Source organism: Zeus faber (assembly GCF_960531495.2).
Source record: "Zeus faber genome assembly, chromosome: 14".
Classification (NCBI taxonomy): Eukaryota; Metazoa; Chordata; class Actinopteri; order Zeiformes; family Zeidae; genus Zeus; species Zeus faber.
This window is the reverse complement of record NC_137200.1, coordinates 17,199,744-17,271,832: the sequence shown is the minus strand read 5'-3', so window position 1 is coordinate 17,271,832 and position 72,089 is coordinate 17,199,744. Positions and strand designations below refer to the sequence as shown.

Sequence of the window (72,089 nt, the reverse complement as noted above, 5' to 3'; positions counted from 1 at the left end):
TCACGCTCCACCTCATCCTGGATCAGGCCAGTCCTTCCAGGAGACATTGTGCCCACCAGCAAGTTGTGCCTAAGTTGCGACTTAGTGACTTCCATGGCCTCTGTTGCCCTCCGCTTCCATCCTGTCCTGACCTCCATACCAGCCTGAAAGACTTTTGTGTCGCAGGACTCTTAGTATGAAATAAATCTTGATAAGTATTACTACAAATATTAATATTATTAACACATTCATTTTGGGTCATTAATTCAGACTTTGAAGGATCACAATCATTCAACAGTATTCCAAGTATTTCTCTTGGATTTCTGTTCTTGAATTCACTTAATTCTCCAAATATCATTTCTCTCACAATTGATGAATTCCTAACAAACAATACAGGGAGAAAACAACAAAACGATCTATCGATCAACACCGCCATACAATAGCGCTTTAAGCCTGCACTCGTTGGAAAATGAACATCGAACATTCGTATCCAAAGAAAAAGTAAAAAATGGTTTGATTCCAACTACAATTCAAACAATGAAGGATGTTATTCTCTCAAATACTATATTCAACTTCAAGATTCAAGATTTTTATTTGTCACATACATATACATACTTCCATACATATATGCAGTGAAATGTAATAAATTGTATAAACTTGTATCAATATAAGAGCTGTAGGCTGAGACTAGTTGTCTATTTATTACACTTCCACTTCATGTACCTAAAGCTGAACAGTGACAATTGATGTTTACATTTAGAACTGTGTGTCATTTCACTAAATTCATTATAATTATATGAGATTAATCTTATATATTGTTTTGGTACAAATATAGCCCTGGCCTGACTCACTTTGTCTAAGATCAGATAAGATCATATAAAACTTTATTATTTTTTTAATAGTCTCTCACACTGTACAACATATACCATTCCAGAAGGAGTGCATTAAAATGGAAGTTTTTCTACCGAAATAAAAGCTTCTTCAATGGCTGTTCTCTTGTGTTTTTGTTTTTTCTGTTATCATTTTTTGTTTTTGTATTCCACAAAACAATATCGGACATTAAAATTGTGCAATCCTCTTGTTATGCAAAAAGCAGATTGAAGGTAAAACCCACAGAGCAACCAGAACAAAAGCAGTGAGGTGACAAATCCGCAAAAGCCTTGCCCAACCCTAAAACCAGGAGATAAAGTATCGTCTTCTATACTTCTCATCAGGGCACGGTGAGGGTGGATCCGGAGGCAAGTCGCACCCCGTTCCTACGAGGCCGGAAGGAGCAGGGAACGACGTTAAGGAGGCGAAACAGCGTGGATGTTGGAAACCCCGGAGACTATGACACCAACACCAAGTGAGACAACAAGTGACATTACAGAGGCATAAGCGTGTCACAGCTCCCTGACCCACAGTGATTCTGGTCCACAAGTTAAAGTTAGTTCACTGGCAGAAATAAACTGTAGACCTCAGAGGATAGTTAAACCACCTGAAAGACTAGAAACTAGTCGCATAGAAACACATTTCCTTTTAAAGGCGGGGAAGGTGTGTTGTTATGTTGAGTAAAGACTCCAGTTCCTATGATTCATAGCTGCATAAGCTACGGCCGAGCATGAAGGTAAGGGAGTTGCAGATAGACAGCGTGATGACTAGAGAAGGGGTGGGTGGTGGTGGTGGGGGCCACAAAATGTAAGAATTGCCTATCCGGGGGTCAACCCATTTCGGCAGCTATTAATCATAATGTTAAATTATAAAATACCACCAGTTATACATTGCCATTGTGGGGACATTCTAATAATCTCACAATAAAAATTGTTTCCAAAAAAATAGCCAGTTGAACACTAAATTGCGAACAGTATTTCAACTACAACAGCTAAACAAGTTAACAGTGTGGTTATTGCAAAGCTTCCAAAACCACGTACTGAGATTTCTGTCTCAATGAGACATTTGGGGCCTGTCCTGCTCATGCACAATCGACGGGATGTCGACGTCAACGTGTGTGCATCCGAATTTGCACGAGACGGAACAGCCGGTGTCATCTTTTGGTCTGGCTCTCTTTTGACTCGAGGTGTTCCTTCGTAGAGAAGTTGCTCTCGCATCTGTATGTGCTCCCGAACATGCTGGCCATGTTGGGAAGCAAAATCCCTTCACAGTGGGAACCGAGTCTCGGTTGCACGCCTTCTCTCCCAACATCAAGCCCCGCCATCTCTTTAGCGGGCGGGAAGAATCAATTCTTACTGATTGTCTGTGGTTTACCAGCCCTGACTATGCGTTGGGAGACCCAATAAGATGCTTCCACACCGCCTTTGCTTTCTCACTGCCCATACATGATGATTGGATTGACTTCTTCTGACTGATATTCCCTAATAATTAAACAAATTTCCTAATTTCAACAGTTCCTCATCCACATCGAATGAGCTATCGACGGTTTGATAGGTGAATAATGTTTTTTGCTTGTGTATTTTGGCCTTTAAATCCATGATGATGGCGGTTCGACTGCTGCCAGTGAACGTACACCGATTTTCTTTATGTTTGGTGGTATAGTGGAGGCTCAGATTTAAGTCCTGCATCACAGATAATGTCTGAAAACATGCTAAACATTGTAGTTCACCCTTAAACTTGGTAAATGGAAAATATTTCTCCCCCTTCACTTGGAAAATGACGTTTTCCTGCAAAAATTGTCTTTGGTGCTCATCTTGTTGGGGAAGAACACACAGGAACAGGAACAGGAAGAGGTTTTTTTTTCTTATTTATTTAGTAATAAATTGAGATGTTTTTGTTTGGTCATTTTGGGTTTGTCTGTGTTTAACTCAAGTTTTTTGTACAATACAGTCCCACACTTTATAGATGCAGTTCCAACAAACCAACCAACCAGATGTCTGAATACAAAACAGGTGGCTGTGATCGCTAATCGCAGGCATCATTAAAAAAAAAGGCCAAGTGCTCATTGCACACATTGCCCATGATAATGATATGTTGAACATGATAATGTTTCTAACTGCAATCAGAGAATGCTGCACCTGACCTGCTGCACCACACCTTTTTGGTTAAATATAGTACAAGCCATTGCGCACTCTAGTGGCCAAAGTACATATTACAACCTCAAAATAATGTTGCTGAAAGTCACAGATTTTTTATCTAAAAAATAAGTGTATCTTGGGGTTGCCTGTTGTCCATCAGTGGTCTAGAGAGTTAGTTGCTTGGCTCACAATAAAGTTCATGGAAGAACCCAAGTTTGACTTTGCACCAGAAAGCAGGTCAATGGCACAGTTGTAGGAGGGGAGCGTGGAAGGGAGCGTGGCCCTCTTCTTGCTGAAGACCTGTTAAAGAACTGAATACTCAGGAGGGACCTGGGATAGCTCAAAAGGTATTGGAAGTTCAGGAGAAGGACAAGAGGGCTTAGAGAAAAGACATGTGGTCTGACGGGTAGGACCCCATGCAATAACCTTGTACATGGACCAATCATTGTGTGGGTTACGCTTTACTACTCAGGGAAAACCAAGACACCTGCTGAGCTCACTTGACTTTATCAGGTGCAGTTTCACAGATTCATGATGCTGGTCATCAATGACTAGATGCAGCGGGGCAGTGAGCTGGGTGACATTGCCTTGACCCAGTGGTTTTCCATCTAAGGGGGTAACAGGCACTGCGGGCTCAAGATTAGAAACTGGGATGCTGAGTCAGTTAGTCAAGGATATGTAAATAAAATTACCTGTGGCCCCGGAGTCGGCTAAAATACTGAGGGCAGTTGGTTCTCCCAGGAAATTATGCTGGCCAGAAGGACAATGGGACCAGGAGGCTTGGAAGAGAAAGTGGACCCTGTCATAGTCCTCCCACTCTTCAACACGGAGTAGGCTTTTCCAGCCAGCTCTGGACCGGACAATCTGTAATGACCAGTTTTCCCCTCAACAAAGGCAGCACCTCTCTCCCGTTCTGCAGTCCCCTTCTGTGTGAGAGAGTCCTGCGTCTCCCAACTGCATGGACTCGTGAGAACCTTAAGAAAAAACTGGAACGGTTCTGAAGCTCTTTAGTGAAGGTAAAGGTGGCAGCTCTGGGGGCAGCAATGGGGTTGACAGTGGTGCGGCGATCCCTCTGTCTCTCATGCAGCTGGTTGTCTACTCTGATAAGAGCCTCAATATTGCTCAGGAATACAGCTCATCTTCCAAGGCATTTGAGAGGCCATGGTGGAGTGTGGAAATAAGTGCCTCAGAATTCCATTCACTCTCTGTTGCAAGTGTCTGGAATGTCGTGCCAGAGACACATAATTTACCTTGATGAAGCTGGAGGAGTTGGTTAGCCGCTTAACAGATGTTAACTGGATTGTGGGGTATGGGAATTTTCTCAATAGCAAACAGAGAACACTTCCGTCATCCAGGCCCTTAAGGAGTTGTACTCTCTTGTGCTCTAGAGCTTTAGGCCTGTCTGCAAACTACAGTCCCTGGAAGAGCGACACCTCTTCTACCCCCCCATACCGCAACAGTGTTCGGTCAGCATGGATGCCTTGTTTAAAACAATTGAGCACAGGACGGCAAAGGCTGTGGTCAACTGGTTTTGCTAGGCAGATGATAATCGATCATAGTGTCTCTGTCATAAACCTTTTGTACACGCGGGGAAGAAATGAGTGCAGTGGCACAGATACACCAACAGGGGGAGGTACAGGACTGCTCATGAACTCACCTCTTCACATCTTTTCTTTTATCAGTCTCTATCGCTAGGTCTTGCTGTCTTGTCCTTCCATGTTCAGCCCCCCTTTATTTCTGTCCATTATTGTCTTTTAGGGTCATGTTCACCCCGCTGTTTTGCACCGTGCATGTGTTCTTAATATTATTATTATTATTATTAATTGGGACAAGTCCTGTGCATTCACCGGTCGACACATCACATAATCAAATCACATCACAAACACTCAACAACACCTGGTTGTGCTTGGCCTATCTCTTCCAGTGCTAGAACTCATACTCAGTACATACACGACACAATAGGACTACGGCTTGCGGGACGGGTGGGGTGCGAGCTATGTGGGTTGGGATGTGGCGGGCGCTGGCGATCTTGCCTCTCACGCTCCTGCCTTTGCGTGCTTCACGACTGTCCTGCAATTTTAACCACTCATATTAGCTTATAACACATCCACACCCACACAAATCTCACTCCAAACGACACTCCCAGACCAGGGTCTGTGGGGCAGGAGGGGTGCGAGTGACTCAGGTTCGACGTGCTTGGGTGGCTCACAACTCCCATACCCCACAATTTTAACTGCATACACAAACAGCACACATAGAGCACTGGGTTTTCCTGGGTGGCGGGGGACTGGTGGGTTAGTGTGGGGGTGTGGGTGGCCAGGGGGTAACTGGGTGGACCCGGCAGCGACTGGCTGCCGGCTGGGTTCAGGTCCTGGCAGCTTGCACCTGGTGGTTTCCGGCCTGCTGTAACCCGGCGGGGCTGCCTAGGGCGCTGCCAGGTGCTTTCCAGGGCCCCTTGGTGGTTGCTCACATAGTGGGTGTTGGTTGCAGTGCAGGAGGTGGTGGTCGGCCTTACTCCCACTGCGCGGCTTCATTGTGGATGGTGCCCTTGCTATCAGTGGTCATGGAGGGGCCACATATCTGGCTGTCTGAGGGCGATGGCAGGGCTCTCGGCTTCTCTGTGGGATGGGGTGGGTCTTCTATGGCTGGGGTGCACTGCGCTCAGAGATTTTTAGAGGCCGTGAGGTGTCTTTGCAGCTGAAGGACTCGTGGTTGACTGCGAGGCCTTTCCGCTGCTTGGAGGAGCTAAGATATAGTTCTGACCCCATACACCAGAACTAATTGGGACAAGTCCCGTTCACTCACCGTTGGACGGTCTTATATCACAAAAAAAGCTTGTCTTCTCACAGGTCGTCCACAGTTGAGCATGGTAGTTAAAAATGTGAATTATTTACCATATCAAATAAAAGTCAGATTTATCTCCTCAAGTCTGAGAAAAATCCCACAAAAATGTTTGTAGCCATAATTATTTGAAGCACATTGCTATGCATTTTATTTTTCAATAACAACGCACTGTCCAACAGCTACATACGTGATATAATACACGTTGACCATCAACTTCTGCTGCTGTGAACACCTGGGATTTTCTCTGCAGGGATTAATCAAGTGTCATCTTATTTTATCTCAATGAACTCTAACCCTAACTCAATTGGATGTACTATGTTGTGACCAGCTTTGGAGTGTGACTCAGCTTTGCAAACAAGGAATACCCCAAAACGCTTTGAGAGACATATCATCTTCTTATTCAATTCAACATGTTCATTCTTTAATTTAAAGCAGACTTAACTGCAGCTGCTCGTAAGTAAAATAAAACAAAAAAAAACAACGAATCTTGATAATCTTTAAAACAACTTCATGATTTTAAAGGTTGGTTTGACTTTTCAACGTCATTGCAACAAGCTGCCATGAAGCTCCATGAGCCTGTTTGTTACTTTCTTGAAGTCTCAGTGGGCTAATGTGCCCCCGGGCGGCTCCTGTTTCATCAGTTGTTGCTGGAACAACACGTTGTCTTCAGGTAACCCAAGGACCAGTAATGAGCGCTTATGCAAAAGCTCTGGCAAGCGTCTGGGGAAACAGACGTGCTCATTAATGAGGTCCGTTGCTAGCGCCGTTAAACAAAATAGTTACTAACTGCCTGTGACGGTAATTAACCCCTTGGGAACGGCCAGGTAATTAATGTTCATGAGTTAAATGATAACTCAAACTAGATGAAAACAATATGAAAGCTCCTGGGATATCGAGACAGCACGTTTGTTTCAGCATCACAATGTCTCTATGTAGATAAACAAATCATTAATTTTATATTTAGAAAAAATAACAACAACTAAGAAAGTTGATACTGAATGCTATTTTCATGCAGAATGTATAATTTGAGTATATATAATTTCGCATTGTCAAGTGATTCAGGTTCTTTCTTGAGGGAACATCATCAGCAACACTTTGATGAGGAGGATGATGGTGATGATGATGATGATGAGGTTGAGGATGGTGATGATGATGATGATGATGATGATGATGATGATGACGACTATGATTTGCATGGATTTCTTATGACCTGTTGTTGCCTGTCAGGCTAAGCCCAAGCCAACCCTTGGCTACAACAATCTCTTGCATCTCTCTCTCTTGCAAAGGATATGTACACACACACACACACACACACACACACACACACACACACACACACACACACACACACACACACACACACACACACACACACACACACACACACACACACACACACACCTGATTACATCCTTCTCTGCCTCCCTTACTGCCATCTGTCCTCCAAGTGTTTATGTGAAGTTGAATTCTTACGGAGTTGAAGCCCGGGTTCTGTTTCCAAAACCCCTGATCAAAATGTCTCTAAAAGGTCACACACACCTAAGACAAGACTTCTGAAGTCCAAATCAGTTATTCGGGCCCAGTGAGAGGAGACGGGGCCAACAGGGGTTTTGGGATTTGGGAGGGATGGAGGAAAGGAAAGAGGTTGTCCCTCCTCAGAGACCATGCAGCTAATTCTATTAGCTGTTGGTCACTGGGAGGGACAGAAAATAGCCAAGTACACGTACACTTTTTTCTTGTAATTAAGTACATTTTTCAAGTTACTGTAGCACCTACTTCAAATTTGTCTCCACTACTTTATTAAATAAAAATACATTTATCAAAAGCAAGCCAAGCAAAAGAACAAATCAGGCACTGGATAAACATAAGAGCAAGTACTTATATACTTTTCTCGTCAGGGTATATTATGTCTAAAAGGAGTACCTCATTCACCACTTGTCAGTGGAAGGCCATTTGGATCAATGCAACACGATGACACACCGTGGAGGACATACTGTTTTGCACAGAAGCATGCGCGCACACACACACACACACACACACACACACACACACACACACACACACACACACACACACACACACACACACACACACATAAATATAACTATAAAATAGAGCACAGCTCAAATGTTGAACCTTATCTTTAACCTTAACATCGAAGAACAAAAACTTAAAGATAGCTCATGAAAACCCCCCAGAAAAAAACAGTAAAAACACAGTAAAAATCAAAAGTAAAAAACAGATTCTGCAGCCAACAGCAAACACAAAAATGCCCGAGAAGAAGAAGACTGACTTGACCTCACCTGACCACAGCCATTTTGTGCAGTGATGTGGTTTATTCATATTCACTCCAAATTAGCTTTTGTTTTTTGTGATGGCTAGACGACTGGGTCAGAGCATCTCCAAAACGACAGGTCTTGTGGGGTGTTCCCGGTATGCAGTGGTTAGTACCTACCAAAAGTGGTCCAAGGAAGGACAACCTGTCAACCTGCGACAGGGTCATGGACGCCCAAGGCTCATTGATGCCCATGGGGAGTGAAGTCTAGCCCGTCTGGTCCGATCCCACAGAAGAGTTACTGTAGCACAAATTGGTGAAAAAGTTAATGCTACTATGATAGAAAGGTGTCAGAACACACAGTGCATCACAGCTTGCTATGGGGCTCCATAGCCGTAGACCGGTCAGAGTGCCCACGCTAACCCCTGTCCACCGCCGGAAGAGCCTACAATGGGCACATGAACGTTTTCTTCTACATCATATGGATGGCCGGGGTCAGGGTCTCACATCACATGGCAGCAACTCATTGCATTTGGGCATGTAGACATGATGAGGATGACTTGCTGAAGTTCAAACCGAGCACCAGAATGGGGAAGAAAGGGGATTTAAGTGACTTTGAACGTGGCATGGTTGTTGGTGCCAGACGGGCTGGTCTGAGTATTTCATAAACTGCTGACCTTCTGGGATTCGCACGCACAACCATCTCTAGGGTTTACAGAGAATGGTTCAAAAAAGAGAAAATATCCAGTGAGCGGCAGTTGTGTGGACGAAAATGCTTTGTTGATGTCAGAGGTCAGAGGAGAATGTGCAGACTGGTTCGAGACAATAGAAAGGCAACAGTAACTCGAATAACCACTCGTTACAACCAAGGTTTGCAGAATACCATCTCTGACCGCACAACACGTGGAACCTTGAGGCAGATGGGCTACAGCAGCAGAAGACCACACCGGGTGCCACTCCTGTCAGCTAAGAACAGGAAACTGAGGCTACAGTTGGCACAGGCTCACCAAAAATGGACAATAGAAGATTGGAAAAACGTTGCCCGGTCTGATGAGTCTCGATTTCAGCTGCGACATTCAGGTGGTAGGGTCAGAATTTGGCGTAAACAACATGAAAGCATGGATCCATCCTACCAACCTGAAATGCATTAATTGTCAATTTCAAAACAGTTGCGATGAAATACAAAATATTATATTTCATGCTTGTGTTTCAATGGATCAGTTTAGTGATTCAGGTAAAAATACGAAAATGGACGTGTGTGTGTGTGTGTGTGTGAGCTTCGAGGCTGTTCACTCACTAATTATTAACTTCAAACAAACTGTCATCATATTTCCACAAAGTGTAGTGTAGTAGAAGTATTTACAAAAAACTAACATAAAAATAAAAAATATATATTTCTTTTAAATATTTACAATGTGTGCAATGGGCAAGGAGCATATGCAATGTGATAGAATTTGCAAAGGTAGTGGTAGATAAATATACAGTATATTCAACTATTGAATATATGTCTGGTATTGAGTTGGTGTGGTTTGAGCAGCCACACCTGACCTGGATCTAGGTGATCAGAGTGTCAGGGTCAGAGTGGCTGCATACCTGTTGCTCGTTGGTTGGCGTAACAGAGGTGCAGAAGGTAAAAAAAAACCATCCCCACACACACTCAGGATAGGAGCCCTGTCATGACACCTCTATCTGCTCCTGGGTTAATTCCCACTGGCCAACTTCTCTACAATAAACTGGTGTTTACAAGACCCCGTCTTCTGTGTCTCTGTGCCGGAGGTTCTTGAACATGACACCTGGGTTGCGGGTGGTAGGAGAAACTGCCACAATATGCATCGGTTGCGTGAATGAATGTGCTGGTTGCTCTGAAGCGCATGCTGTAGGGAAGCCTGCGGCAGACACTTAAACCATTCTCTGTTTGTTTCTCAGTTCGGGGGTTGGGAGATTGTGGTTCCTAGGAATTTGAAGGTCTTCACAGCCATCACAGAGTTGTCCAGTATGGTTGGGGAGAGGGGCTCCGGAGTCTCTTCCTGTTCCATCTTGACTGTGTCCTCTGCCGATCTGCTCGGTAAGCGAACTGCCAGGAGGTTCATCAATGGGTCTGTGCTGTCTTTCAGGTGGGCCAGCACTAGTCTTTCAAGGGAGGTCAGGGCAACAGGCCTGTAGTCATTTGGTCCCGAGATGTGGGGCTTTTTGAGGACGGGTATGAAGGTAGAGCTCTTTAAGCAGGAGGGGACTTCACAGAGCTCTATTGACCTGTTGGATATGTGAGTGAAGACAGGAGTCAGTCGTTGGGCACAGGCCTTCAGACAGGAGGGTAACACCAGTCAATGTACACAACAATCGGAAATTCAACACCTTTGTTTGTCCCCTGTACGAAAGTTACATGCTTTGGGAGCAAACTTCAGCAAACTTTAAACAGTAGAGCTGATATAGAAGTATCTCAAGACAAGAGTGCTCCCCAAAGAGCAAGCAGTATGCAGTAATGAGACGGAACAATTAAAAAAAACATTAAAATAACAAAAAAAATCTATGGATGAATAGTTTTATGATAGTAATAGTATTTTAATTTATTTTATTATTATTAAATAACTAGTGTAGTATTAAAATTAGTCGTAAAGTATTAACGTTGTTTTTTATTGTCATTTTTTTAATGAACTTATTATTTATTATTTAACTAATTAACATATTATACAATCAAATGACTCATATAAAGGAAAGCCTTGGTAATATTTGGTGTCAGTCATTAATATCTTATTTGAATTCACATGACACTTTTCAGCACTTAGATCTGTAAAAAAACAATATTTGTTCACAATCATGCTGACGGAGTTTTTTCCCGCAAGCCAATAGAACTGTCAACGCTGACCTCACCAGGGGTCCTCACTGAGCCACACACATAGGCTCCACTACCTTACTGTACTATATGTAGCATACTGTACCACATACTGTGTCACTGTTCAGGGTACTGTTGTATACTGTGCTGTATTATACCAAACACTACTTTACTTTATTCACATGCCACTTTAATTCACATGCCACTTTAATGCACATATCTGTATATACATGATTGCCCATTCCATATACATAAGCATATTCCCTCTATATCTATTCCATTTTATTTCATTTTATTTTATTCTATATATATTTATTTTTACTCTATAAGTATTCGACTTACTGTATTACGTTTTAGGAGTCAGTTAGTTGGTCTATTAGAAAGACATTTTTCCTCGGACATATTGTGTGTTATCATGTATGTTATTATGTATGAAAGTATGTATATGTATGTGACGAATAAACCTCTTGAAATCTTGGTGACATACCTACTTCTATTTATACAAAAGTCTGATTTGAATAGAGGTGTGGAAGGAGTGGGTGGGCACAAGGCTTATAAAATCGCCGATCAGTCGCCATTGAGGGAGGACGTTCACAGCTCTGCAGGTAACCAGCACACACCTGATAACCCCATTACTCAGTATGTATACTATTCCTATATTGCAACAATGAATAGATAACAATTAATGCTTCTGGGTTTGTCTGTGGTTAAAGAACAAACAAAGAATTTGATATTACTGTTAATGGAATACATTTTGAGAATCATTGTTATTGAACTAACAGCTAGGATATGACGGCAAGTATCTAACAGACATTTCCGTCCATACTGTGAGTTTTACAAGGTACAGGATCTGGATGGACAACGTCACCATGTTAACTCCTCTGAAGCAACCGATAGTGTTTGAGCTGGAGGGCTTCCACGTGCAACCAGGCCAGGGCTCTCTGCTGTTCTTCTTGGCTCTGCTGAACTTCATGATGGTGCTGTTGGGCAATGGCTTGGTGGTGAGCGTCATCGTAGCCAACAAGACCCTGCACAGACCCATGTTTGTGATGATTTGCAACCTAGCCGCATGCGACCTGCTGGGAGGTACGGCCGTGCTGGTGCGTCTCATGGTCCAGTTCTCCACGGGGCAGAAGAAGATCCCGTACATCGCAGCCATAGCCCAGGCCTTCTCTGTGCACACTTACGGGGCTGCAGCACAGACAATTCTTTCTGCAATGGCCTATGACAGGTGTGAAATAGAATGGGTTTCTGTTGCGAACACAATTGTAGGTCTTGTGTTAACAATGTAATAGCTATTTTACATGCATGTTATATATTAAAAGTATATAATATATATATATATATATATATATATATATATATATATATATATATATTCATGAATATAATATAATATGATATAATATAATATAATATTATATTATATTATATTATATTATATTATATTATATTATATTATATATATATATATATATATATTTTTTTTATTAATATAAATTTAATAATATTTGATAACACTACAGTATATGCGTTCGCATGTGTTATGCTTGGATATTACGGCACAAATATATTGCTTTTCCTACCATAAAAGCCACATGCACTTTTTAATGATTCCAGGGATCTAGTCTATTGAAATAAGACTTATATAACTGGTAAACTGGTATATTAAATGTTACCACCACTCCTCCTCACTCTTTTTCTTTGCAGGTATCTCGCTGTGTGTGAACCACTGAGGTATCATGCCATTATGACTCCATCTAGGCTGCTATTCTCCTGTGCCCTGACCTGGTTGGTTGCTCTGCTCTGTATTGGTGTTCTCTTTGCTCTCAACGTGGGAACGCCACTGTGTGGCAACACCATCAAACACGTCTACTGCAGCAACCGCTCCATCATGCACCTGGCGTGTGGTCCCACTCCGATGAATAACATCTACGGTCAGTTCCTAGGGTGATTTGATGAAATGATGAGAATAGGCAGATGTAGAGAGAAGGCCTGTTTTTATGTCACTATCACTGGGGATGTTCAGAACATTGCACAAATCACATGAATTATAAGAATTATATTTAATTCTATTAAAACATATATTTAATATGTCTAATATTTTGTCTGTTTTTGAGTTTTGGAAAATTCAAACTAAATGGTGGAGAAAATAAATGATGGTAACATATTTTTGAAAACGTTTTTATTTTGCCATATTTTGTATTGGTTTAAACATGTTATACCCCTTTCCCACTCCACCAAAAACCCGGTAACACCCACTAACGTCCGGAATTTGTCATCAGTGGGAAAGGAAAAACCGGAGACCCGGGTCGACCCGCTAATCGTGGCCCCTTTACATGCGCGATGCGACGCGCGATGAAATTCAGAATATTGGAGCGTAAATAGACAGGAGTATCTGTGTATCATTCCATCATGTCATGTCCCATTTAGAATCCCAAATCAGAAGTTATTGACTATTTTCCACGTGGGGGACCGTGAAATGTTCTGATTGTGGGGATCGCGCCGTGGGAACCACAGCGGAAAACCCCCACGCCCCCCACTGAGCTCCGCTCCCCGCCAGCCGTGCTCGGGTGCTCCATGCTGCTTCTACTGTAGTGTTGGGTCGTTCATGAACGATCCGATTCTTTTGAACAGCTCAAAATACTTTTTTTTTCCAAGTTTCACAGTTTTATGTTGTTGCTTGTTTCAGTTGCTGTCTCCTCGACTGTATTGTGCCCAATCACACTGGAACCATGATGCGCCCCTTTTCCGGCGTGTTTGTGATGTCGAACGTGAGGCATCAGAAAAAAAATGCATTTCTCCTGCCAATTGGAAAGGTGTCACCTATTATCGCCTATTTTTAGCGGGTTGACCGTTCAACTCGCTAATTTTTGTCTGAAACTGGTATTAGAAAAGAGTTAGGGGGCTTAAATGATGGCTGAGCCAGTACTGTGCATTACTTTTGCACGGGCTAATTCTTTGTAAATGACTTTCTTTTTAGGTTTGTGCATGACCTGGTCCTTGAGTACAGCCACCTTCCTGGTCATTGCCTTCTCCTACATCAAAATCCTGCATGCCTGCATTAAAAATGGCGGGAGGGACAGAGGCGTGTCTGGCAAAGCCTTTCAGACCTGCGCAACACATCTTGTTGTTTATGTTCTCTTTGAAATTGCTACTGCAATCATAATTGTGAGCCAGAGGTTCCCCTCAACGTCTCAGAATGTCAAGAGGTTATTCAGCATGCTGTTTATAATTGTTCCACCAGTCATGAACCCTATAATCTATGGTCTGATCACTAAAGATATACGCAGTAGTGTAATAAATCTAATCAAAACAAGGGTGACACCCAAAGATTCACTGGGGATCAATGCAACTCGGCAAATAAATTGATAATATTCATAGTCTTAAGCTCATTCTATTAGTCACGAGTACTGTCAGTGTAAGAGTAAATCATGCTTTTGTGAAAGTGGCAAATTGGCATTCTTTGTACTAGCCTTCAACTTCACGGCCCAGGTTCATTAGTAATGTAGCCTGGGTAATATTGTATGAAAAATATTTATGTCCACTCTGTTATCTCTTTCCAATGAATTCATTAAACTTTTAAAGATGAACCAACTACTGTCTTCCTGTGTGCCTGCAATCCTCCACAACAACGTAAGGAAATAAGGGCTTTCAAATGTCAAATTGCATATTGGAATGTAGTCAAAGATAAACTTCAATATTTTTTAACCTAAACAACAGGCATCAGAATCTATTAAACAAAATAAAAAAATAAAAAAAATAACTCAAATTGCAAGATCACATTTCAGAGCCATACATGGTTACTATAAATGGATGAGCGGCCCTGTCTCAAAGCTCTATTGACCTGTTGGAGATCTGAGTGAAGACAGGAGTCAGTCGTTGGGCACAGGCTTTCAGACAGGAGGGTAACACCAGTCAATGTACACAAAAATCGGAAATTCAACACCTTTGTTTGGCCCCTGTACGAAAGATACACGCTTTGGGAGCGAACTTCAACAAACTCTAAACAGAAGACCTGATATAGAAGTATCTCAAGACAAGAGTGCTCCCCAAAGAGCAAGCAGTATGCAGTAATAAGATGGAACAATTAAAAAAAAACATTAAAATAACAGAAAAAATATATATGGATGAATCGTTTTATGATAGTAATAGTATTTTTATTTATTTTATTATTATTAAATAACTAGTGTAGTATTAAAATTTGTCATAAAGTATTAACGTTGTTTTTTATTGTCATTTTTTTAATGAACTTATTATTTATTATTTAACTAATTAACATATTATACAATCAAATGACTCATATAAAGGTAAGACTTGGTCATATTTGGTGTCAGTCATTAATATCTTATTTGAATTCACACTTTTCAGCACTTAGATCTGTAAAAAAACAATATTTGTTCACAATCATGGTGACGGAGTTTTTTCCCGCAAGCCAATAGAACTGTCAACGCTGACCTCACCAGGGGTCCTCGCTGAGCCACACACATAGGCTCCACTACCTTACTGTACTATATGTAGCATACTGTACCGCATACTGTGTCACTGTTCAGGGTACTGTTGTATACTGTGCTGTATTTTTACTTATTTTATTATTATTAAATAACTAGTGTAGTATTAGAATTAGTAGTAAAGTATGTTTTATGTATGACACGTTGTTTTTTTATTGTCGTTTTTTTTATGAACTTATTATTTATTATTGAACTAATTAACATATTATACAACCCAATGACTCATATAATGGTAAGCCTTGGTAACATTGGGTGTCAGTCATTAATATCTTATTTGAATTAACGTCACACTTTTCAGTGCTTAGATCTGAAAAAAAAAACAATATTTGTTCACAATCATGGTGAAATACCTACTTTTGTTTATACAAAAGTCTGATTTGAATAGAGGTGTGGAAGGAGTGGGTGGGCACAACACTTATAAAATCGCCGATCAGTTGCCACTGAGGGAGGACATTCACAGCTCTGCAGGTAACCAGCACACACCTGATAACCCCATTACTCAGTATATATATTCCTATATTGTAACAATGAATAGATACAATTAATGCTTCTGGTTGTGTCTGTGGTTACAGAACAAACAAAGAATTTGATATTACTGTTAGTGGAATACATTTTGAGAATCATTGTTATTGAACTAACAGCTAAGGAAATGGAAAAGAGGCAACAGCAAGTATCTAACGGACATCTCCGTCCACACTGTGAGTTTTACAAGGTACAGGATCTGGATGGACAACGTCACCATGTTAACTCCTCTGAAGCAACCGATAGTGTTTGAGCTGGAGGGCTTCCACGTGCAACCAGGCCAGGGCTCTCTGCTGTTCTTCTTGGCTCTGCTGAACTTCATGATGGTGCTGTTGGGCAATGGCTTGGTGGTGAGCGTCATCGTAGCCAACAGGACCCTGCACAGACCCATGTTTGTGATGATTTGCAACTTAGCCGCATGCGACCTGCTGGGAGGTACGGCCGTGCTGGTGCGTCTCATGGTCCAGTTCTCCACGGGGCAGAAGAAGATCCCGTACATCGCAGCCATGGCCCAGGCCTTCTCTGTGCACACTTACGGGGCTGCAGCACAGACAATTCTTTCTGCAATGGCCTATGACAGGTGTGAAATAGAATGGGTTTCTGTTGCGAACACAATTGTAGGTCTTGTGTTAGCAATATTATAGCTATCTTACATACATGTAGTATATTAAAGTATATATAATATATACAATATAATATAATATAATATAATATAATATAATATAATATAATATAATATAATATAATATAATATAATATAATAAAATATATTATAATATAATATAATATAATATAATATAATATAATATATGTATATATATATATATATATATTCAAATATAAATGTAATAATATTCAATAACACTACAGTATTTGCGTTCGCATGTGTTATGCTTGGATATTATGGCACAAATATATTGCTTTTCTTACCATGAAAGCCACATGCACTTTTTAATGATTCCAGGGATCTAGTCTATTGAAATAAGACTTATATAACTGGTAAACTGGTATATTAAATGTTACCACCACTCCTCCTCACTCTTTTTATTTGCAGGTATCTCGCTGTGTGTGAACCACTGAGGTATCATGCCATTATGACTCCATCTAGGCTCCTATTCTCCTGTGCCCTGACCTGGTTGGTTGCTCTGCTCTGTATTGGTGTTCTCTTTGCTCTCAACGTGGGAACGCCACTGTGTGGCAACACCATCAAACACGTCTACTGCAGCAACCGCTCCATCATGCACCTGGCGTGTGGTCCCACTCCGATGAATAACATCTACGGTCAGTTCCTAGAGTGATTTGATGAAATGATGAGAATAGGCAGATGTAGAGAGAAATACTGTTTTCATGTGAATTTCACTGGGGATGTTCAGATATCACTGGGGATGTTCAGAACTTTGCACAAACCACATGAATTATAAGAATTATAATTAATTATATAAAAAACAAAATTATGTTTAATATTTTGTCTATTTTAGGGTTTTGAGAAATTCTAACTAAATGGTGGAGAAAATAAATAATTGTAACATACATTTGTCAAAACGTTTTAATTTTGCCATTTTTGTATTGGTTAAAACATGTTATACCCATTTCCCACTCCACCAAAAACCTGGTTACACCCGCTAACATCTGGCATTTGTCATCAATGGGAAAGAAAAAACGCAGGTCTCAGTCTCGGGTCAAATGACCTTGCAATAGACCCATGATTTAATCGGCTCCACCTCCGATCGGCACTGATGTGAACAGGACCTGCTAATTTTGGCCCCTTTACCTGCGTGATGTGACGCGCGATGAAATTCAGAATATTGGAGTTTAAATAGACAGGAATATCTGTGTATCATTCCATCATTTCATGTCCCATTTAGAATCCAAAATCAGAAGTTATTGACTTTTTTCCATGTGGGGGACCGTGAAATGTTATGATTGTGGGGATCGCACCGTGGGAACCACAGTGGAAAACCCCACGCTCCCCACTGAGCTCCGCTCCCCGCCGCCGAAGGACCAGTGTGTGCACCAGCAGCATTGAGTATCCATGCTCGGGTGCTCCATGCTGCTTCTACTGTAGTGTTGGGTCGTTCATGAACGATCCCATTCTTTTGAACAGCTCAAAATACTTTTTTTCAAGTTTTACAGATTTATGTAGTTGCTTGTTTAAGTTGCTGTCTCCTCGACTGTATTGTGCCCAATCACACTGGAACCATGATGCGCCCCTTTTCCGGCGTGTTTGTGATGTCGAACGTGAGGCATCAGAAAAATAATGCATTTCTCCTGCCAATTGGAAAGGTGTCACGTATTATTGCTTATTTTTAGCGGGTTACCCGGGTCAACCAGGGTTTAAAAAACCGAGGTCAACTCGCTAATTTTTGTCTAAAAATGGTATAAGATAAGAGTTAGGGGGCTTAAATGATGGTTGTGCCAGTACTGTGCATTACTTTTGGACCGGCTGATCCTCTGTAAATGACTTTCTTTTTAGGTTTGTGCATGAGCTGGACTTTGAGTACAGCCACCTTCCTGGTCATTGCCTTCTCCTACATCAAAATCCTGCATGCCTGCATAAAAAATGGCGGGAGGGACAGCGGCATGTCTGGCAAAGCCTTTCAGACCTGCGCAACACATCTTGTTGTTTATGTTCTCTTTGAAATTGCTACTGCAATCATAATTGTGAGCCACAGGTTCCCCTCAACGTCTCAGAATGTCAAGAGATTATTCAGCATCCTGTTTATTATTGTTCCACCAGTCATCAACCCTATAATCTATGGTCTGATCACTAAAGATATACGCAGTAGTGTAATAAATCTAATCAAATCAAGGGTGACACCCAAAGTCTAACTGGGGATCAATGCATCTCGGCAAATAAATTGATAATATTCATAGTCTTAAGCTCATTCTATTAGTCACGAGTACTGTAAGTGTAAGAGTAAACCATGCTTTCGTGAAAGTGGCAAAATGGCTTTTATTTTACTTGCCTTCAGCTTCAGGGCCCAGGTTCATTTGTTATATAGCCCGAGTAATATTGTATGAAAAATATTTATGTCGATTTATCCCTTTCCAATGAAATTATGAATCTTTTAAATACTAAGCCAACTACTGTCTTGCTGTGTGCCTGGAATCCTCTACAACAATGTAAGGAAATAAGGGCTTTCAAATGTCAAATTGCATTTTGGAATGCAGTCAAAGGAAAACTCCAGTATTTTTTAACCTAAACTTATTAAACAAAAAAAAGTAACTCAAATTGCAGGATCACATTTCAGAGCCATAAATGGTTACAACAGTGAAAAGATGAATAGCTCGTCTCAAAAATCCAACATCCCGGTGTTCCATCTCCAAGTGCACATACTGTAAGTACGGCCCAAAATGCCCTTTGGTTTTGGTACAAAAGCCCACCACAGCCCACTGCTCCCAGATACATCAGATACTAGGATGGTTAAATGCAGTAAACCAATTTCCCAATAAGATTAATAAAGTATCCTGTGGTGTGACGCTGACAACCTGACGCTGGGGGGGCTCCCATGCAAAGGCGAGGCCCACCATATCGCAACCGCCAAGATGGCCCACCCAGCCACATGCGGCCAGCATGTACCCATACAACAGAATACACTCAGCACAGGGCACCACAACAACAACCTCCCGGGGTGGACAGAGCCCCGCCAACGTCCAAAAACCACGCAGTGGGAGTGACGCTAACACCAAGGACATGGTTGTTTGTGGTATGATTTATATGGGTGTATAAGTGTACTCAGCTTGTGTGAGTGGCATTGAAATTGCAGGACAATCTGAGGCACTGTCACAACCAGGGCTAGGAGAGACCCAAACGCACGACACGGGGAGACCGGAGGCATGTTTATTAGCCCACACAGTGGAGCTGGCCAGGGGGACCCGGTCAGGTCGGGATGGAGCAGGGCTGGGCAGGGATGATGATGACCGGGAGGAGGGGTCCAGGATCCGTGTGGAGAGACGGGGAACCGGGCTGGATGGAGAAGGATGGACAGCCTTGGTCGACGAGCGGAGACAAGCAGGTAAACTGGGCTGGCTGGAGATGGACGGACAGACTGAGTCGACGAGAGGAGACAAGCAGGTAAGGGGAAGACGAAACAAAGAAACATAGACTAGAGACTCGAAACAAGCACTAGGAGCTAGGAACTAGGAACTTGGAATGGAGCCAGTAGCTGTTCAACTCGGGTCAGCTAGTTGACGGTCTGGCAAAGAATGACTGGGAAGCTGGAGACTAAATACTGTGTGGAGTGATGCAGGTAATTGATCCCAGGTCTGTGCAATTGGCTCAAGGGGGGAGCTGCAGATGAGGCAAGAGCGGCCTCTAGTGGTGCTGGGAGGCCGTGGGCCTAACAGGCACAAACACACCAAGGCAGGAACGTCATTGGCCAGATCATAGCCGCCTGCCACACATCTACCCAAGTAGCTGGCAACCCAACTATCCTGAAAACCCAAAGCCTATTTTATGTTGTGTGTGCTGAGTTTGTGTTTCACCACTGGGAGGGACAGACGAGGCTCAACCTGACCAATGTGTGAGTGCCGCAGGCTAACAGACACCTGACCAGGCCCCTACTGCCTGACATGGAGAACACGGACGACAGCAAATGGCCCCTCACCCGTTACGTGGCCACCAGTGACAAGTGCCGCATGCAGACTTATAAATATTTCATACACTGGAATGAACAAATGTCTCATGTGCTGTCGTTAACTTCTGCACTAACTTAATTTTGACTCAAAACGAATGAACGATCGAATGATCCATCCTTTGAATTGTTTCTGTATCTATGTTTTATGCAGGTGCTATACCGATAGACAGATAATGCTTTACTTACCATCTGGAAATGTAACAAAAAATAACAGTTTTTGCAGCGCTGTACATTCTTTTCTGGCCTTTATCCACTATCCTGTCAAGTGTGTCAGGGGTTTTTAATGTAATGAGTTGCAAAGAGGCTAAGAGGTAGAATTGATGATACTGTTGCCTAACATACTCCAGGGAGGCATAACTTCTTCCCATAGGAAATGACCACTGACATTCATACTTATAAAAGTGGAGATGTGGAACAGAGTCTGACAAAGTCTGAGTGAATCGCACCAGTCTTGTCAACTTGTCTTCTCGACTGCAGAGACGGAATCAAAGACAAGAGATTGAAGGACCAGAGAAATCAGGTCATTCTTTTAAAATATTAACTAAACCAAAGACATGGTTATGATAATGATTTTCTTTCTTGTCTGAGTGACGAATTATAATTCTAATATAGAAAATGTTTATCAAATAACCAACAATTTTAAAACTAATGTCAAAAGTGAGAGGGTGAAAGAGTAGGATAGGATTATTTCAATAGAATATATTAAATCCAATGATCTAATTTCAGTTTAATTGTTCTATTGGTTTTATTTTGAACCCTGTTTTATTCTTGTTTTTCCTTCCCTCAACCTCTACCAGATGGAAAACTACACATACAACAGCCTCATACTCCAAATGGAAGGATTAAAGGTCACAAAGACTTCCAAATACATCGTCTTCCTCTTCTTACTCATTGCCTACATTTTTATCTTTGTTGCCAATTTGGGAATTCTAGTTGTGATATGCATGGAGAGAACTCTGCACCAGCCGATGTATTTACTCTTCTGCAACCTGCCGATCAACGATCTTATGGGAAATTCTGTCTTGGTGACTCGGGTGCTGACGGATATCTTAGTGCCTCCGTCTAAACGCCTTACTCACTATTATGAATGTTTGGTGCAAGCTTTTACCACACACATGTTTGGCACCAATGCCCACACCATTCTCATGATCTTGGCTTTTGACAGGTACATTGCTATCTGCAACCCTCTCCACTACACAACTATCATGAGTAACAAAATGGTGATCAAGCTTACAGCTTCTTCCTGGGCAGCAGCTTTTGTTTTGGTGGGTATTTTACTCGGACTTACCATACGGCTAAATAGATGTAGGACTCTGATCACAAATCCTTATTGTGACAATGCTTCATTGTTTAAGCTCTCCTGTGAGGAAGTTTTCATTAATAATGTCTATGGTCTCTCCTTTACTGTGGTGCTGCTCACAGCCTCTATTGGCAGCGTGTTCCTCACCTACAGCAAGATTACAGCAGTCTGCCTGACAAGTAACAGCAAGTCACTGAACAGTAAAGCTCTTAAGACCTGTAGCACTCATCTTTGTCTCTATCTCATTATGCTTATAAGTGGAATGATTCCAATAATTATGCATCGCTTCCCACAGTATGCAGAGTACCGGAAGATTTCTGCCATTCTTTTTCATGTTGTCCCTGGCAGCTTAAATCCCATTATTTATGGTCTGCAGTCCCAGGAAATACGTAAGGCTTTACTGAAGTATCAACTATCAATCCTTGCTACCGACTGATGTTTCCTCTTGGGGATCGATCATTTAACCATATGTATTTTTTATGAAACTGAATGTGTATCACATGTTGAAAAGACAAAAAATAAAATGCAGCAAATACAGCATGAATTCTCATTTTTTTTAATCATCCTTCCACTTTTTCTATACACACAGGCATACGGTCACAGCACAAAATGTATTTAAAGTCTGTGTAAAGACTGTTCCTATTTGTGGTGTTTTTTTAATTTGTATGTTCTCCACATATATTTTATATTGTTTATAGTGCATACCTTGATATGCTCTCTATTTTCTGCTCTCCCCTTTTTGCTGCTGGAATGATGTCAATTTCCCCGTTGTGGGACTAATAAAGGTTTATCTTATCTTATCTTATCTCTTAAGTAAATTCAATGATTTTTTTCTAAACACATTATACATTTTAGAAAACCATTGCTGAAAACATGTGAAAAGACAGTGAACTATGATCGCACGTGTTGAACGGGCATTGCACTAGTTAAGTTACTTCAGTTCAGTATATTTCCCTTTATCTCCAGTTCGTTGCTTTCCCAGTGATTCTCCTGTCACCTTGCTTCAATCAAAATATCCTTTTATCCTCTTTTGCATTCACTGCTTTTCTTGCCTTGAATGTCTCATCCTCTGCCATTTTTGTTTTCAAGGTCTCTTCCGTAAATTGTCACATTTCTTGCAATAATTGATTCCCTATTGGAGCCCGTCTACCACCATCTGTAGCGATAGTTTTGTCTCCCCTTTTTTTTTTACTGGAGTTGGGCAAATGTGTAAGTTACCTTGTCATGGTTCTCATCAACCAGCAAGTATCTTTCAATTGAAAGCACAGCAAAATGATTGAGTCTCTCTTGTCCCAAAATTGTAACCATTTGTTTTAGCTTTTATTGAAACATGTAAATATGGGTTGAACTGTGGTTAATAACATCAGAGAGCGCTAGATATTCAAAATTAGCCTAGTGTGTGCACCCACTAGGCTTTCATTAACATATCATCTAGGTGATCTAGGTGGAAATTTGCCATGATGTAACTGAAAGACAAATTTACACCTAGTGGATAATAATTATATTCTATATATATATATATATATATATATATATTCTATATTCTATCTATCTATCTACTCCGTAATTGGGGCAAGTGGTGTTGGGATGTGAGTGGCAGGGAAATCTGTGACATTACCGCCCACCACCCCCTCCTGGCCTAGCCATGGTGAATCATGACAAGTAGTCCACCAAAAGGTTGGTCTGTTCAACCGACTAACCGACTGTTCAACCCAGTCTTTTTTCTTCTTTTATGTCCAAGGAACACCCTTTTCAAATCACATGTTCTGCGTCTTTCAGCACCGCGAGCCACTCAAAATCCCGTTGCTGGGGCTGTTTTATTTTTTATTTTTGGGTTGTTGAATAACCAATCACCTTCCTTGTAGGGTTGAGCCAATTCCATCTCATAGTCGTGTCATCAAGCGTTCTGAGGTGATCCCAGGTGAGTTGTCAGGATGTGTGATCTCTTAAGTCACACCAGGTCCACCAGGTCAGTCACGAGGGGTGTCTTGACCTAATTAAGGAAAAATGGAAGGAAGTGCCTCGCACCAGTAAGAATAAAGTTCAGTATCTTATGGACCTGTGAGCAAAGCTACATACACTTATCACAAGAGAATATCTAACCTACCGCAGCAAAACCCGCATTGTCGCGCATTTCTAAAATCACCAGGAGCAGACAAATAAGTTGAACAAACCTTTCGAGAAGGAAAATTCGATTTTTCCAGATTCGTGTTCCTTTGTGGTTTTTTTTAACTATCGCGCAACGTATTTTCAAAACCGAGTTTCATTTATAAATAGTAGAAAAATTTCAAACTGTGGAGTTAACATAGATTAGATGGGGAAACACAGTTCACTTACCGAGAGACTGAATAGCGCTGAACAATGCCGATTGATCATTTCCTTTAAAGCGACTGTCCAGGTGATGTCATGATCCTTCCCCTGCCGTGTCTGTCCCTGTCTCCCTTTAGCTCCCCCTGTCTGCCTCGAGGGCTCTCTGTCTCCCTCTAGCTCCCCCTGTCTGCCACTAGGGCTCTCTGTCCACCTCTAGCTCCTCTGGTTCCTGAGTCTGGCTTCCCTGCCTGGTCATGAGTCTCCTGTCTTCCCCGTCACAGTCCTTGCCAGTCCTGATCCCCTGTCTGTTGCCTGTTGCCTGATTCTGTATTCCCTCAATATTCCCCAACTGTGTGTCATGGAATTGGGTTCCTCATCCTGACCATCCCACCTGTGACAGGTGAAGATCATTCCTCCATGTGATGTGAAGTCACCATGTGAAACCGTTTTTTTAAACTTCACCTTTTAAATTGTATTACTTTTACACACATGGAAACATCATTGTGGAGGGGTGTATCCCAACGTATACCGCCGAAGAAGCCTTCTGACATCACTTCCTTTAACAAGGCGAGGATCCGACCAGTGCGATAGATCCAAGTCAGTGTTAGCAGGGCGTACTGGACTTCATTTTTCGCAATGATAGTCAGTTCTCCGACAGCAACGCTGAATCTGATACCGGTGTTATCCCGGACTTGAAGAACATTTCAAACAGCGGATTCAACCTGAATGTGAATGTGTGAATTTTTTTTCAAGAACCACCAGAGGAGACCGACGATACGCCCGTTGGTGCAACAGAAGAAGTTAATGACGTGATGATGTCCATTGAAGTTGGCGATGCAGATTATGAACAACTAGCAATAGACAAGATTCTCCAGTTTACCTGCAAATGCAGTCAGGGGTGAAAAGAAAATGAAAAGAAGCCCCAAACAGGCTCTCAGAGTGTAAATGGAGTAAGGTTGGAGTTAGCCCACATAATTACTCTAACAACTTTGAAGATATTTGGCATACACACATTTATATATGTGACCCAGCGCAGCAAAAGCCGCTATCTTGCGCCCTTCCAAAATCGCCAGAAGCAGCCAAATAAGTTGGAAAAACCTTTCTTGAAGGAAAATTAGATTTTTCCCGATTCGTGTTCCTTTGTGTTTTTTTTGATCTCTCAACGTATTTTCAAAACCAAGTTTGATTTATAAATAGTAGAAAAATGTTAAACAGTGGAGTTCAATATTCCTGTTCGATTACATGGGGAAATACAATTCACTTACCGGGATGCTGAACAACGCAGACCGATCGTTTCCTTTAAAGCGACCGTCCAGGTGAAGATTGTTCATCCATATTCCATGTGATGTGAAATCACAATGTGAAACCGTTTTGATCGAATTCAACCTTTAAATCTTACGTGTTTCACACACATGGAGACAAAGTTGTGGAGGGGGCGTGTCACTGATGTCGGCGTCTCTTCCGTAATTAAGACGAGGATCCGGTTTCACTTGTCTGTGACAACTCTGTGTTGTTATTGATTACGAGAAGCGGGTGGAGGGAGACCTAAATCATATTGCGAACATTAATCTGGCCAGTGCGATAGATCCAAGTCAGTTTAAGCAGCACGCACTGGACTTCATTTTCCGAGATGATAGTCAGTTCTTCGACAGCAATGCTGAATCTGATATTACTGCAGACTTGGAGAACATTTCAAACAGCGGATTTCAACCTGAATGCGATGATGAAACGGAATATTTTCAAGAACCACTGGAGGAGACCAACGATACGCCCATTGTTGTTACAACGGAAAAAGTTAATGACGTGATGAAGTCCGTTAAGGTGATTTAAAATAAAATAATTATACTTTTATAAAACATGTATATTCTTACTGTTAAATAAAAGCTTTTTTCAAAACAAAAATACGTTCAACGTTCCTTCAAAAAACAAGAACAAAGCAGTGATTGGCCCATTCAGCAGTATGTTAAGTAGCCATGTGGCTTTGGCTTCTCATTTGCATTCTGGGAGCTAGCTGACTGAAGCAAGTCTCGGCTAAACTTTCGAGGTGATTATCTCAGAATTACGGTTTGCCACACCCTTGTCATTAAGAAGGCATAGCTTTAAAAATATTTGCTTGATTTGCACAAGTGACACCTTGTTTATTTAATGACACACCGAGGCTGATATACAGAGACTCATATCATTGATAGACTCTACATTTTGTTTTGTTGTCCACACTTTTAAACTCTTAAATAATTCCACTTTTATAAAACATGAATATTCTTACTGTTAAATAAAAGCCTTTTTAAAGACAAAAGATATTGTTTGTCGATGATGCTGTTCAACATTCCCTCAAAACACAAGAACAATGCAGAGATTTCCCCATTCAGCAGGGTGTCAAGTAGCCATGTGACAAGTAGCTAGGCTGTGTTGGTCCTCCAACCATTTGCATCCTGATAGCTGGGCTTAATGAAGCCAAGTGTGGCGGAAAACTTTGAAGGTGATTATCTCAGAAACACAGTTTGCCATACCTTTGTCATTAACAAGTCACAGTTTTAACAATATTTGCTTGATTTACACAAGTGACACCTTGTTTTGAAGCTCTGATTCTTCACTTCCAAATGATGTGAAACAAAAAAAGATTCAAAAGCCACCAAATGTACCTACAGTCTGCGGTGATCACATATGCTCCAGGCTCAGGACTGTAGCGCCGATTATACAACAGAAGGGCTCAAGCAATTTGCACCTACATCCAGCTCTATCTGCCCAAACATAAATGCAAAGTCCTGCAGGCAGAATTGAAGGCCATGCTGGACATGAGGGTGATAGAGGAGTCTACAAGTGACTGGTATAGCCCAAACGTGCTGGTAGGTAGTGCCTGATTGGTCGGTCTGCGTCTGTGTAGACTACTGAAAGGTGGACGTGGTGAAATGCCATGTGTATCCGACGCCCCAGGTTGACGAACGCCCAATTAGGCACGGCTAATATTTTCATTACACTGGATTTAACCAAGGGCTACTGGCAGATGCCCTTGTCACCAGAGTCCACGAAAAAATCGGCTTTATCCACTCCGCAGGGGATGTACCAACTTGTAATGCTTCTGTTCAGGGTGTTCGGGGCCCCAGCCACATTTCAGAGACTTATGAACTCGGTCCTGTGTCCTCCAGTGGCATACGCCACCACCTATATGACAATAATTCACAGTGACACCCGAGAGCGGCACATGCAGCATGTGGGCGCAGTACTCGAGTCCCTGAGGCAGGCAGGGCTCACCGCTAAGAAATGTGCAGTTGGGGAGAGGGAGGCACAGTATCTGGGGTGTTACTTGGGTAGCGAACTGATCAAACCCCAGATAGCTAAAACTGCTGCGGTTGTGAACAGTTCGAAGCCCAAGACGAAAAAGGGGTAAAGCAGTTCTTAGGGCTGGCAGGTTACTATAGGTTTGTAGCCAACTTTTCGGATATGGCCAGCCTTTTATCTGATTAAACTCGGAAAGGTCAGTCAGATCCGGTCCAGTGGACGGAGAAGTGCCGGCAGGCATTTGTTAAAGTAAAATCAGCTCTCTGTGGGAAGTCAGTGCTCTGTACACCTAACTTTTCTCTCCCTTTCTGCTTGCAGACTGATGCGTTGGACAGAGGGCTGGGGGCAGTGATTTTGCAGCACATGGAAGGCGGCAACCGACCAGTGCTCTACATCAGCCATAATCTCCATCTCCGACCGGGAGTCCAGGTACAGCAACATGGAGAAAGAGTGCCTGGCCATCCAATGGGCAGTCGGTGCCATCACGTTACTACCTCCTGGGCCCCCCTTCACCCTCTGTTCGTACCACACCTCCCTCCCTTAACCAGTACCTGTGAGTAGAGACTCCCACAATGTGAATGCTTGTTCAAGCAAAACAGAGACCCACTCAGAAATGAAGCACTAATACACAACAATCAATGACTTTAGGGCTGTTAATTAAGAAAAAAATCAATCCTTGATCCTTGAAAAAATTTCTCTCAATGACCATAATAGATCTCAATGAACAATAAATTAATTCCCCCTAAACGCTCCATATTTATCTTGTTGATGTGAGTGGATTTATCTACCTATTAATTTGGATGTAATTATTCAAATAAATGTCCATTCTATTCCACCATTAAGTCAAATATGTCAAGCAATAACTTGGTTGATGATGGCTTGAAATCATATCTAGTAATGCATGTCTTACATCGTCCTACAACACTCTAGGAAAGCCTAACCTTATAACGCATGTTAACTGTTATAAAATAAATGTTTTTATATCTGCATAAAATAAATTAGATAAAAATTTCATCAACAGTATTTAGGAACTTTTCAACAATCATTTTCAAACACTCCAAAAATTGGAGTAGCAATTACAATTCCAATAATACATCTCCATGAAATGTTTGTTGATTGTTGCACAAAATGTCCCTTGACAACAAAATGTTGCTTATAAATTGAGAGACATGTTGATTATCTCTAATGGTGGGCTGGTGCACAGAAGGTGACTGCAGAGAACACCAACAGAAGACCCTGTGAGAAACCAGAGGGGAAAAGCAAGTACAATTAAGATCTCTAACTCTTTCTCTTAGGGCTTATCATTTTAAGACCTTTAAGACTTTTTGAATTTTGAACAATTATACTAAAATATATCTTATATTTGACTTGTTAAGATTTCAACACGTGTTACGGATATGGAGAAAATGAAACTTGATACTAGAGTTGGGATGTTTTGAACAAATGAACTTATCTAAAAATGCAAATGTCTTTATTTTGTAGGATTTGGTTTAATCTTGGACTCTATTGTGTACTGACCAAAGTTTTAAGTCCAATTTACAAAATATATTATATATTAAATATAATATATATATAAATAAATATTTACAATAAAAGGAGATAGATCAAGAACAATTTAAGATATTTAGTTGTCTCTTGAGACTAGCGAAGAAAAAAGAATGGTCAAGAAGTCATGGTACTTATTATTGGTATTAAAGTCTTGGATTTGAGTGTGCTCAAAGGTTCTTTAATGTAGAGAGGAGTCGGACGATAGAGTCATTGAAAACTTGTCTTTTCTTTTCTTAGGGTGATGGAGAACTACACGTATAACAGCTACACACTTCACGTAGAGGGGTTAAGGGTCACAAAGGACACCATGTATCCCGTCTTCATCTTCCTTTTTCTGTCCTACCTTTTCATTTTGATTTTCAACATGGGAATTGTAGTCCTAGTGTTCACCAAAAAGAGCCTTCACCAGCCTATGTATTTCCTATTCTGTAACCTGCCAATTAACGACATTGTTGGAAACTCCATCATGGTTCCCAGAGTTCTTGCATACATCCTGGTACCTCCTTCTGAACGCTTCATCAGCCTCTACGAGTGTGTGGTCCAGGCCTTCACCACACATTTATTTGGCACAACCTCTCACACAGTTCTCATGATTATGGCTTTTGACAGATATGTGGCGATCTGCGATCCCTTACACTATGCAGCGGTTATGAGTAACAAAATGGTGATCAAGCTGACTGCCTCAGCATGGGGAGTAGCCTTTGTTCTGGTGGCAGTTCTCCTCAGCCTGACTGTGCGATTGAACCGCTGTGGTAATGTAATTGCAAACTTTTATTGTGACAATGCCTCATTGTTTAAACTTTCCTGTGACAGTACTTTCATTAATAATGTCTACGGCCTCACCTTTACTGTGTTGTTGATGGTTTCATCCATTGGAAGTGTAGTCCTCACCTATGCTAAGATCACAGCTGTGTGTCTGGCCAGAAAGAGCAAGTCTTTGAATAGGAAAGCATTTAAGACATGCAGCACACATCTCTTTCTCTATATGATTATGTTTATCAGTGGAATCGTTCCAATTGTACTCCACCGATTTCCTCAGTATTCATATCAAAGGAAAATTGCTTCCATTTTGTTTCACATAGTCCCTGGTAGCCTTAACCCTATTATTTATGGATTACAGTCCACAGAGATCCAAAGTCTTTTGTTAAATGCATTCAAGTCTCAAAAGGTTTCATCACTGAAGTGAAGGGTTGAAGGGGTTTTAGGTTTTTGTAAAGACAAACAATAATTCAAATGCTTTCATCGTAAGGGCCTAAAAGCAATCCAGTACAAGAAGCAATTGTATAATTATTGATCATGTAAATATTTGAATAAATATGTATGAAAAAATGTATTTTAGTATGTTTAATGTGCTCAGTTAATGGATCTGGTAGAATTTAAGACTGCACAAATAATCTATAAAGCAAGAAATAATTTTACTACAAATGTTTTTTAGATAGAGAGGGGATTTATAATTTAAGAGGAAAGTAAAATAAACAGTGTTCGTATCACTATGTAGAGTATTTGTATTTTCATTTGTGAGGGGAATTTGTCAAATAGTTTGTATATAGAACTGTTAATGCAATGTCTAAATTTTAATAATTTCAAGAAGATGTACAATAAAATACGTTTCAAGAGGAATAGGGATGGGGAAGAGTTGGGAGAATGAACATCAAGATAATTGTTGAGTTATATCTGATTGACACATTGGGTAGATATTTGGTTGTACATAAAAGCATTGATGTAGTTGTTTGTAAGTTGCATATGCAATAAATATTTAGTAAATTATTCGAGTTATGGAGAAGGGATAGAACCATATAAGTGTTTACTTCTTCAGACATGTGATATCTATTTATGTTTGTGGCAGACCAAGGGACGTGGTCAAGCAATGGCTGCGGACGACAGCACTGTTCCATTTCCCATGCCGCCAAGCCGGACCAATCAGCTGGGCACTGATTAGGCCGAGACAAGGAGATTTCTTAATGTTTGTCTGTCTTGCAGAGGGGATTGGCACACCCTTTCTTTTTTAATATCTTTGTTTTAACATTATTTTAACTGTATCAAGCTTAAGTCATTGCAGCCTGAATTAAAATATTGTCTACTGTAATCAAAATTAGAGATTAACAGACACCAAGATTTATTGCAACCTTTTCAATTACTGGAGCTTTCAGGTAATGTTCAAGATGAATAATATATTATAAAATCTGATTTTAATTCAACTCAAATTATCTTATTTACTTTTATAATTAATCTATATGCATTCCTTAGTGTAAATGGGGTAAACTATTACTTTATTGTTACATATACAGATGAGTTGTATCCTGGTCAGCCGACCAGGAGCAAGCTTAGAATGCCATTCCTTCTGCACCCAAAATCGTCATCAATACCATTATTAATTATTATTTTACTTGTGGCCAGCGGCCCATTCTGTTGAACGCTGTAATAAAAACTCTTGCCAGGGCCTGGCCACACAATGTCCCGATGTGTCTTTTTGATTTACAGGGTTTCATACTGTCTGCTGTCAGAATTTTCAGAAGCAAGGTACATGGTTCTCTCCCTCTCTCCACATCATTAACAGTGAATCCGAGTGCTACAGTAGATACGCCTTGTCAGACTTTCTAGACTGCTCTAGGTTTTGCATGAACCACTCCTCCTGCCTTGGTTGTCTTTTTTTTTTTCTCAGGGTACGCACACAAACGTATTTCTCAGAACGGGAGAATCAACCAGCTCTTGTTCAATTCTAGGGGTGTCTGTCGTTCAAATAACTTTGAGGCTATTATGATATTTACATAATTTAGCAGATTTTGTCCAAGGCCACTTAGAGTCACTAATACATCAATGGATGCAGCCATCAGGAGCAATTTAAGAGTCATATGTCTTGCTCAAATGCCCGATAATGAACCTTTCTTAATTATGTGTCCATGGGAACAATGTTTTTCACCTCATCGTTTCCACATATGATATCCAGAGACTTAGTGCTGTTGCAGTTCCTTTTATAAGTCCCCCAGGTCTCTTTAACCAAACAGTGTATGATTCACTAATCACTAAAGCCTGATGTCACAGTGCGATGTGTTATTAGGTTTTTTATTACTTGGTATCAATAGAGGACACGGGTCAAGGTGAGGTAGCTCACACACTCAGGTAAGATTGGATGAATATTGTACATGTTTGCTCAAGTCAAATTTATATATATATATATATATATATATATATATATATATATATATATATAAATAAATAAAGTTATTTGCTGAGTTGTTCGTAAAATGTTTTATTTTTCTTATGAATCAAGAGAAATAAAACATTTTACCTACAACTCAGCAAGTTACTTTAAATAGTTCTGATGTGAGGTGTCTGGAATATTTGAGGTGTAGAGGGCACTGGGTTCTCAAGAAAAGAGCCCATTGTTTTGTGTAAGTACTAACATATGTTGCTTCTGATATGGTGCTTCCATTGTTAAACGGAGAACGTCAACACTAGAGTGTTTATTCAGGGATCCCTGTGAGAAGGGAAGTAGAAGGGGCCCTTGGAGAAGAGAATGGGAAATGTTTAGATTTATGGCAGACAGGTGCTGAACTGTGACCTACGTATGTAATGGAACCAGATGTGTGATGTTATCTCTGTACAAGTATAAAAGGACAGTCTCTTGTTCCATTCGAGAGTTGTGAAAGTTGGCCGTAAGAAAATATAGTATAGTCAAATCTGTGCAAGAAAAACAAAGAGGAAATAGCCCTGGCCAGGGGAATTGGCTAAATATGAAATAATATGAAATAAGATGAAAAAGATGAAAGTGAAGTGAAAAAGAGTTAAAAGTTAAAGGCTTAAAAGAGGAAATAAGATGAAGTTTGAGAAAAGTGGGAAAAACAGGGTTGAACCAGCCTAGGAGAACCAGTGTACATTGAACATGCATGATGAAAGAATCTGATTAAAAAGATAATTTGTTAAAAGCTTGGCCAAAGTGAAAATTTTGATGAAATTAGAAAATCATAAATGAGTCGATGTTAAAATAGAAAGTTAAGCGCTGTTGAAGTCTTTGGAGGATCAGATCTGCTGCTGGACAGACATGTCTTTTTGTGTGTGTGTGTGTGTGTGTGTGTTTGCCGCAGCTAAAGATGTGTGAAGAGATCTATGTAAAGTTTGTGTGTATGTGTAAATGATATAAAGAATATATGTGTTATTAAATAGGTAAACATACTGTAGATGGTGAGTGGTTTGAGTAATACATAAGGAGAGACATTTTTGCCTCTTTAGTGATAAAACATATATGAGCCTTTTTTAAGGACGTTTGTTCATTTGATAAAAAAAAAATATGAGTCTTTTACATTTAGTAGATGCTTTTATCCAAAGTGACTTACAATTGTTCAAACACCGACGGACGCAGCCATCAGGAGTAAAGTGTCTTGCTCAAGGACAGTACAGCATGCTAGCAGGAGGAGCCTGGGATCGAACCAGCAACCTTTAGATCACTAGACCACCAGCTCTACCGCCTGAGCTACCATCCCCCTTTTACAGGACGTTTATACATTTGATAAAAATATGAGCCTTCTGAGAGAAGGAGTAAAGCAACCAGCAACAGTTTGCTTACACATGCATGCACACATTCAGAAAAAGAAAGAAAATCTCCTGCTCTGATTTTGTAAGTAGGATTTGTGGATTTTTTGATTAGTGTGTGTGTTTTTTCTTTGTCTTTTTCATGCTTGTTGTGTGTGTGACTGTGCTTTCTGTGAGTTTTGTCTGGTTGAAAGAACAGATAGTCTTGTTGAATTAGAAGGAGAAGCTGTTTTTGGCTGCCAGAGGATATGTTTTGTGTCTCGGCAGCTGAGTGAGAGAAAGCAGCACTGATTGTTGTGTGTGCTTTTTGACTCTGTGCGCAACTACATTGGGTTGGGCTGTTCCTAAGAAAGCTAAAACATGATGTTCACTCGCTGATGACCAGTCCATACTGGAAGTTTTAGAGGTGGAGCAAGGGGTTGTGCTTCATACAGCGTGGGATTAGTTAACTCTTCCTGACAAGAGGGGCTGTGAAGAAGCCCCCTCCTCTCTTTTTTCTCAGTATGATAGAAGAAAAAATAAAAATAAAATAAAATAAAATAGATAAATGGAATAAAAATAATTAATTGAAGGTGATATCAGATTGACTAATATACTCTTTAGATTTTAAATGCATTGTATGAATAAAAGTAAATATTGCTTTATTTCAAATGCACGAGAAATTAGAAAGCTGATAATGCATGTCTCACTGAATTATATTACAGTGTGTATAAGAATTTAGAGTGAGCCTAAGACACTAAACTCTTGTGTAAGCATTGTATGATCAAGAATAGTTAGCTGCAAGTAGAGGTCGGATGTGGAGAGCATTGAGAGATGCATTTCCAACAAACGTACACCTGGACAACATCTTCATTGAGGCATTGGGCCCACAGGAAAATCCAAGAGCTTATGTGTCAAGGCCCGATCAAGTGTGGAGAAATGTCAGGAAATTATCCAGATTTGAATCAAATGGAGAAATCAATTCTCCAAGCCAAAATACAGAAGATGCTGCCTCTACAAGTGAGGAGCAAATTGGCAGAAGTGGTTGGTCTTGGAAGCATGACCAAAGGCGTTTATACGGATCGCATAGCACATCAAGTGGAGCTATATCGGAAAAAGAAGCATGACCAGAAGGAACAGGACCAGGAGACTTTCAGAAAACTCAACCAAATACAGTTGGTGGATAATAAGAAGAAGGAAATGAAACAAGCTGTGGTTATGCAGAGCCAGTCACAACCAAATCAATTACCACCACAATCACAGCAAGGACAGATTCAGGTTCAACCACCTGTGGTCCCCACTGTCTCCTTTCCACTGCCAGTTTTTGATCAATCACAAATATGGAGAGGAAGAGGTCAAGGAAATTTAGGATGAGGTAGAGGAGGACATTTCCAACAGTCTCAAGGAGGGTGTCATAATTGTGGACAACTAGGCCATTTTGCTCGTGACTGTTATAGATTCAGAGGAGGCTTCAGAGGAGGCTTCAGAGGAGGTTTCAAAGGACAACCACAGCCACCCAGGGGACCGGTGAACCATTACAGGGGTCCAGAACCTGGTTTCTAGGGGTGCCCGGAAGACTCGAAAGGGAGGTGTCAGCTGGTAGTATCAGGGCCGGAGCAAGATCCAAAAATAGGGGATGTGAAAATAAATGATAAACCATTGGAAGTAATGGCAGATTGCGGAGCAGCTTTCACCTGTGTTCAGCCTGAAGATGCTATACATCTCCCCATGTCTGACCAATCGGTACGGACAATCGGGTTTGAGGGTGTGAAACAGCTGATTCCTCTCACAAAACCAATTGAGCTCCGCTAAAACAATCGGAAAATCACACTACCTATATTGGTGTCAGAACATACAGCTGTTGCACTCTTGGGAAGAGATGCTATGTGCAAACTAAATAGTACAATACGGTGTACACCGGAGGGCTGTCTGGTGGATGTGCCATCTGATGTCTACCACCAATTATTTATGGCACCAGAGACCGAGGCTTCTTCAGTATATTGGATTGGAAATCTTAGTCCAGAACTATTAGAGCCAGCCAAGATGTGGGAGAAGTTCATTGTGGCAAATATTCCTGATGCTAAGCCCCCTGAGTATCCACATCATTGCACGCTTAAATATTTTAAGAAAGATGGCCAATTGGATCCGGAGGAGTGGTTGAGTAGTCAACCCAAGCATGTTCAGCTGACCTCATGCTGCATAATTGTGGGACCACAAGGAGCAGATATGAAGATAAACACTGATGAGTATCTTGAGAAAGAGCATGACATCGAGAAAAGTGTGCCCATGTGACTTTAATGGTGGTTGAAGGATTTGAGCAGAAGCATATAGGAGAAATGATGGCAGAAGCTGAGGAAGCCATTTTTGCACCAATAAAGGAGAATCTTGCTATCTGGATGAGTGAAGAACAGAAGTTAATGAAAAACATGATCTCAGCTCAAGGACAAGGACAATCACAAGTGGTACAGATGACACATGAGTCAATGTTCAGCGCTAAATTGGACTCAGACTGTATGAGAGAGGAGATGCTGCAACAAATTCCAGAATGTTTGTGGTCACGACATAGTACTGACATTAGACTTGTGAAGTTAGCCCAACCGGTGAGAGTTGAACTGCGACCAGGAACCAAACCACCTTGGAAGAACCAGTACACACTAAAGGAGGAAGCAATCGAAGGGATTGAACCACAAATTGAAGGACTGTTAAAAGCAGGTGTAGTGGAAATATGTTCAGATCCTCAAAGTAATACGCCTATATTGCCTCTAAAGAAGCCAGGTGAATCCTATCGCTTGGTACATGATTTAAGAGCTGTAAATGAAGTGGTGGTGGACTTTCCAGCTGATGCACCAGATCCGCATACCTTGTTAGCCCAAATTTCTCCAGAGGCTACACACTTCACAGTGTTGGATTTGTGTGGAGCATTTTTCAGTGTTCCACTGAGCGAAGAAAGTCAAGAGTTGTTTGGATTCACATACAAAGGACAAACCTTCAAGTACAAGAGGTTCCCTCAAGGATTCAAACATAGCCCTCACATTTTCAATAAAGTGTTGCAGGATGACTTGGCTGGGATTGATCAGATCTTGAAAAGTACTGTCATTCAGTATGTGGATGGCATCGTCATCTGTTCACCAGATAAGGGAACGTGCCATGAGGACTCAATCAAACTGTTGCAGCTATTGGCAGACAAAGGACACAAGGCCTCTCCGAAAAAGCTGCAGTATTGTCAAGAAAAAGTAGTTTATTTGGGTCAAACAATAACCCACGGACACAGAAGCATCTCTGAGAGTCATTTGGAAGCCATTCGAACGGCACCAAACCCTAGAACAGAGATGATGACGTTTCTTGGTATTGCGGGATATTCTTCAGCCTGGGTAGAAGATTTTGCCTGCCTAACAGGGTCTTTGAGAGCCATGATGAAAAGAGACTGGGAATGCTCAACTCCATTGTAACCTCACCTGGACACAGGAAGAACTTATGGCATTTGAGACGATCAAACAGAGGTTACAAGAAGCTCCAGCACTAGCGTTGCCAGACAATTCTAAGAACTTTTTACTGTATGTGGCTACGTCCACTGGGGGTAAATATGTATGTGCAGTTCTTTGTCAGCCCACGGGTACAGGGACAAGTCCTCAACCTGTTTCATATTATTCTACTGCCTATTCAGAGGTAGAATTGGGGCTACCACTGTGCTACAGAGCAATGGTGGGAGTTTATCTAATGTATGATAAAGCATCATCAGTAACTATGAGTTACCCAGTGACAATTCTTACCCATCATAGTCTCAGAAATCTTTTGAATTTTGGTAAATGTACATTGACTATGTCTAGGCTAAGAGACTATCATAGGCTCTTAGAGCAGGAAGATGTCACCTTAGTAAGGTGCATAACGGTAAATCCAGCTTAGAATTTGACAACTCCAGAGGATGGGGAGCCACATGATGTGTTCAGGAAGTAGAGAGATATGCAAAGCTAAGATCAGACTTGCAAGCTTTCCCACTGCATGTGTCAGATGTGGAGTATTGGACTGATGGGTCCTACTATCGAAGAGGAGATACATTGAGTGCTGGTTATGCAGTAGCCAAAGCCCAGGGAACTGAATTTGTTGTTGAGAAAGCAGAAGTAATACCACAACCTGCTTCTGCACAGCTTGCTGAGCTTGTGGGCCTGACTGAAGCTTGTCTATTGGCCGAAGGCAAGCAAGTGACAATATATACAGATTCTGCAAATGCACATAATGTGTGTCATTTATTTGGATCAGTGTGGAAAAATTAAGGAGTTAAGAAAATCGATGGTTCTCCGATACAGCATCATGCTCAGATAATGAAATTGTTGCATGCAACGATGAAGCCAAAGGAAATAGCTGTAGCTAAGTGTGCAGCACACAAAATGGACACGTCAAGGGTTACACAAGGTAACAAAGTGGATGATGAGGCTGCAAAAGCAGTTACAGGAGCAAACAAAGCAGGCAAGGTTCTTCTGGTCACCCATGAAGTGGACTTGGAAGATAAAATCACGTTCAGAGATGTGGTCTCGATGCAAGAAGCTGTGTCAGCCATAGATAAACAATTATGGTTGGACCAAGGGGCCACTCAAGATTCTACGGGTCTGTTGAGAAATCATGAAGGACTGATGGTAGCACCCCCCGACCTACTAGGTCTGATGATTCAGGAAGCACATAGGTTAGCCCATGTTGCAAGGGGGGAAGTAAGGAGAAAAATCACGAAAGAGTATGGTTTTTGGGCACCGTACTTGCTTGAGCAAACTGATTTTGTCATAGGCAGATGTACATTCTGTCTTAAAAACAATGTTCGGAGGGATGTGAAGGGTCCACCTGGTCACATTCCAACTCCGACAGGTCCTATGCATGAGATGGTTGTGGATTTTGTTGACATGATAAGATCAGTAGGAGGTAAAAGATACATGTTAGTTGTCGTGGATAGATTTTCACGCTGGCCTGAGGCATGTCCAACCAAGCGTATAGATGCTCAGTCAGTTGCCAAGTTTTTGTGTCGTGAGGTCATGAGCAGGTGGGGACTTCCAGATTGCATTCCTCAGATAACGGGAAAGAGTTCGTGGATAGAACAGTAAAATGTATTCTGCAAAAATTGGGAATTAAACAACGTCTAGGAGCTGTTTATCATCCGCAAAGCCAAGGTGTTTGTGAAAAAAAGAATGGTGTTCTGAAAAATCGTATTGTTAAAATTTGTCAGCACACAGGTCTGAATTGGGTAGAGGCGCTTCCGATGGCATTAATGGTGTGTTGTTCAAGTGGGCTCCGTGATTTGCGCTTGACACCCCATAGGTTGGCTACGGGTAGACGGATGCCAACACCTTGTTTGCGCACAAGTGGAAAGGGTCCAAGTTTAGCCCTTTTAGAAGATGAAATGTGAGTGTATGTTAACTATATGGCTGCAAAACAGAATACACATATATGTCTCTGACAGGTAAAAACAAGAGGAGGTGCTAGAGAGACTTGATGAGCAAAAGAGTAACGTGGTGCAACCTGGAGACAAGGTATTCATGAAGGTGTTTAGGAGGAAGTGGTTTAACGAACGCCGCGAAGGACCATTCCAAGTTGTTCGCAGTACAGGAACAGCGGTTCAGGTTTAAGTTTCTCCTACATGGTGTCATTTATCACATTGTGTTAGAGCGCCAAAAGAAGAGGCGCCACGATCACAGAGCAGAAATGGTGAAAGCTCAAGAGAGCCAACAGAGGCTGCAGACACAGCAGAGGTTCATGAGGACCTCCAAGGTCAAGACTCTAAAGAAGGGATGGACCATGATGTGGGTGTGCATGATGATGTTGACCACACTTTTGATGATCCAAGGGATGAATTGTCAGTCCCTGAGCAAGAAAGACACTTCGGTGACATTGATTTACAACATATACCAGAAACAACAGAGTCTAATTCCAGAAAGTATGAGTCATGAAAGACTCCAGAGGGCTGTGATACCTCTCCAGGAAAATACACAGACCCAGTTGGTCCAAGGAGTCCAAGGCCAACCCAAAAAAGGGTTCGACCAAAGTTATACGAGGACTAGGGTTGAAGGGACTTTGGGAAAGTCAGTTCAGCTGCCATGTCAGTGTACAAAAGAACATGATGAAAAAGGGGAATTCCGAGTCCAGTGGGAAGATAACCATGGTAAGGTAATTGACTTGTCAGGAATATCATCACTAGAGAAGTATGTGCTGGTAAATGATTGAAGAAGGCTGAAGATTGAGGAGGACTGTAGTATTTATCTACGTAGATCCCAGATTGAAGATCAAGGAGACTACAAGTGCTCTTATTTTGATCAAAATTTGTGAATGTGAGAGAGGATGGAATGCAAACAAGGCCAGACTACAGATACAAAATTATGACTCTTGTGGTACTAAATGAAAGTAAAATTGTAGAACCCGCGGTTGTTAAAGAAGTAGGAAAATTGACAACTGAAGTATCAAGTATCAAGGGAAGATGAAGGAGAATATACATGCACATATTTGGATCCAAAGTTTAACTATATCCCAAGGCAAAATTATTGGGAAGCGGGATACAGAACTCATAAGATAATGCTTGTAGTAAAAGGTCTGGTTACTAAAGAAATAAGTACGATTGCTCAAGAAATTCAAAACCAACTAGTCACACCAAGGGTGACTGTTGGACCGATGACATCTATTACCTTAGCTCGGGAAATAACTAGTAGTATTAACGTATCATCGTCAGTTGCTACTCTTGCTACAACATTGGCAGAAAAGGATGTTACAACAATGATGATGACAACTTCTACTTTTGTAACTCCTGGTAATCATACAAGTGAGGTTGTGAGGATAAGATCCACTACCAATAAAACAATGACGACTTTTTCGGTGTCTACAAAGTCTGTAGATAAGACGTTGACACCTATCATTACAACCCCAGCGTTTAAGAAGTTGGTAAATATAACTCAGAAGACTATGGTGAAGTTGGAAATTAATTTGAACAATAGCAAGGAGAGCTCTTTAATGAGAGAGACAATTGCTGAGGAGATTGATAGGGATTCAGGTGAAATAGTTCAGCTGACTAAGTTGAATGTGGTCAATGATTTTCTTGATGCTGAGTGGACATCAAAAGACATGACTAAACATCTTCATGCTTTACAGAAGCGAGAAATCCAGGGGAAAGCATTTGGGTTTGATTCCTTGGTGCTGCAAATAGCAGACCCGTGAGCAAAGAGAAATCTGTGGTTCCAACAGATAACTCACTCCGTTAGAATGACTACTAATTTGAATTGTCCGTGCGTGGTGAGAGTTCCAGCTCCAGGCACATGGCCTTCAATTCTAGAGACGGTACCGGAACCTTTGACGCCTGAATGTCCAAGTTATGCGTTATCGTGGCTGCTATTCAAACAACAAGCAGAGAATGAAAAATGGATGGCTCTGTTCGTCCATCTATTTAGACCTGGACGTAGGTGTTCCTGGTTGAAAGAATGATCATATTTAAATCTTCTTGATAAGTATAAAGATATTACAACAGCAATTCCTGATGCTATGGAAGTGACACCTGCGAAAGGTACAGCTTGTTTTTGTTCAAATGATACTCATGGTGGAGATGGTATTGTTATGGGGACATCAGAATGTGAAAGCTACATTATGCAATTTGGACAAAGTGTACAAAGGACGGTTGATGACACATATACAGTGACCTTTCATGCACCACATCGTCGAGTAAAACTTTAAGCGTAAAGAATCAAACTTTACTGGGTAATGTGACTATAGGAACATTTAAAGATATTTGGTGGGTATGTGATGATAAAGTATAATTATTCCTGCCGTATGGGTGGATTGGATGTTGCTATATGGCACAGTTGAAACTTCCTTATGATGTTTTTGTTATCCAGAAGGGACAAGAGCCAGATGTGGGTAACTCTACAAAGACTTCCGAAAGTAGGAAGAAAAGAGACTTTGCACAGTTTCACAATTTGGAGTCTTATCATTGGAGGATATAATTAGGAGAAAAATTAGTCATAGGATTTTTTCCATGGTATAGGGTAACATTTTTAGCTGATCATATTGATAATATCACATATAACCTACAAGGATTTGCAAATGAGACAAAAAGAGGTTTTGAATATTTGTCAAACACCCAGAGGAGTCATCGATTGACATTGCTGAAACATGACATGGCTCTTGATTATATTTTGGCCAAACAAGGTGGCCTCTGCGTGGCTTTAAATCTAACTGGAGATGCCTGTTATACGTCGATCCCTGATGTCGCCGACTAATGACTAATGTCAGAGATGCGTTGAAACTTATAAGCGATGCATTTGGGCCATCAGAAGGAACTGGTTGGTCATCTAATGCGTGGTTGCAAGATAAATTAGGACCTCTAGGAGCTATAGTACTTCAGGTTCTGGTGGCTGCTCCTCTATCACTGTGTGTGATGTTTTCTTTTTGTACGGTGTTGTTGACTTTTGCTAAGGCCTTGAAATTGATATGGGTAGGAGTTGTAATGCAGGGAGAAAATGTTCAGATGCCACTATTGGGTGGTAATGACGTCAGCGAAGATGAGGAGGAAATAGTGATGAAGGAGAAGCTAACACTAGTAGAGGAATATCCATTCTGAATATCTGATTCCGTCATAGACCCAATACTATTTTTGACTGGGAAAATGCATGGACAAAAGGGGGGAAATGGATAATGTTAATCATATATTGGAATAATGTTAAAGTATAATGCAAAAGTGAAATTATTTTACTGTATTTGATGTTTGTGCAAGATACTGGCTGATGAATTTTCTTTCAGGACCATTCTGAGGGGGGCTGTGTCCAGAGATCCTAACAGCCTAATGGACTTGAACACTCAAACATGAACATTCAAAAATGGAGGATGAAAATGGACTAATGGTGACATCATGATCAGGGGTATCGAGTGAAATATCATTAAAAGTTGATGGTGTTAAAAAGCAACAGTTCAATACATACATATGTGTCCTGCATGTATTTTATAATATTGGAGTTTGTTTATTACAATGTAACCTGTATTATTGATGAATATTCTGTACTCTACACTAGATATTTTAGCAAGACATATTACTCTGATTTAGTATTATTTTCTTTGGAGTTTTCTGTAATAGGGTGAAGTGAATACATTGGGACCTCAGGTGTTCTTTTTTTTGCGGTCTTGAAGAACATTGGTGTTAGGCAGGGAAAGGTCCACTGGAAGGTCCGATGGGTCGACCTGCCTGACTTTGGACAAAGTTTTTGATTTATTTCTGAGGTTCTAATGTATACATTTATATGTAACGTCCTATACAGTTTTCTAAACCCTTCTTCTTTTTCTGTTAATTGATTCAGAGTTCCATAGGTGGTTTCCTGGGGCAGAGGGACCGTGAGAGAGTTTACCTGTCTAGATTGTTTGTTGGATGTACTAAGAAAGGAATCTGGCACATGGGTTTTTCGCTCTCACACTCCACAAATTTATTGTATGGCTATGACTAAGCATGGTCAGAAGGGTACGTTATAATGGTTTTTTTTGTTATTATGTGATTTCTATTAAGCAAATTAACATCATAAGTTCATAATCTTCTCTCTTTCAAGACTTTGTGTAGTCTCGAAGGGGGGAAGTATGAGGTGTCTGGAATATTTGGGGTGAAGAAGGCACTGGGTTCCCAAGAAAAGAGCCCATTGTATAGTGTAAGTACTAACATATGTTGCTTCTGATATGGTGCTTCCATTGTTACACGAAGAACGTCAACACTAGAGTGTCTATTTAGGGATCCTTGTGAGAAGGGAAGTAGAAGGTGCTGAACTGTGACCTATGTAATGGACCCAGATGTGTAATTTTATCTCTGTACAAGTATAAAAAGACAGTCTCTTGTTCCAATCGAGAGAGACTGCATTGCCTCCCTTCTCTCCCAGACATCCATGGCAAGTCTGGTTTGATGCTGAAACAGTCCGTTGTTGGGGTGATGAGGATCCCTCATGATCCTGCGGGCTCTGCTACTACACCTCCTGGTGTATAGCTCCTGCAAGGGGGGGAGGGTAGTTCCAGTGGTACGTTCAGCTGAACGCACCACCCTCTGCAGGGCCCGCCTGTCCTGAGAAGTACAGTTCCCAAACCAGGCAGTGATGTTGCCTGTCAGGATGCTCTCCACTGCTCCAGAGTAGAAGGACTTGAGGATCCTCACCGAGAGCCGGAATTTCCTCAGCTGCCTGAGGTGGTAGAGACGCTGCCTCGCCTTCCATGTTAAGTCCTCTGTGATGTGGACTCCCAGATATCTGAAGCTGCTCACCCTATTGACAGAAGTCCCATTAATCCACAAGGACGCGTGCGTCCTCGATTGTGATCCACGCCTAAAGTCCACAATCAGCTCCTTGGTTTTGCTCACGTTCAGGTGGAGGCTGTTGTCCTGGCACCAGAGTGACAGGTCAGCCACCTCCTCGCGGTAGGCCTTCTCATCGCAGTCGGTGATCAGGCCCACGACCACGGTGTCGTCAGCAAACTTGATGATGGTGTTGGAGCTGGACCTGGCCACACAGTCATGTGTGTACAAGGAGTACAGTAGGGGGCTGAGGACGCAGCCCTGGGGGGGATCCTGTATTCAGGGTGAGGGAGCTTGACATGTACTTCCCCACCTTGACCACCTGGGGGCGGCCTGTGAGGAAGTCCAGGATCCAGGTGCACAGCGGACCATTCAATCCGAGCTCCATCAGCTTGACAGCCTGTCTGGTGGGGACTATGGTGCTGAAAGCTGAACTATAATCGATGAACAGCATTCTCACATAGGCCCCCTTCTGGCCATCCAGGTGCGTGAGTGTGGTGTGCAGTACCTGGGAGACCGCGTCATCCGTGGATCTGTTTTGCCAGTACGCAAACTGCAACGGGTCCAAGGTGCGGGGAAGAGAGGCGCAAATGTAATCCTTAATCAGCCTCTCGAAACACTTCATGACCACCGAGGTGAGGGCCACCGGACGGTAGTCATTCAGGCAGGAAGGAGAGGCGATCTTCGGCACAGGAACGACGGTGGACCTCTTGAAGCAGGACGGGACCACTGATTCAGCCAGGGAGATGTTGAATATTGTGGTGAACACCGGAGCTAGCTGGTTAGCACAGGTCTTCAGTACTCGCCCAGATATGCCATCTGGGCCCGCAGCTTTCCTGGTGTTCACCCGCATCAAAGCCCTCCTGACCTCGTGCACGGACACTGAGAGTGCGCGCTCATCCCCAGCGGTGTAACTCCAATTAGCAGGTGAGCTAGCGGTGTTGCTGCCAGACTCGAACCGCGTATAAAAGGAGTTCAGTTCGTTGGCCAGGGAGGCGTCCACACTCGTGGCTGGGGAGGAGCTGCTCTTGTAGTTTGTTATTGTTCGCAGCCCCTCCCACAAGCGTCTTGTGTCCCCCCGCTCCATCTGTAGCGCCACGGTCTCTCTGTACGTCCGTTTGGCGTCCCTCACCGCCCTCCGCAGATTGTACGACGCCGCTTTGTAATTGTCCATGTTACCAGATACAAGTCCGTCGTTGTAAGCGGCCGTGCGAGCATTCAGAGCGCAGCGGATGGATTTATCAACCCATGGTTTCTGGTTTGGAAATATCCAAACTTTCACCGTGGGAACGATTTCATCCGCGAGCGTAGTCACAAAACTTACCACAACCTCCGTAAACTCGCTGACGTCACTTGACCTTGTTTGGAACATGTCCCAGTCTACGTCAGTCAGAGCGTCCTGAAGCGCAGCCTCCGATTGGTCCGTCCACCGCTTCACTTCCCTCGTCACCACCAGATCCCGCGCGATCAGAGGCCTGTAAACAGGAAGCAGCGAGATTGCGGCGTGATCTGATTTCCCGAAAGCAGGGAGCGACACGGGCTTGTATCCGTTCTTGTAAGGAGTGTAACAATGGTCCAGAGTTCTGTCTCCCCTGGTGGCACACGTGATGTGTTGGTGGAAATTCGGCAGAACTTTTTTAAGGTTGGCCCTGTTAAAGTCCCCAGTCACCACCACAGCCGCGTCGGGATGTTGGAGATGGAGACGTTATACAGGCGACTGCAGGGGGGCGCCTGGCAGAAGGATGATTGCGCAGTCGTAGGGGGGTGAGGTGGTAAGGATAGCGCCCCCTGCTTGCTGAAGACTGGGGCCAGGTCCAGATATTGCGACGGAACCGAGGACAGGTCAGGGCTCCTGGGGTCCCCTGACTGCGTGTCCGGCGGCAGGGTTGAGGCCGAGCGGAGGCAGTGGGCATGACAGTGTGTGCTCCAGGAGCTCATGTTGCCCGAGCGCCAGTCCATCTGAGGGTTGTGGGTCTGGAGCCAGGGGTACCCCAGAACCGCGGGGTTCAGTGGGGAATCTATGAGGAAGAACCTCAAGGACTTACGGTGGTTGCTGGAGAGTAGCAGCTTGAGGGGACTGTCTGGTGGTAATCCAGGTCAGATGTGACCCGTTCAGCCCCTTGACCTCGAGCGGTGTCGGGAGAGGGACGGGTGTCAGCCCTAGCTGGCGTGCTAGTCCCCGGTCGAGAACTTGCATCCGCCCCGGAATCTATGAGAGTGGAGGAAGAGAGTGTTATATCCCCCCACAAGAGGGTAACTGGGAGCAGAGGACAGGAGAGAGGGTTGGAGCTGGAGCAACCGGAACATAACTCTACCAAGGAGACGCCCTCTCGTGCTGGACCGGGCAGGTGGCTCGGAGGTGTCCCAGCTGGCCACAATACAGACAGGCGCCGGTCTGTATGCGGGTAAACTGGGCTGGCTGGATTTGGAGAGACAGACTGGGTCGACGAGAGGAGACAAGCAGGTAAGGGGACAACGAGACATAAACTAGGAACTAGAGACACGCCCTAGGCACTTGGAACTTGGAACTGAGCCAGTAGCTGTTCAACTCAGGTAAGCTAGTTGACAGTCTGGCGAGGAATGACTGGGAAGCTGAGACTAAATACTGTGAGAGTGATGCAGGTAATTGATCCCAGGTGTGTGCAATTGGGCTTGAGTAGGGAGCTGCAGATGGGGCAAGGGCAGCCTCTAGGGGCGCTGGGAGGCCGTGGGCCTCACAACATTATTTGCTATCCTAAACTGGGATTTTGGGCTTATTGTTTAGGATTTCATATTTGTTTACTTGTACAATATGCTAGAATTAGTTAACATTGCCACTTCAGAATGTATACTGCTGCAAACAGAATGCCCATTATCTTTTGGCACAAAACACCTTAACTCCTACTATAAGCTGATAAACTCAGGGTTACAGGCTTAGAGTTTTTTTTTTCTTCTCTTTTTTTAATCCTCACAGTAGTGCTGCTGTTAACAATTCTCATTAGTTGTACCACTCACTTGTTATTTCCTTGAAGACGTTTTTAGGATATCATTAATTCATTATGATAATTTAGTGGCACAAAAAGTATTTTTACATATAAGCAATATGTTTATTATAAGAATATTGATATAGCATTTTGCACTGCTTTAGTCCTCAAGTCCCGGTTCCTCATTTGGGCTTTAATGTTCCTTTGCCTTTTAAATTCATGATCTGAGCACTATGCTTATATTTCATCTGTCAAAGCACTTTGTAAACTGTGTTTTTAAATATACTATATAAATAAAGCTATTATTATTATTATTATTATTATTATTATTATTATTATTATTATTATTATTATTGTTATTATTATTATTATTATTATTATTATTGTTATTATCTACAGTCTCACAGAGCAAAGTTATAAATCTTGTATCAACTTCTAAACTTTTTCAACTTTTTTCTTTATTCTTTATTCATCGTTTTATTTTGCTTTATCAAATTTTGGTTTTATCCGCTGAAACTTTCTAGATCGTATTTGCAAGTATTTTTAAGCGAGAAAGTTATGGACCAAATCTCCCCACACCAACCGAGCCTTGAGACCGACTCCGGTGTTCCATCACCCGACACTGTTGCAACAACGCCTCCAACGCCGCCCCAAAGTTGACGGAGTGAGACCCCCAAGTTTGTGATGTCCAGATCTCCCACTCAAGTCTCCGGTGGAGCTCCTCGCTGAAGCATATCACATCCTGGACTGGAACGAGGAACAGTGAAGGGCTCGTCGGCTTCCATGCCATCTGGATGGCGTAGTTTCAAGTAGCGCTGTTCATAGCAGATCCTCTGCTGTGTCTCTGATGAGAGATGGTGTTGGGATACTTTAAATCTCTAAATTAGGACATAAGAATTATAATTACGGTTCCGTTATTTTTTTCTTGTCTCATAAATTCAGACAGTGATAAGTTATTTTCCAGTAAATTGTTTTGTTATTTGTTTTATTTTACATTTATTTTTATTTGACCTTTAATTGCCAAGTATTTCAGCTAAAAATAAATACTTCATTGATTTCTAAGGTCCTTGTTTGTGATGTTTAGCTCCGAGTAGTTCACTGAGAGAGCAGGACAGCATACTTTAGATATGAGATTGATTAATTATCCTTCATAACTTCATTTACTCAAATTAAACACATTAGTTCGCCTAGACTAAGAAAAACGAGGTGGTGCCCTAACAAGACAACTATTTATTATTGCATATTAACATCGACCGTGGACATAACGCTACAGTGGTGTTAGATAAATATATTTTTTACTTTTAGAGGCTGATGCATTTGAAGGTATTGCAGAAAGCTGTTACCACCAATATCATACCTCTGGGTTAGTATTGGGAATGGTTCCCATTTTGATGAGGATTATGATATTATCAAATCAAATTATGGCTATTACTCAGTGCACTACTTTTTAAATATAAAAATCTTTCTCTAGGGTCAAATATGAGTACATTTACAAATTGTGATTAATCGCAGCAATATGATGCGATGAATTGCTTAAATCCAAACAGCAGTTCCCTAGTGACCATTCATGTGTGTTTCATATCCCTCTGATGCAACTTCATCACAAAATAAAAGTGGCTGTTGTTCTACCTTTGCCTGGAGTGGAAGGCGGTTCATTCCTCAAATGGTAATTCTGGCACAGACACATACACCACACACACAGCGGCAGCCTTGTACTGTATGATGTATACCAACTGCGGAATATTTTACTTTCCACAAATGTATTTTGACAGTGGATACCATAGTATTTGAGCACTGTCTGTGCCTGGGCCCTAGCATTTGTTCTATTTAAACAAATTTGAATACATTTGGACAAATATTTTTTACAAGTCTTAAATTCTTTACCAAATGTGCTTTAGGTCTTATTAGAACTTTAGATGGGGATATCATCTCATGTTTATTGCTTCATGCACTTATAATCAAAGAGAAGAGAAATATGAGGATATTTCTCCTTAAAGAAATTATTTCTCTTTTTATACCCATGTATATTATATCTAAAATGTCAATTTAGATATTGTGTCATTCAGGTATCTTGTTATTAAGTAATGTAATGCCATACAGAATTTGTACCATGCAATTCGTGTTCTGTTTACGTTTTTCTCCAGGTTTATTGAACACTGGTGAGGATGGAGAACCAGACATCTAACAACGTTTTAATTTTACAACCCTTAAATGTAACCCCACAGTTTGCCCTGCCTACCTTCATCTTCCTCCTGTTTATCTACATCTTCATCATAGTCTCCAACATTGGCTTAATATTCCTGATATATTGGGAGAGAAGTCTTCATCAGCCCATGTATGTGCTTTTCTGCAGCATGAGTATCAATGATGTTTTAGGTGCCACAGCTGTCGTACCTCATTTATTAAGGGATTTGTTATTATCGAGTACAGACCGGTATATAAATTATATGGAGTGTGCCATTCAAGCGTTCTGTGCTCATTTGCATGCTGGTACATCTCACACAGTACTGATGGTCATGGCCTTTGACAGATATGTTGCGATCTGCAGCCCCCTGCGCTACTCTACCATAATGACTAACAACATGGTGTTGAAACTGACTGTTGCTGCTTGGGGAGTGATCATTTTCCTGGTGGGAATACTTCTAGGTTTGTCCATCCGTCTGTCTCGCTGCAGAAGAGTCATATTAAACCCATACTGTGACAATGCCTCGTTATTCAAACTCTCCTGTGAGAGTATTTTAATCAATAATATTTATGGTCTGGGCTATACTGTGGTCTTAATGGGCTCCTCCATAGGCAGCATAGCTCTTACATATCTGAAGATCGCCATGGTCTGTATGACCGGTAAAAACAGGGTTGTGAACAGTCAAGCTCTGCAGACATGCGCCACACATTTAGCTGTCTACCTTGTGCTTGTGGTGTTTGGGTCCTCTATTGTCATTTTGCACCGATTTCCTCAGTTAACAGAGCACAGGAAGGTAGTCGCAGTCTTGCGCCTTATAGCTCTTCCTGCCTTGAATGCTGTCATATATGGGCTGCAAATTAAAGCAATCAAACAGAAGATAGTTGGTATGTTTCATTTAAATAAAGTGTCACGAACAGATGTAAAATGATGAAACATTTTAACACATATACATTATTTGCTATCCTAAGCTTGGGGTTTGGGCTTATTGATTAGGATTTAATATTTGTTTACACATACAATATGCTAGAATTACCATTTCAGAACGTATATTACTGCTAACAGAATGTCCATTATCTGTTGTCGCATGACACCTACTGTAAGGCCGATAAACTCGAGGTTACCGGCTTAGAGTTCTTTTTTCTCTTGTTTAATCCTCACAGTAGAGCTGCTGTTAACAGTCCTGTTTGGTTGAATGACTCACTTGTAATTTCTTTGAAGAAGTCTTGAGAATATCATTCATTAATGTTATGATTATTTCGTTGCACAAAAAGTATTTTAATTTTATAATATACAATATAATTTTTATATAATCAATTATATAATTTAAGTCTTAATCCTCAAGACCTGTTTCCCCACTTGAGCTTCAATAGATATATGTATATGTTCCCAAATCTTCAAACTGCATTTCTCATTTCATTCCACCGCATCTGGCTGTAGTACATTTCTGGTGACAGGCCTCTACTAGAAGCAAGGAGCTACCATTAGAGTTGTAGTCAAGGTCGACTCAATTGTTTTCATCAGAACAGTTGACAAGCGGCCGTCCAGACCAAGAGAAGACCAACCTCTGAAGTGGCCAAGATCAAGTTTGAGACGAATAGTAATTTGTTTTTGGTTTGATGTAGCTATTTGTGAGTGCATCTGCATCAATCAATTTTATTCTCAAAATGCGACTTGTTGCAGTATATCAAAACTTGCACAAGTGAAATTATGTTACTGGGGAAACAATAATAAAAAAAAATGTTTGCCAAGTGATGCATTTGCATAGTTGAAAGTTTTTGCTTAGTTGTGATATCCATATACAGCATTTACCAAAAACATTAATAACACGTATGTAATCTTCTTTCAGGGAGAAGAACGTCTAGTAATGCGACAGGAACACTACATAACTTTCAAAGTCGTCAGATCACTGTACTGTTCACACAAAACAACTTTTTGTCTTGTGATCGGGAATCTTGAAGTCGTTGTGGTTTTACTCTAGACGACTGATTGATGACAGGGTGTCACACATTACAAGCTCTTTCACCAAGAGGAATCCCTGACAAATCCGTTGGGTCTCCAAAGTACCATGACGCAATACCATGCGCAGGACACGATTTTACATTCAAGTCATTTTCAAATCAACCTGATGAGGTTATAGAAGGTGTTTTGGGACTTTCTGAAATGCTGAAATTATTTGAGAAGGATGTAAAAATCAAGGGAGAAAGTTTACTCCAGGGTGCTAGAAAGTTGGCTCCGGCCGATTGTCGAACCTCAGATTCAGGAGGAGCAATGCGGATTACGTCCTGGATGTGGAACAGTGGACCAGCTCTTTACCCCTGCAGGGTTGCTGGGGGGGGTCGTTGGAGTTTGCCCATCCAGTCTACATGTGTTTTGTGTACCTGGAGAAGGCTTTCGACCGTGTCCCTCAGGGGATTCTGTGGGGGTTTCTTAGGGAGTATGGGGTACCGAGGCCGTTGATACGAGCCATCCAGGCCTTGTACAACCAAAGTGAGAGCTGTGTTCGCATTCTCGGCACAAAGTTAAACACGTTCTCAGTGGGTGTTTGACTCCCCCAAGGTTGCCTCTTGTCCCTAATTCTGTTTGTGATATTCATGGGCAGGATCTCAAGGTGCAGCCGAGGTGAGGAGAGTGTCCAGTTTGGGAACCTCAGAATTGCTTCTCTGCTTTTTGCAGATGATGTGGTATTGTTGGCTTAATCAGACCGTGACCTTCAGCACGCACTGGGGCGGTTTGCAGCCGAGTGTGAAGAGGTTGGGATGAGAGTCAGCACCTCCAAGTCTGAGGCCATGGTTCTCTGCCGGAAAATAGTGAATTGCTCCCTCCGAGTCGGGAGCGAGTTGCTGCTCCAAGTGAAGGAGTTCAAGTATCTCGGGATCTTGTTCAGGAGTGAGGGGAAAATGGAGTGTGAGATGGACAGCAGTGTTGCAAGCGTTGTACCGGACCATTGTGGTGAAGAGGGAGTTGAGCCGGAAAGCAAAGCTCTCAATTTACCAGTCCATCTACGTCCCAACCCTCACCGATGGTCATGAGCTTTGGGTAGTGACCGAAAGAACGAGATCGCGAATACGAACGGCCAAAATGAGTTCCCTCCGTAGATTGGCTGGGCTTAGCCTTAGAGATAGGGTGAGGAGCTCAGACAGAGGGAGCTTGGAGTAGAGCTGCTGCTCCTTCGCGTCAAAAGGAGCCAGTTGAGGTGGTTCGGGCATCTGATCAGGATGCCTCCTGGGCGCCTTCCCTTGGAGGTTTTTCGGTCACGTCCAACTGGTAGGAGACCACAGGTTAGACCCAGAACGCGCCGGAGGGATTACATATCCCAGCTGGCCTTGGAACACCTCAGAGTCCCACAGGAGGAACTGGAAAACGTTGCCGGGGAGAAGGGGGCCTGGAGCTCCTTTCTCAGCCTGCTGCCACCGCGACCCAGCCCCGGATAAGCGGCCGAAAATGGATGGATGGATGGATGGATGGATGGATGGATGGATGGATTGATGGATGGATGGATGGATGGATGGATGGAAAAATCAAAGTGTTTGACAACCCCCAAGCAGAGGCATGCAGAGATGTTGCAAACACACCAGTTTAGGGTTAGGGTTATGAATCTACAATATTTTAGTAAATATCATGGAGAAAAATGTTAAAAGTAGGCTCGTAATAAATGACACAAGCGATCATTAACCCGTATTGGCAAAATATGATTGTCAAATAAAGAGAAAAAGAAAATTGCAATGAAGCAATAAACAAGTTCAACCTTTCAAAGCCCATCCCTACGTCCTCGTCGTGAGAGGTGGAAACAGGTAATGCTGACCAATAGAGCTCTGGTGAAGCGCATGGGCCAATCCCCCGTGACGTGGAAATAATTGATTCCAGAAACATTGATGATGAGTAAAAAACCCAGAAGCCTAAGAGAAGAACACTATTCAGGCAGATATGTCGAAGAGATTATGAAGGCGCATACTGAAAATATGGAGAGGGTGCGGCGGAATCTTCTATCCTCTAGGCAACCTACTAACATCGCAACCTGGAACATCAGGACCATGTACCAAGCAGGGAAAACGTCAGCCATTGCAGAAGAGATGAGGAGGTACAAGATCCCTGTCCTCGGTCTGTGTGAAAGCAGATGGCTACAGACAGGAGAAGTCAGACTGGCAACCGGTGAGTCCATATTATACTCTGTACATCCGGATGATAAGGCACCACACACGGAGGGAGTAGCATTTATGCTCTCCAAAGAAGCACAGAGGTCCCTCACCAGTTGGGAGCCAATCAACTCCAGAATCATCACTGCGCGATTCCAAACCACACAGAAAAGAATCAAGCTTCAAGTCATACAATCCTATGCACCCACCAACAAAGTCGATGAGGATTCAAAGGACAACTTCTACAATTAACTGCAACAGATACTCCAGAGCAGACCAGCAAGAGACATCACTGTGCTCATGGGAGACATGTAATTGGAAAGCAAGGAATTGGCACCATGAACGAGAACGGAGAGATCTTTGCTGATGGCTGTGCAGACAACAACCTGGTCATAGGAGGAACACTCTTTCCCCATAAACCCACCTACAAAGCCACTTGGGTATCACCTGACCACACTGCTGAAAACCAGATCGACCACATATGCATAAACAGGAAGTTCAGACGCTCTCTCCTGGATGTTCGAGTGAAGAGGGGAGCAGATGCCGGGTCAGACCACTACCTACCGATAGCTAAAATACAACTGAAGCTGAAACTCTGCAACAACCCCTGTGACAACAGAGTCAAATTCAACATCCAGCTATTCCAGGACATATAAACAACTGAACTGTACCAAAACACCCTATAGAACAGGTTCCAAGCCCTGAAAGAAGAGGACAAAACACCAATGGAGGAGCGTTGGAAATGCCTGAAAAACATATGGAAGGAGACCTGATCAGAAGTGTTGGGGAGGATGAAAACAAGCCACAAGCTGTGGTTGTCAACAGAAACACTGAAAAGAATAGAAGAGAGGAGGGTAAAAAAACACACAACAAACAACTGCAAAACACGGACACAAAAGGTGGCAGCCCATAGAGATTATGAAGCTGCAAACAAGGAGGTGAAAAAAAGTGCTAAATGTGACAAAATAAATTACACTTAAGACTTGGCACAGTAAGCGGAGGTTGCAGCCTCAAAGAACAACCTATAGGATCTCTACTTGACCACAAAGAAACTAGCAGGCAAGTTTAGACGGACAAACACACAGATCCGCAACAAGCAGGGGCAACTCTTGACCACCAAGGAAGAACAGCAGAAAATACGGATGGAGCACTTTAGGGAACTGCTCAACAGACACCTCCCTGCCCAGACGGTAGAGATCCCACCAGCTGCTCAGATGCTGGAGGTAAGCTGCGATCCCCCAACAAGAAGAAAAGAAGGCAAAAAAGGGATTGCGCCGTGGCAAGGCGGACGGGCCAGGCGAGATCCCTGCAGAGGCCTTACAAGCTGATCTTAAAACCTCAACTATCCTGCTTCACCAGCTGATCAAACAAATATGAGAGGAAGAGATCATGCCAACGGACTGGAAGGACGGCCTCATTGCAATTGTACCCAAGAAAAGAGACCTAAGGGAGTGTAACAACTACAGAGGGATCATGCTGCTATCAACATCCTCTCTCCGTTCCTCTTCCTCCTATGTATCAACTGGATCATGAAACAAATAACCAGCAATAAAAAGAATGGCATCCAGTGGGGTCTGACAGAACCCCTTGACAATCTCGACTTCGCGGATGACATCACACTGCCCTCACATACACACCAACAGACGCAGGACAAGACAACACAGATGGAAACAACCGCAGCTGTGCTTGGACTCAAAATAAATGGGCCAAAAACTAAAATCATGTGGATTAACAACAAAAGCATTATTCCATAACACTCGAGGGCCACTCTCTCGAAGAGGTCAAAAACTTTACCTATCTGGGAAGTATGATAGGTGTGGACGGAGGGTCAGAGGAAGACGTAAAGTCGAGAATTGGAAAAGCTAGAGCAGCATTCAACATCCTAATAAAGATATGGAAATATCTTCAACTCCAACGTCAAATTCGTACTGCTGTACAGATCCGAAACATGGAAGTACACCACTACCATCATAAGAAAGCTGCAGACATTCATGAACAACTGCCTAAGACGCATCATTGGGATCTTCTGGCCAAACACAATGTACAACATCAACCTGTGGGAACCACTACTACAGACCACTACTACAGACCCGCTTAACACATCATTGTATGACACTCTTTGACTGTTGTCAATACTGGATGCCACTCTTTGACTGCCACTATTAATGTATGACACTCTTTGACTGCTGTTATTACTGCAATACTTTATGCCACATTTAACTGCTGTCATTACTGTATGCCAATTTTTTAACTACTATTACTGCTGCATGCTACTTATTAGTGATGGCACAATACTGTAACTTGTACTTACAAGTACAACTTGTACAAACTGCCCCTTAGCCATATTGGGCTCACTCGTAAGCATAATGCTGCTTCACGTTAACTTGTGTAGCTATATGTGCACGTATATGTTAATACTTACAGTATCTAATTTAAATGTGTATCTCTTTCTTGACTTCACTGCTTTTTGCTGCTGTAACACCTGATTTTCCCTCGAGGAATTAAGTATTATCTTTTCATTTTAGTCTCAAAAGTTGAGCTTGTGGTCTCAAGTAGGAAATGAGCGCAATAAATTACGTGTTAAGCATGTAACAAAGGATAATTAAGGATGTGCATTGCTAATCGTGTGTTTGAGCTGTCTAAATCCACCTGTGCATTCTCCACTTGCTTTTTGCACTGCCCCATTGGTCCCGCTTATATGTATCCTGAGATCATTTGTTGTGGAAATTCTAAAAGGTTGAAACTATAAACTTTAAGAAATTGTTAGAACCCACCAAGACAGGACCATCAAACATATTCCTCTTTTCTGAACTCAGAGAAATTGACTAACACACCTGGGAGCATGCCAAAGGAGTTCTAGCTTTCCTTTGTCCACAGTTACCTTTTAGAGAATTCAGGACTCATGCCTGTGAATGGAGTCCTGCAGTTTCATTTGTTCGGCAAAGCATCATTTGATTTGCATACAGTTTGGAGAGCAGGTTTTTACCTGAGACAGAACATGTGACTTCTGGGATCAAAATAACATTTTGAGACATTGCCTCTTATCCGGTCGACCCCCAGAAATCACATTTCTGGACCACGAAAGAAAGGCACAAGGCATCAATGCAAGGAGTCAATAGGTCACATTCTTTGCACATTCATACAAGCAGACAAGGCATCTTTATAAGATTCAGTTATACAGTGGTAATGAATAATTTTCACACTTTGTTCAACTTGCTTTTTGCGATGCCCCATTGGTCCCTCTAACACATAATACAAATTGCCTGTTATTGTATTTCTTTCTGAGAAATAATCTCCATATTAACAATAGATGGCATTTTGGACCGGACCAGGCTGCTCTACAAAGTTTGTTCCATTTTTTTTTATGGGAGGCCAGTATTTTTCAGAAGACAAAGAAAAGAAAAAGAGCAAAAATAATAGGCTACAATGCATAAAAGCCCAGCTTCCCAATGAGCAAATACAAGAGGCCCAAAAAACCCCAAATGAACTCCACTTATTGTTGACTCATACGTTTAAGACACACCTTCAGGCCCTTTCCCAAGATGATAAAATCACAGATATAAAAGAGAGACAAAGGAAGAAAGTGTTGATTTGAAGTGAATCAAAGTAGGTTGGACCCTGTAAAGATTGGATGCAAACAAGGTGACTAAATCAAAATACTAACAATATAATTTTAACCAAAATACTTTTTGCTGTTAGTATAATTGTTAGAATATATCCAAAAACAGTTTGTGAGCATCTGACATAATGAAAACAGACATTGTTTTGAATATTTATATTTTTTATTAATTTAAAATTGTAATGAATGTGTTAATCCTTTTAGTTGAAGTGAATATCACCAAGCTGCTGATATTAACGCAAGTCAATTTCTTCTCTATTCTTGCAGTTAGAAAACATCGACTGTAAATTTTGGGAATTCATCTGACAGCATCAGGTGCATTTGTAACAATTGTGGGAAGCTTACATAGATAACAATATGATATTTATAGCAAAATACAACAAACGAAAACAGTCATCCTTTTAGTTTTCATTTAATTTGAGACTTGAAGAAGCTATGTCTTCCTATTTCAAACTACTGATGTAACTGATGTAATGTAAGGATTGGCAAGAGTTATTTACTGCTGATTTTTCTCTTGTCATTGTTTCCCCCTCTATCAGATGGAAAACTACTCACGCAACAGCCTCACACTCCAATTGGAAGGGTTTAAAGTCACAGAAACTTCAAAGTACCCTGTCTTCTTCCTCTTGCTCATTGCCTACATTTTTATCATGATTACCAATTTGGGAATTGTAGTTGTGATATGCATGGAGAGAACTCTGCACCAGCCGATGTATTTACTCTTCTGCAACCTGCCGATCAACGATCTTCTTGGAAACACTCTCTTGGTGCCTCGGGTGCTGGCGGGTATCTTAGTGCCTCCGTCTGAACGCCTTATTCACTACTATGAATGTGTGATGCAAGGTTTTACCGTATCCATGTGTGGCACGAATGGACACACCATTCTCATGATCATGGCTTTTGACAGGTACATTGCTATTTGTAACCCTCTCCACTACACAACTATCATGAGTAACAAAATGGTGATGAAGCTGACAGCTTATTCCTGGGCAGTAGCTTTTGTTTTGGTGGGTATTTTAATAGGACTTACCATACGACTAAATAGATGTAGGACTCTGATCTCAAATCCTTATTGTGACAATCCTTCGTTGTTTAAGCTCTCCTGTGAGAGTGTTTTCATTAATAATGTCTACGGCCTCACGTTTACTGTGGTCCTGTTAACAACATCGATAAGTTGTATAGTCCTCACCTATGTTAAAATAGCAATTGTGTGTTTGACTAGTAAGAACAAGTCCTTAAACAGTAAAGCCCTGAAGACTTGCAGCACACATCTCTGTCTGTATCTGATATTTACTGTCAGTGGATTGGCTCTTATTGCCATGCATCGTTTCCCTGAGTTCTCAGAATATCGTAAAATAGCTGCATTTGTTAATTCCATCATTCCCAGCAGCCTTAATCCAATCATTTATGGAATGCAGTGCAAGGAGATTCGCAAGTACCTTACCCGCCCACCTTAATTAGAAGAAAAAAAAATCCATTCATTTTAATGGACCTCCATAATCTCATTAAAACAAAAATGGCCTTTTATTGTTCTAGCAAGTCATGGCCCCTCCTTCTCAGCATACAAGTTATTGTCATGAACCCTCACTGAGATAAAGCATACTTTGGTCTACTCATTTAAGTTCATCTAGTTTTGCCTTTAGCCTGCCACTAACTCTCCTGTCATTTCAGATCCGACCACTTCCCTTTGCTCAGCGTCACCTAGGTTTCCCGCTCTTCCCCTCACTTGCAGCTCATCTCCTCATCAGTCACCCAGTACTTATACTGGTCCACCTCCTCTGTTCTGTGCCAGATTGTTTTGCGTAGGCTGAGTGCTACAGCGTACTGGCGAGTGAGCCCTCTAAAACTGTGTCGATTCCTCGGTTTTTGATCCACTGCCTGACAGATTCTGAGTCTTTCCCTGACTTGTTTGCCCTTGCTGATGGATATCCTGGGTTTTCCTGACCCTGATCTGTTTGTTCTAATCAACCCCTGCTTTGTGAACTTTCACCTGCGTCGTACTCTTGGGTTCACCTCTGGTCTGAGTCAGTGAGCCTAACGGTTATGTCCTTTACTCAGGGGCGGCTCCAGAATGTTTTTGTTGTGGGTGCTCAGGGGATGCTTTCGGACTACCTGCTCACTCTCCGTTATGCATTAACACCACTGCTCTATACTTGCCTGTTTTATGAATAAACAGTCTTGAATTAATTGAATACTTGAAATGTTTTGCTGGACTGTAATTGTTTTTGTTTCAAAGTGTTTAATGAAAATATAAAATTGTAAGGAATTCCTTCGGGGTACTGGGACAGGACTATACAGTAGCACTGATTAGGCCCTCCCAGTGTCGCCACTGCCTTTACTTGATATACTTTCTTGTAAACACACATATTTCCCCCCAGTTGAGTTAATAATGTACTATCTAATTAGGACTTTCAAAAATCTAAAATAGAAGCCAGTGTACATATCATTTTCATAAAATGGATGTGCATGTGTAACATCCAGAACATCAGATGAAAGACCGAGTGTTTATGTGAGCCACAAAAAAGACATACATTTTATGGCAATGGTATTGTTAATAAATGTAAAAGTCATTGGCTTTTGGATTTGATCAATCACAAATGACACCATTCCAGCACCTAACCGCTTCATCTTAACACCCGTTGTAGTCGTGAAACACATTTTTTTGGAGAAGATTGCCAGGGTGACCCTGAATTATGTAGAAATAATAATAAGCGTAATAATAATGATAACAATAATAAGAATAAGCTTTATTTGTGTAGCACCTTTCAGACACATGTAATTCAAAGTGCTTGACATTAAAAGAAGGCATCAGGTAGTGATAATAAAAGCAAAGCTGGAAGGATTAAACACAACGACAGGTGAAATCCACATTGAAAGAGCACACCAGACAACTGGGATTCACACTGGGCTCAACAAACGTCCCTGGTCAGGAATAGTTTGCTTTCAAAAGTACCTGAGGAAAACAGTGCTTTAAGCCGCCTGGGCAGAGAAGGACATTGGGGTGAACCACAGGATATTTTTTGATGAAGACTTCACTAACCAAGTGTTTAAAGAGTGCGAAAATACAGACAAGTCAGAAAAAAACTTCTGAAATAAATATATATATAAAATATAAAATATAAAGTCATGCGTAATTTTACCTGCAAGACTGTGTTGTGGTTAAATTAGTAACCCCACATAAAACAACCTTTTACATGTTATACTAAATCCGATGCGATAAAATCAAATTGAGTGTATCAAAAAAACCTTTAAAAATTGTATCTGTCATGAAGCCAGTAGAGGGAGCCAAAGTTTAGTATATTCTGAGGCCGGCATGGGGTGCCAAACCTTTAGTCTCGGCATCCAAACACCAAAAAGTTTGTAAACCCCAAATTAACTTCACTTTTTTTTTTTTTTTTTAAACCTGCACTGTCAGCATGCTGGGCAAACAACACAGAGTATTTGTGCCATTGCATCTAGGACAGAGCTAGTCTGCAAGTGGAGTTCAAGTTCTCAACCTGCAATGTAACTCTTTATTCATTCTTAAATCATCAAGAACTGCTGCAATAATTCTGTCCTGTGGACGACCTGTAGAATGACAAGTTTTTGGTAAAAGAGAACCACCACCAACCCCTTTCTTTGGAGAACTATTTATCATGTTTGGGTGTATAAAAAACTGATCACTACTCCAAGAGGGGGAGAGTCACCACGGGTGAGACAAATAAACATAGAAACAAACAACATTTACACAAAAACATAAACATTTGACGACATATATTGAAAAACAGTGAATTAGGTCCAGGAAAACTGGAACTACAACAGGTCACGTGGCCTCTTCCTGATAGTTATAACAGTAAATGAGGGTGGAAAGGAGAGGAATGCAACCAGGAGGGTGCTGGGGTGCACTCCAAGCAGGTGTGGTGGTGGGTGCCTGTGTGAAGGGACCGCCTATATGTGTGTGTGTGTGTGTGTGTGTGTGTGTGTGTGTGTGTGTGTGTAAGATGTCCACTGGTGAGTGTACATGACTAATCCCCATTGGTACTGGTGTAGAAGTTTGGTATTTTGTCACGGCACCTTCAAGCAGCGGAAAGGGCCCCAAAGACCTCCGAACTCCACAGCCTTATAGACACCCTATGGCTGAAAGAAAGCTCCGAGCACCCTTCCCGCCCCCTGGCCAACCATGCCCCCACACCAACACGCCGACCACCCCGCTGACCACGAGGCCAAGACCCGAACCAGCGACCCACACCCCCCGCCTCCAACCGGAGCCCCAGAACCCACAACCACGCCCCGAACCAACACAGGAGCTCCCCAGGAGCATATTTTCGGTTTAATATCACTATGTCCGCCAAAAACTCTCATCAGTGATCTCCTATGACCGCAATGCACTTGTGGATATAAAACATTTCCTGACTTTACATCAGCGGATCCAGAGTGTCCGGCCAAGATTTGACACGCCAACACTCTCAACAAGGAAAGCAACAACAACAGAGCCGCTGTTCCACAGGTTGGCCCCTTGGATGAAGCACTGCGGTAAACAAGGCGGCATTCGGGTCAGAATAAGGACGCAACCTTACCGTCCACCTCTGCCAAGCATCCTTCTTGGGAGGATTACATTCAAAAGGGATACGAGAAACTGTTGTGTCCTCTGCCTGGCGGAGACATGGCTGAACCCGCTGGTACCGCACCACGCCATAAGTCCAGCAGAGCCATTTTCTGTGTTCTGAGCCAACAGGTCGGAGGAGTCGGTGAAATCCAAGGGTGGAGGTGTCTGCCTCATGACACAACAACAGCCGCTTGTGTAACCCCAGTAACATCAAGACTCTCTCCTGATTCTGTTTGCCGAACCTGGAACAGCTGACCATCTCATGCCGCCCATTCTACCTCACCCAGGAATTACGCACAGTTAACATCACAGCCCTTTATATTCCACCGCAGGAGGTCACCGGCACAGCACTATTGGACCTGTATGATGTGCTGTGCTGACTTCAAAACAAACATCCCGACGAGGCTGTGGCGTGGCTGGAGACTTTAACCGTCTTAAGTCCAAGCTGAATTCGGAGAAGCGTTGTAATTTTGGTGTGGTCTGATATTTACCTAAATATAATCAACTCAACACACTCTTTCCCCAAAGTGGTTGATACATCTATTTGAAGGAAAATCACAGCTCCATTGATATGCCATCAATAGTTTCATCAATATTTTCATCAGTATCACAATGCAGCTTTTAGATAGATCTATAAAACACAAGATGTAAAGAGTATGTTTTTGTATTTTTTGTTGCCACCAGGAATGTTGTCATAGCACACACTAGAATATACTGACAACTGTTTTGTCAATACAAAAGTTGTTCATTAAGGTGTTAGGTATATAATGAAGTCAAAATGGTTGATCAAATCTGATGTCTAAATAGGCAAAAACAAGGCTTTATCACAACTGTTCACAACTTTATTTCAGTTGACCCAAGATGTGAGAGGAGCCATTAGCTAATGACCTAAAAATTCATGACCCCTAGTGGGGGTCATTAGAGGTGTGGATCTGCAGCAGGCTGGGCCATCTCTGTGTCGGACTCTCAGACAAAGGAATGAGGCTTTAGGCTAGTGGGAGTGGGGACAGTGAGCAATGCAAGAAATGTAAGAAATGTTTTTAGTTTTGAAAGATTTATTGGAAACGTCACACAAACTATATACAAAAACTCCAAAAAATGATTTTAGGTGATAGGTGAGAAGAGAAACTCTAGAACCGACAATCACATTCAAGTGAAACGAAAATTTTTATTCATGAACAAAATATATATATATAGAGCAGGAGCATGCGGTCTTGGCCTGCTAGCTGGTGTAGGTGCTTGTAGAGTGCTCTCATACTGTAAAAATGAATAAAAAAAGTGGAAGGAAATGTGATATTTACATCATCAGGCATATCTCACACCTGGCAGGGGAATGCCATACATTACATACAGCTCACCAGCTTATGGACTGCACACACACGAACACACACAAACACACACACTGTTGTAAACACTTTCCAATCCTTATGTAGATAACCAATCCTTGCACTTAGTAAACCCCCACAACATGTTTTATTTCCTGGGGCAAGACCCAAGGTGGCATTATTTATCCAAATGAATGTTCAGGCCACCTAGTGTTACACATGGAAGATTGACATTTGTGACTCACTGCAGCAAAACCCGCCGTCTCACGCATTTCTAAAATCGGCAGGAGCATCCAAATAAGTTGAAAAAACCCTTCTTGAAGTAAAATTAGATTAGAGAAAAAATGAGAGCTGATGACCTCATGACCTGATTCAGCTGTGGAACCAGGACCTGAGCAGAGGATAGAGAGAGAGAGAGAGAGAGAGAGAGAGAGAGTGATGGACAGTGAGTGAGAGAGAGAGAGAGAGAGAGCGAGAGAGACAGACGAAAACCCAACAAGCACTTATCTTCACACCAAATCTGAAAAAAGGGAAGTTAAATAAAATCACACTCACACAGATCAGACGGGGGGTCACGGGGTAGCAGGCTGTGCAGGTGTGACACTGGGATTCATGACAAAAGGCGTTCATTATCGATTTGTCGTAAGACCACTGGTTCCCCCATAAGGAGCAGCAATCCACATAAATTCTGGCGGTTCAAGAGAATGAATTGATTTAAACGTTCCTCCCGCTGCATGTTTGTTGGTTGCAACACCTACAGGTAAATTCTGATCATATCAGGCATTACTTTACTTTAAGCCCTGTGGAGAAAATTCGGGATATAACCTTATATACAATATAGGGCTCTATCAAATTCATGGTAAATAAAAGATAGTTATCATAGATCAATTTTTATGTTCGTTTAAAGCAATCAAAGCTGCATCGGATGGAAGACTGCCGTGCCTCTCTCCTTTCAGCCGAAACTTGAGTTTGTTATGCTGAACACAGGACTAAAGCTCTGGCAGGAGCTGGTGAAGTAGTACTTTCTTGCGATGTATTTATTGCAACCCAAGAGCTATTTCCATCACTGTATTTATTTATTTATTTTTCAAGTAGAATATGAAAAACCTTCACGGCACACCTGGCGAGCTCGCCACAGCCAGGGGTGGTGAAAAAGTACTAGGCTAGAGTACCTAAGTTTGTATTTGAGTTAAGTACTGTTACGTTAAAAGCAATTTACTCTAACATAGCAAATGTGAGAGTCAAATCTTATTTGAGGATTGACTTAATCCAGATCCATTTTGACACAGTGATTTAACATCTAATGTTTTTTAGTGTAACGTATTTTATGTTAATCATTATTGTTTTATTGTCGTGTTGTTTCTGTTATGTTGTATTGGGTCTGATATCCCTTAGGGCTTGTCGGAGGGGCGAGGCAGTAGTACTCGTGTAGTGTTGTGTTGGAAGAAGAGAAGAAGAATTAAGTTTGATGACGGATGTCACCGGAGTTTCGATGTGCATTTCTCATCATTAATAACCCTAATAAGCTATCCCTATTACGCTCAGTACCATTGCTGTCTTAAAGTAGGAAGAGGAGTTAATCGCTTGGAAGGCAGGCTTTGGCTTTGTTCCTCATCTTGTGTTCTTTCCTTGAGCTTGCAAGTGTGCATAGCAATACATTATAACATTATCAACAACTAATCTTCTCGTGTTAGGCTAACCGTAACCCTTAACAATTGGTGATGATGCTGAGTTGTCAGCATTTGTCTAGTTACAGTTCAGCAATAATTTTTTTGGTGCCATACGTGATGTGACGCAACATGCCCTAGAGTATCTAGACCACAATAAAAGCATTTGCACCTTTGGCGAAGAGGGCACTTGGAGGGCACTTCATGTCACAGAAGGTAAAGCAGTCATATAAATATAAATATATGATTGACGTGTTATATGATGTAATATGGTAAATGTATTACCTATAGACTTTACAGTCCATGATAAATGTAAATGTAAGGACTTCATCTCGCCTTCTTTTTTCCCTTGCTTCATTTCCAAACCGTTCTTTTAATTTTATGTATATAAATGTGGATCTTACTGGGAGCAGCACAGGATCAGTAATGCACAGAATGGCTCTGTCTCGTATTCCAAGTTTATTTCTTCTGTTATTTCCTGTCAATGGTCCATGGTTCACTGGACGTCTGACTCGAGGATAATACAAAATACCTTTAACTTTTGCTCAACGGGGATCTCAGTCTGAGAATAGAAAGCTGGTAATAGCTATATGTGTCAAATTAATTTTCTGCATTAATCTGCATTAACGCTCAAAAATAATCATGAGAGTTGTAGCGATTATAAGTTGGAGGTGCATTATAAGAAAAATGTACTGCAGACTGAGGCTGCATCATCCACATAAAAAGTGTCTTGATTTTATATATATATATACGTATATATACATACTATATATATATATATATCTTTATATATTTACACACACACACACACACACACACACACACACACACACACACACACACACACACACACACACACACACACAATCTACACGTTCACAATTATCATATCATTATTCAATAACTTTGAATAACCATATATTAAAATAGTGCATTATTTATAATGCTACTACATTTAACAATATATATATTCTTTTATTTTGGTATTATTTTAATTTAATTATTTTAATCATATTTTGGTATTGCTAAGTATACTGTTTGCAGCTTCACATCCTGTCATGCCATGTCACTTAAATAAATCTTTCTGTTAGAACAAAGGAATCCCATATGTTAAAACATATGTGAGCACCAAATGTGATTACACTCAGTTGCAAATCGTGCTTACAGTACTTAACGCTGAAATTGGAATTTCCTGTGTGGAAATAAGAAACAAAGTTCAGAAAAACAAGACATGACAAGACGGGAGCTAAGCACTCCACTGAACTTGTGTGATTTTATATGACATGATTAAATATATTCTTATTGTTGTACTGTTGGAATAGGAGGATGCTGTGTTCCTTGCAAGAGGCAATATCTGTATTACTACACAATATACTGTATATACAATACAAATTTCAACAACTGTAGTTGAAATAATGTAGAAATTAACTCTATGAACAACATCATTGTTAAAAATATTAAATATCTGAATCTAAACACATTCTAATTTATTTCCATTTCCACCCAGTTTTATTGGCTCACACAATATGGAAAACCAGACATGGAGTGCAGATGTCCTGCTCCTGGAGGGATTAAAGGTCACCCCACAGTATTCATTTCCTGCGTTCATCCTCCTCCTCCTTATCTACATCTTCATTATGGTTTCTAACATCGGCCTGGTGTTCCTGATCTCCCTGGACAGGAACCTTCACGAGCCCATGTATCTGCTCTTTTGCAACCTGAGTATCAATGACATCTTTGGAGTGACGGCCATTGTCCCTCGCTTACTCAGTGACATTTTTACAGCAAGGACAGACAGACATATAAGTTTTAATCAGTGTGCAATTCAAGCATTTTTCTTTCATCTTCACATTGGTGTCACTATCACAGTGCTCATGATCATGGCTTTTGATCGCTACGCAGCTATCTGCAAACCCCTGCAATATGCAACTATAATGACAAACAAAATGCTTGTGAAATTGACAGTTTTTGCATGGGGAGTGATCATTTTCCTGGTGGGCATTCTTATAAGCCTATCTGTCTGTCTGCCGCGCTGCAGAAGAGTCATATCAAACCCATTTTGTGATAATGCTTCTTTGTTTAAGCTTTCTTGCCAAAATATTTTAATCAATAATATATATGGCTTGAGCTACACTGTGTTCTTACTAGGCTCCTCTATAGGTAGTACCATAATCACCTATCTGAAGATCGCCATGGTGTGTTTGACCAGTAAGAACAGGGTATTAAACAGTCGAGCCCTGCAGACTTGCACCACACACCTGACACTGTATATCATCATGCTAGTGTCAGGTTTCTCTTTTGTGGTTCTTCACCGCTTCCCTCATTTGGCAGAGTACAGGAAAGTAGCAGCCATTATGATATTGGTCGTTCCTCCTTCTCTAAATGCTATCATCTATGGGCTACAAATAAAACAGATAAGACAGAAGATTTTAGCAATGTTTAATAATAACAATTTATTCCGGTGAATTTCTGGTGAGCAGCCCTAACCCGGAACAAGCTACTGAAGGGTAAGGCTGTGAATGTGGTTAAAAGGTCTTATTGTAGTTCTATCAATGTATCATGCTTTTCAATTTTGTGGACATTTTCCAATCTTATAAAACAATCTAAATCATTCTGAAAAAATGAAAAAAACTTTGAATGTGGAAGTTATATTTTTTGTGGTGCTTGATAGAATGTTGAGATGACCTTTTCTTCCATCTCGTGGAATTCCTACTTAGCCCCCAAATTCCATTTTGCTACTGGCTGACCGTAAGGAAGTAAGGAGCTAGAGTGGGCAGGTAGATGTGTGTTATTTATTTTATCAATTAAAATTAAGAAACTTCCCTCTTCCTGCTGGTATTAATAGACTTTCAAGCTTTCCGTAATCCAAACCTGAGAGGCAGAGACAACACACCCCAATTTTTTGTCCTTTATTGTATGTATAAATGAAAAAATGTAGTTGTCAAATTTATGCATTCTATAGATTTCAAGTTAAACTTAATTATCAGTTCTGACAGACACCTCTTAAGATTACTTTAAAATTATCTTTACTTATTATGCATTGTTTGAGTTTGGCATCTGGGCTCGACTTTTCATTGCTCCCGGCGAGCAGTACAGCAAACATTGTATACAGGCATACTTAGCTCAAAATATAGGACTGAATAGAACTGCTAGAGTCCCCACAAACACGGAGGGGACGTGCTGTAAACTCTCAATGTATATGTGAATGGATATGTTCATGGATGTGTACGAAAAGGTGGAACATCCACCTGCAGCTCCAAAACTGAACAGAAAAGGACAAGTAAAAACAGCCCTCAAAGCAAGCAGCACATATGAAGCTAAACTAGGCCGCCCTTCACTAGTGTGCCATGCAATGCCGGCTGTGTGCTGGGCTTTGCAGGACAACTATGTGCCATGAGATCTTACCTGGTGTGCAGTTATGTGGCCACATGGGCTTAACTGAGAAATTATGTGGACCACATGGCTGCAATTTACTGAAGCTGACAATATGTGTAGGTGACATTACTGACACTACAACACAAAGCCTTATACAAGACACAGGGCTTCACAGGGGAGAAATGTTTGGCCTGCCACATGCAGAGGAGTACTGATGCAACTAATGTGTACCTGCCAAATGTCGTGGCTTACGGGTTCAGCTATGTGAGGCCCACCATGTGGCCACTGCTTAATTTTTACATTTTATAACGGTATGATTTTCGCAGCTGGGTTAGTACTTATAGAATGTGCCTGATTGACTTATTCTGAGCATCCTTGAAATGTTACCCCCCTAAGCACCATCCAACTGAATAGGGTATTGCAATACAGCATTTAATTAAGCAATTTATACAGAACTAGGGCCTATGAACTTTTGAGAATGCAAAATGTCTTTGATGTTGAGGCGAATATACCATCCATAAGCCATAGCCATATTCCTTCAACCTATTCCATTTTATTTCAATTTATTTTTTATTGTATTTTATTCTATATATTTTTTATCTTATTCTATAAGTATTCCACTTACTGTATTACGTTTTAGGAGTCAGTTAGTCGGTCTATTAGAAAGGAATTTTCTACTTTTTATTTTATTTTATTTTTGTACTTTTTCCTAGGACTTCTTGTGTGCTATCACCGGGTGCGTTGCATTACATTTCACTGCATATATGTATGGAAGTATGTATATGTATGTGACAAATAAAAATCTTGAATCTTGAATCTTGAAGCAGCAGAAGACCAGTGATCCAGAACTGGCATCTCCTATGCAGAAATAGTGAGCTATGTGCATACTTACATTTTAAGCAATTCATGCAGTTTTGCAGAGAACCAGGATGAGTGGTGTACACTGGATCAGAAGGAAGGGGAGCGGAATTGTAGGTATAACAGTATGGAAGCAAAGGGCAAGAATCTTTCAGATATGATGCATACAACATTCATAGACAGTAAGGATCAGCCCAGGTTAGCAGAGCACAAAATCTTTTAGATAGGATGTCTGCAATGTTTCTCGGCAATAGGGACCATAGGGAACAGGTAACACAGGAATGGGTAACTTGTAGGGACCAGAACAGGGAGGCTAGAAGCATGATCGATAGTCGAAATGATCTGGCACCAGAGGGAGGGAACAGAAGAGCTTAATTGCAGGCAGCTACTGTTCCCAGAATAGAGGGAGCCTAAAAGCTGATGAGTATCAGCTGTGGAATCAGGATCCAAGCTGATAGTGAGGGGGAAAAGAGAGACAGACAAAAATCCACCAAACACTCAAATTCACACCAAAACTGAAAAAGGGGACGTGGCAGGCCTGGTTAAGCCATGTCGGCGGGGGACAGGGTTGGCTTTTCCGTGTCTGCCCAATCAGCCTCTTTAGTGCTGATTGGTCGGACCTGGCCAGAAGAGTCTTCTTATATGTTGTTCTGTCTTTCAGTGGAGAAGGAAGGCGCGGGACGTCGAAACACCTGCAGTCCGGAGCACGTCCAAGTAAAATGAACTCTGTCAATCATTTCTAGTTTATCTTTCTGTTGTGCCAGCGAGACTTTCTGTTACCAGCATGAATAAAATCCTTACCATGTCAGCGCTATACTGCCTGAACAACTCCGTCTCCCTCCTTTAACCCGTACGTGTTGGTAGAAACTCCCACAGGGGAAGCAAAAGAAAACAACACTCACAAAGAGTACACAAGGGTCACAGGGGAGGTGGCTGGACGGATGTGACAGTATCTCTACTCATATGGGCACCATTTGGTGGAAAGCCTTCCAGTATCCTTTGGGGAACTAGGGGCCCCAGTCGGAAACTAGGTCACTGGGGAGGCCATGATTCTGGAAGACCTCCTTCACCAAGAGGTCTCCTTGGCAGAGGGTTACTTTTGGGAAAATTTACTGAACCGGTCTGTGATTATAAGGATGACTGTGTAACCATTGCAGGATGGCAGATCAGTGACAAAGTCCAGTCCCAGGTGTGACCAGGGACACACAGAGACTGGCAGGGGATGGAGGAGGTCCAAGCTGAGTTTGGTGGAAGTCATGTTCTGTGCACAGACAGAACAGGAATAAAATGGTAAAATGCCAATGTGCAGGAGATACCAGGGTGACAGGTAAGTCTGGAGGAATGTTGCCATTGCAACAACTTAGCCTTTCCTGATAAGGGAACAAACAGACAGCCAAGGGGACCAGTACCCGGGTCTGGTTGGGACTGCTAAGTGGACTCCACCTCCTTCTGAATTTCGTCCAGAGACCCACTGCGTCCAACCCCATGATTGTCGCGGTAGTCGCTGGGATCGGCCCTTCCCAATGACCACCAAAGAGTCATTGGGAATATTGGTGGTCATTGGGGCCTTGGGACACTGTCTCCCCTTACCGTGCTATCCACTCTCTGTCTCCCATAACCTCCCAGCGCAGTGCCGCTGCGGACCCACAGACAGCTGCTCAAACGCTTCGGCAGGGGTGCTGGCGCTACAGGCAACCGACCACATTCGGTGGGACTGCCCCATGATGGAGGTCGAACAGGTGGTTCGGGTCGCTGGTTGGCCGGGCCCCTCCACCGTTCGGGGAGGGGCATACAACATACCGGTAGGAGTAAAAGCGGGCAGACATCAGGCCCTGCTGGAATATTGCTGTTCTCAAACGATGGTCCAGCAATGTCTGGCTCGACCTGGAGCTTTGTTGGAGACATCACTGATGAAGATTCGATGTATGCATGGGGATATTCACACATTTTGGGTATTGCGGCTTGAAATTCGTGACCAGGGGAAAAAGCATAGGGTGAAGGCTACAGTCTGCTCCAGCCGGTCACACTACCTGATTTTTGGTACGGATCGGCCAGGGTTTGACATATTAAAGAAGGAGGCTGGGGGAGTGCGCTCGAGAGATGTGAGTGTTGCGTGGCAGATCACATTGTATCGGTCACAGGTATTCCGGTGCATTCAGCCAAGGCCGAGGCAGTAGAGGAATTCCCAGGGCCAATGAACCTTAAGGCTGTTGAGTGCTTCCTTGGCATGGCCAGCTGTTACCATCGGTCTGTCCCCAACTTCTCTCAGCTGACCGAACACCTGAATGCCTTGAAGCGCAATGGAGGAGAGCAATTATCTGCCCATCTCTGATGATCACATATGGTGAGCACAACAGGACAACGCTTATACCAGGCTGTGATGGACGAGGGAGAAGTTACCTTAACAGACTCCACAAAATACATAATTTTGGAGGACAAAGTCTATAGAGTGCTACAATTACCCCATAAAACCACCTCTCAAAAACCCTCATACCGGAGAGTCTCTGACCACCACTGCTGCAGATGATCCACGAGGACCTCTTGGCTGGCAAGAGGCGACTCAGGTAGCACTGAAACAGGTGACTAGTAGGGACCAAAACAGAGAGGTTGGAAGCGTGTACAATATTAGAAACGATCTGGCACCAGAGTCAGGGAACAGCGGAGCTTAAATGCAGGTCTTATATTCTGGCAGCTGCTGTTCCAAGAGTGGAGTGAGCCTGATGAAACCAGGACCTGAGTAGAGGCTAGGGAGAGAGGGGGAAAGAGAAACAAACCAAAACCCACCGAACACTCACATTCACACCAAAACAGAAAAAAGTACAGTGTAAGTAAAAGAAAACCACACACACAGAGCACACAGGAGGTCACGGGGGAGCAGGCTGACTCTGGCAAGCATGCTTATTTCTGGTCGGATGTCCTTGAAAGCTGCAAGCAAGACTATATTACAAATGTAGTGTTTCTAGATATTATCATTGAAATTCATGAGGATAGGGGTTTGAATGGTTTGGGGTTTGAATCACCTTGCACTTGACAGGCATTTAGCCAGAGAGGCCTGCGCCTGGGACTCAGAAGTATTTAATAATTTAAGTCCGTCTAGTACTGTACATTGGTCTTCAACTGGGGGTCCATTGGTATCAGGTCCCCCAATTTTTTTTATTTCAAAGTTATGTTTGTGAAAAGTTTAAAAATGTATTTTAGGCAAAGATTTAATATTGTGTAAACTCCAACCATTTACCCTACCACAAAAGCATTTTTTAAATGTCAATAATCAGATGAAAGCAACTCTGGCTTGTGCATGTATTCCTAGGCAGGATTTATTATTTAGAAGTAAACAGAAAACCGCAAAAAATACCGTTTTTTAAAGATAAGGTCCCATACCAACTGCAAACATCTGAGAGACACCACATCCACAGAACAAAGGTTTCTGCCCAGTGGCTCCAAAATTAAAAAAAATAAAATGAAAAATAGCATACCCTCCTTCTTTTCCCTACTTTTCCCTCAGATTCAATCGACTTTATAGAGAAAAGAGATGCACTGATCGGGAG

At 41.9% G+C, this 72,089-nt stretch overlaps 6 protein-coding genes across 6 annotated transcripts; all 6 read left to right on the top strand.

Annotated features, from left to right (window-relative positions):
• Positions 1-11,793: 11,793 nt before the first annotated feature.
• On the top strand, positions 11,794-14,443 carry LOC307239895 (olfactory receptor 2C3-like; the record flags this gene model as incomplete). The annotated part of the gene is made up of 4 exons (XM_080013473.1): positions 11,794-12,170; positions 12,650-12,876; positions 13,923-14,207; positions 14,415-14,443. The coding sequence occupies 4 exons, from the start codon at positions 11,794-11,796 to the stop codon at positions 14,441-14,443; spliced, it is 918 nt and encodes a 305-aa protein (XP_079869599.1).
• A 1,732-nt stretch (positions 14,444-16,175) lies between these two features.
• Positions 16,176-17,270, top strand: LOC307239894 (olfactory receptor 2C3-like; the record flags this gene model as incomplete). The annotated part of the gene is made up of 2 exons (XM_080013472.1): positions 16,176-16,552; positions 17,027-17,270. The coding sequence occupies 2 exons, from the start codon at positions 16,176-16,178 to the stop codon at positions 17,268-17,270; spliced, it is 621 nt and encodes a 206-aa protein (XP_079869598.1).
• Positions 17,271-21,406: 4,136 nt separating this feature from the next.
• Positions 21,407-22,345, top strand: LOC307239893 (putative olfactory receptor 52L2; the record flags this gene model as incomplete). The annotated part of the gene is made up of 1 exon (XM_080013471.1): positions 21,407-22,345. The coding sequence occupies one exon, from the start codon at positions 21,407-21,409 to the stop codon at positions 22,343-22,345; it is 939 nt and encodes a 312-aa protein (XP_079869597.1).
• A 7,008-nt stretch (positions 22,346-29,353) lies between these two features.
• Positions 29,354-53,367, top strand: LOC307239892 (olfactory receptor 6X1-like; the record flags this gene model as incomplete). Its single annotated transcript, XM_080013470.1, has 5 exons — positions 29,354-29,755; positions 49,428-49,775; positions 51,391-51,469; positions 51,582-51,601; positions 53,284-53,367. 5 exons carry the CDS (start codon positions 29,354-29,356, stop codon positions 53,365-53,367), a joined length of 933 nt encoding a protein of 310 aa, XP_079869596.1.
• A 3,906-nt stretch (positions 53,368-57,273) lies between these two features.
• LOC307239890 (olfactory receptor 2B6-like) lies at positions 57,274-58,191 on the top strand (the record flags this gene model as incomplete). The annotated part of the gene is made up of 1 exon (XM_080013468.1): positions 57,274-58,191. The coding sequence occupies one exon, from the start codon at positions 57,274-57,276 to the stop codon at positions 58,189-58,191; it is 918 nt and encodes a 305-aa protein (XP_079869594.1).
• A 7,646-nt stretch (positions 58,192-65,837) lies between these two features.
• Positions 65,838-66,776, top strand: LOC307239889 (olfactory receptor 52N5-like; the record flags this gene model as incomplete). Its single annotated transcript, XM_080013467.1, has 1 exon — positions 65,838-66,776. One exon carries the CDS (start codon positions 65,838-65,840, stop codon positions 66,774-66,776), a length of 939 nt encoding a protein of 312 aa, XP_079869593.1.
• Between the last annotated feature and the right edge of the window lie 5,313 nt (positions 66,777-72,089).